We start from the raw sequence: 72,089 nt of genomic DNA, 5'->3' as shown, positions 1-72,089 counted from the left end.
AATGAACTATACTCCTGTCCCGAAGTTATGACCGAAGTTGTCCCATTTAGAATAGAAACGTGAGTTTTAGTATGTTTGATCGATTCGTTCACTGAGTTAAGCGATTCGAAGTAACATATGGGATACGAGAGAGTCCGCAATAGGAAGGTAAGGGTAGCTTGCACCACCTGCGCATTGCCAACGTGTTCCTAAATCTAAGAGCACATGTGTCCTTGCATTCCGCACACATCAGCCGGTAACAAAACCCACGACCTGCACAAGGCATCATTTGTGCTTTGATTGTCATACAGCTAGCGAAAAACTCCCGACTTTATGGTATTTCAGCTATTGTATAATAATCCATTGGCGATGTCAGTACGCGAAAGCGTTAGTATGCCCGATTCAGTAAAAAATAAACAACTCCGACTGCGTACGTGAACCTTGAAACACTCGTCGACTTCCTCTCTCAGCTTCTCCTGCACGTCAGGGTGAATCGCAAGCAGGTACAGCGTGAACGAGATCACTGTTGAGGTTGTGTCCTGGCCAGCGAGGAAGAACAGTACGCACTGCGCCATGGACTCGTCCTCAGTCAGGGCTGCAGGCAAACATTTACATCGACAGTGTCAGAAAAATAGTATCGCGATTAACCAGAATTAAATAAATAATGAGCCATTGCACTCTGCGCAGGTGGATAACTAGTGAAGCTGTTCAGCACACAGCATAGAGGTGGCACAGAATTCTGAACAAAGGTACGAAAGCATTCGATGTCTTGATCGGTGGTCATTGTAATAAAAGGCAAGCGCACACATTCTCATATCACCACAATCTGGTGCACCGGCGGTAGCGAAGGGCAAGTGGAAAGCACCATGCAAGAGGTGGTAGACGTCACGGAGCAGTACCTGCTAACTCCCGGATTCAGATGCTCCCCGACCAAATCTGATCTTCTGCTTTATATAATAGAAGGCGGCAGACCCAAGAGCTGGAAACTGGTCTCGGAAAGTGACATTCACCTGTTCACTCGGAGCGGTGACCCGATACCCAGGGTCGACAACATCAGAGTCCTGGGTATGTTCATCGAATCAGGTGGCGGCAACGGCACTGCGTTGCGCAAGATCTTTGCGAAGACCGGCAATGCTTTTCGCCTCGTGTGAAGGGTCACGAACAGACATCGTGGCCTCGAGGAAGACGACCTGCTTCGGCTCATCAACGCCTTTGTGTTGTGTCACTTCACCTACATGGTGGCCATGCACAACTGGCTCCGAGCCTAGCGGGAAGAGCTGAATGCCCTCATTCGAAAATTCGTCAAGAGAGCCCTCGGGCTGCCCGTCACAACGCACACTGAGGACCTCCTTCGGCTCGGCATTCACAACACCATGGAGGAGATAGCCGAGGCTCAGGAACGGGCCCAGCTAACTCGGCTGTTGACCACGCCGGTCGGCAGGCGTATCCTCGAGGAGATCAGACTCGCACCCACCAAGAACTTGGCTGAAAACACCCAAATCCCCAGCGAAATAGGGGAGAAGATCGTGGTCGCCCCTTTGCCCCGCAACGTTCATTCTGTTCACAATGCAGGTCGTCGGAAGGCAAAAGCATTGAATATACTGAAGCAAATAAACTAGGACAAGATCGAAGCAAGCTTCGTTGACACAGTTGCATACCGAGACGGCAAAGCTTTTCCGCTTTTCGTCGTAGACATGCTGGGCAAAGTCATCAACTGTGCTTCCGTCCGGACGACGAACCCCGAGGTGACCGAGCAAGTGGCCATTGCACTCGCCATGCAAGACGGTCGGAGAGAAAGGGTGTATAGCGATTCGAAAGTGGCCGTCAGGGCATTCCAAAAAGACCACGTATATCCCGGCAGGTAATTCAAATTCTGAAAGGCGCCTAACATGGCGGCACCTCCATACACTCCATCCTTTGGTTCCCTGTCCACGTCGGGGCGAGTGAGGGGTTCCTCTGAACCTCAGCGAGTCTGCCCACGAGGCTGCGCGTGGCTTTACCGACCGCGCTGCCCTCGGATAGGGCGACTCTCTCCCCCCACACAGAGACGCGCCTGTCACGCACAATGAACTTACTAAATTATTTTACTGAGAGAGAAGGGTTTTCCCGCCACCTCACTCCAAGCTAAGCAGGCCGCAGGCGGTCACACTCAGACTCTTTCAAACGAACTCCTACCCAAATCCGGCGTCCTTTAACAGCATATATCCCGAGATTTATCCGAATTGTTCTTGCGTAGCCTGATGTGAGGTTGCTACTTTGCCTCATATGCTCTGTGAGTGTGGGCCACTGGGTCCGAAGTTCACCAAGGAAGGGTGAGACGCGCTCCTGCGAGATGCCGTCTTTGAGGACCAAATCCTGGCCATCCAGCGCGCCCGGGATCGGGCCGGCAGGCTATACCTGTCAGTCCCGTCGGGTGATCAGCCGGGTGCGCGTTTTATCGCGTTTTGCTGGACCCAATAAAAGTTTATTCACTCACTCACTCGTGTCACCTCTGTTATTATTATATGAATTCCATCATATTCGCGTATAGTCCGGATTGTCGAGGAGCAACGCTCCTATGAAGAGCGACGGCAGGAACAAAAACGATAATGCGATCGTCGCCAGTGGGCGGCAAGCACCACCGATGAAGATAGTCCAGAAAACGACAAGCTCATGCGGGACGTCGCTCTTCGTAGGCACGCTGCTTCTCGGGAGCCCAGACAACACGCGGCTTCCCCATTACGACGACGGAAGATAAGTGAAATTCAAAATGGAAAACGGCAGCTTGTCTTTCTGGTTTTTCATATGCATTTGCGCCGACGACGGGACCACCGCCCGAAGGATCCAGAGGAAACTAGACATGCGTGACGTTTCGACGGCACCGCCTCTACGAACGTAGACATGGCCGTCGCGGTGGGCCTTTTGGGCTAAGATACAATCGTCGCATGTGGCATCCAGGTGAAGGGAAAACGTTCCCCTGTCGTTCTCGCCTGACATCGAGTAAGAAGACTTCAATAAACAAACAAAAATATACACAGAAACACGTACACACAGGCTTGCCTGGAATGAAGGAAAGTTACAAATAAGACGCAAAGTTATTTTGATTGCGTGGAAAATGTAAACAATATTTTCCAAAACCTCTGTTCTTATCCTTGTGCCATTTTTTGGGTCCCAGGTGTGACAAGGGTAGTTGAAGAGCACGTTACAGGTTCTGGGGCCTACTACCCGGAGTCCACAGGTCTATGTGACATTGCGCTTGGAAACTTTCTGCACTATCACCAGAATCAGCCCAGATTCTTGTTGACGCAGAGCAAAATTACATGGAACCCTAGTCATAACCAGCTTCGCTGTAAAACTAATTACACGTACGGTTTATCGCGCAGGAGTTGTCGACGGATCTTCACCGTGCTCCTTGACTCTATATAACTCTAAGGTGGACCACTTTGTTTTTGCCTGAATGAAACTGCTGCTTGCGAGGTTACCGCTTTCTGTTCTGTTCATAGTGCAGAGCAAGTGCTGTTTCCAAATTCTTAAATACCAGAATTCTAAAAGCATGCAAATATTAAAATATAGCTGTCATTTAATTCTTTAAAGTAAATGCATTTAATGGTCCCCGAGAATCGTGAAGCATAATGCAATATTCCCACGCACACACCAGACTCCGTTATAGATAAAATTTATTTTTTGCCAGGTTAAAATAAATGGTCCAAGTTTTGTGCTTCGCTTCTTTACAATACAGTGTATTCCGTCTCTGCTGATAAAAATAAGTTAGGCCCCAGTGGACGCCGTCAAAATCTCTGACGTCGTGGCGAATTTGCGCGGGAGCTTCAAGTCCGTGTCACGATCCATCTTCAAATTTTGCGTAATTTCTGGGTCATCAAGCTCCGCCTCGCGGTAAATGTGGCGTATTTATAATTGTATAAATGTTAATTTGCTAGTACAGATCAACTTATTTGGTTCTTTAGCCCCCTTTAATGTCAGGTACTCAATGCGTGGTAGTACTGGGTTGAACAATACAGACGCGAAAACCTTGAAGCTAGGCGTGTCAATCACGCGCTCCAAACGAATCATGCAAACCTATATCTTTACTGGTGGTCGCTTTTGCTTCTCATGCAATCCTGCACTGACCTTTTCTCTTGCAATGGCCACAGTCTTTTTATTTGCGCAAGACCCCATATTAAGAAGGCGCGTTGTTTTCATCAGTTCAAACAAATTAAAATCGTCTTACTCTTATTCGACGAAAACGAAGTATCTGGCTTGACATCTGAGCCAAGGTTGAAGAGCTGGTTGTCCCTCTCAGTGGTATTTTCTGCTGTAGACCCAAGTTTTCCTTCTTGAGCATCCATCATAAGTTGCAAAAAGTCTTCGTGGCGCTAGTGGGCAGAAAGGATGTAGCTGACAAGCATGAAACAACTGCTTTGTAAACACCGAGGAAATGTCACTTACGGATTGATTGTCCTGTCGGGCCTTAATGATGTTCTGACATATCTGCTTGAAGTACAGAAAGATGTCTGCGTTGAATGGTCGAAGTTTTAGGATCTTTGCAATGGCTGGAAATACGACTGAAATGGAGGTATAAGCATTCTGGGTTACTATATACATTAGGGATATCTATATCTGATCCGAGAAAGGAACAAAAGAAGAAACGTATACGGACAGCACTACAGAGTCAAAGGCGCTCGCACAAGCCGTCTGCTAAAGAACTCTATCAGCTGGAAAACTTTCACATTCTTCTTTTCTTTCTTTTTTCAATGCAACAACCTGTGCATTCCCACCACAAAGGACTACGCGATAGCCACTCATCCTGCCTCGGAAGTGAGCCCCTTCAAACTGTAGCACATAAAGCGTACGCTTTGATAATGACCTTGCTAAACCGAACTCGTGTGCACTACTTAAGCCATCTTGCTCATTACCTCATTGTGCTACATCCGCGAAACAGTGGCGACTTTGACAATGTGAGGAAGTGGGCGCCATTGTGAAATTCAGCAAGAAGAATAAGGAGAACTAACACACTCCTTTTTTTTTACCACAACATAAAACCAACAGACTTGTTGAAGCCCAGGAAATATTGGGGAAAATTAATCGTTCCTTTAATCTTAAGGCTAGAAAAATTAAGGAAAATGGAAATGAAGGTGGAATGAAGTTTTTTGTTGTTGTTGTTGTTCCTCATTGATCGCTCATTCTGTATCAGGGAATGTACGCGTATCCCAGTGTGTTACGTATATGTGATATTTTAAGCATTACCCTTCCTGTAATGACTCCGAGAATGGCGGCGTCATTATAAAAGAAAGAATTAGATAAAATATTACCAGGGAAAGCCAAATACGCATATTCCGAAATGCCAGTGTAGTGTCCTATCGGCTACGACTGTTCCGCCGTCCACTTTCTTCTGTATTTGTGCATGTGTGCTTTAGATCAAGCCCCGGAAGTGTCAGTCAGTGCCACTCAAGGACATGGAAGCGGATGTGGCACTTCCTTTCGCTTAGAGGCCCCCGCTATGAAATGAGATAGAAAAGTCAGGAGACCCTGATTTGTTTCGTGTTTTGTTTGTGTGAGCTTGCCTTTGGTTTATTTACCAGCTGCCCACTACTAAAGTTTAAGTTCTACATGACACTTACGACGGAAATAATATTCCCCATCCGCCACTACGGTCACCAGTAGCGCTGCGGCCAACACTCCCAGGACTGGATTTAGCATACAGACACAAATACTTAAGAAAGTGGACGGAGAGGCAGTCGTCACCGTAGCTCACTTTGTAGAGCCCTGCACGCCTATGGGCACGATGTAGGCTAGCCTTCCACTGGTGGCAATTAAGTCGTCATTTTGACTACTGTCATCTCTCGCTTCCGTTCTATTTCTACATTTCAATTAAAAGAGCAGTTCATTTCACCAATTCTTGCCTGCGACTCATTGTCTGGTGCCTTCGCGTCGTGGTTGAGTTCAATAACTTTACAGAGTCTTGAGCACAGCAGCTGTACCCTATCTTGAAACTTGCTCAACAAGATACGCAATGACGCGGCTATTTCGAGGCATTAAAGCTGTTTATTGCATTTTGAAAATTTTATGACATATTCGTAAGTCAAATTCTCGCCAGTCAAAAGTATGCGCGACACAAGCACGGCGTCTTTGTAGCACAAAACTCACAGAACAAGAAAAGGCGAGGTGTGATGCGTCCAGAGAAGGCCTGCCTTGATCTGGTCACGAATTCGTTGGTCTGGTCAGAGTGAGAGTCCAGCCTTGTTGCGAAAGCGCACCTCGCAATGACATCCAAGGTGTAGTGACCAAAGAACCTACGCAGCAGAAATAATAAACGGATTCTTAACGCCCGACTTAAAATTGCAGAAAGAGATGCGCGTGCTGGACACGGGCTCCAGTAATTTTTTTCTCTTCACTGAGAGCCTGAGGGCACTTACTGTTTGACATCGATGTCTTCTCTATTAGACGCCGCCTTTTTCAGGTGTTCTGCGGTCATAACCGCGCAGTCCTCGATTAACGAGTTCATCTGCGTTCGTGATAGATACGAAATATAAGGTCTCCATCCAGAAGAAAGTCGCCCTGAGGCGAATAAAGCGCTTGTACGAATTACATTCGAAGCAGTTAAGAGTGTACGTATGTGCAAAAAAATTTTGTTCGCGAATGTGTTTAGTTCTTGCGAGTCTTCTTCAGTTACTTCTTAAGTTTACAGCCAAGAAAGACCTTAGATTCCAAGTAGTAAACGTGCACAAGAAGGTCCTTTACAAGAGCTGTCGTACTCTCTGTGCAGTTCCTTGTCAAGTTCTTGTATGATTAGTTTGTTAGGCTTCTGCAATTTAAACATTTTGCTATTATCACTAAAATGCCGTTATAAGTTAACTTGTAAAACAAGTTAGCCTCTCCGACTATATGCAGCATATACGTGGCGCTGGCCTCACGGTATAATTCAAGCGGGTCAAAAGCTTTAGCGCTGATTGCAGCAGTTGTAACGAATGTATATGTGTCCCGCATTTTGCTTGCCTTTCTGTGGTGACTGAACAGACGGAATCATGACGAACACATGTCAAAAAAGACATTATGGGGTTTTACATGCCAAAACCACGTTCTCATTATGAGGCATACTCTACATTACCATATTTAAAAAAAGCAAGTGAATGAAACTATAAAAAAGCACTTTTGTCAACTGTATACCACCACCATATTTTTTTTAAATTTCATAGGCTGCCATCTTTGCCTCAGTTTGGTTGACACATCCAGCAAATTAAGGTTTCTGAAGAATACCACATGATGCACTCAAGTGCGTCACGTACAATGGTTTCTGTGTATTTCTCCCTTCAAAGTAGGATTTTGTACCATGTTTTGATAGCGTTAACGAAGGCCTGCTTCTCTGTTAGGGGCCGTCTTAATTTTCGTTCAAGTTATGACGGAGCGAGCGAAGGAGACAGCTTCGCGAACACCATAGCGAACACAACTCAGGATCGACGTCATAAACGATGCAACCTATTTTGTGGTTCAGACAAGATGACGACTGAGCTGATTGCTTCGAAACTCGCTGAGAAGGCCGCCTGCGCACAAAAGACATAGCCGTGCTATCTCATGCGCTGCATGTAACATGCACTGTATTTTCCACAGGTTAGAGGTCACGCGAGAGGGCTTTAAGTCGCAGAGACGTCTTGCAAGTGCATTCCATTACGTTCTATAGAAACTGTCATCTTATATAGCATTCACAGGAAGCTGTCGTCAATGCTGGCCAGAATAGGAGTACACGCTTGCGGTGTCAGTTCAGACGACGTCGTCATAGAACCACGGCGTGCGCAATGTCACGACACGAGAGAGACAACACCAATCACCTTTCGCAGCTTTCCAGTCGAGAATGCTGGACTCGCAGCTGGTCGAATCTTCCTCCACTGTTCAACAGGAGCGATGCTCATCATGTTGTCCAGCAGAGGGTCGTAAAACTTGAACAGCTGGAATAGAAAAAAAAACTGACCTTCTTGCCATCTACAGTTAAAATCGATGGTGCGACACCTTCTCTACAAAAGTGAGTACGTTCACACTGAAGTGAATTCGATGCCTTTTGATAAATTCCTGTATTCCCGCTGAATTTTATCTCATGAAAATGGAAATGTACAGTGAGCGCAATTCTTACCTGTTTCCCGTTCCTCCCCAACCCCCTATGTTTCCCTCAGCTCGGGCAGCACCAATAGCAATGTCCTGCCTATTTCGCCATTCTTGCGTTGTCTTCTTTCTGCTTTGCAATTGTCAGGGCTCTCACGATGCAACTTCGAAGAATTGCCCACATGTGAAAAATGAGGCGAAAGTCTTGAGGCAAATGGTCAGGGATGGTTCCTCGCACAGGGAGGCTGCGCTAAGGTGCGACGTCGACGTTCACGTCGCCGGAGATCTAGGCAAACCACTGCTATTGCTAAGGATGCACCGCGTCCACTGACAGTCCAGAAACTTCCGCATACAACTAGCAATAGCAGCAATGACATTCCTCAGCAGAAAGTCTCCAATATCATTGCCTCAAGCGACGAGTGGCCGCCATTGCCACGGCTAGATCCACCAGCGGAGCGACAAGATGTAGTACGCTCGCCGAATCACGCTTCACCTTCTGGCAACCAAGACAACGACAAACAAGTTGTCACCATGATAAGGGCCCTTATGAACACGCTACGAGCACTACTGACTGCCATACACACTCCGGCAGCTCGAGGCGCACTTCAAATACTGGATGCCCTGTATCCGGTACTTTCCGGTCTTGAGAAGTACCATGGCTGCTCCTCTACATTCGTTCCTTAAAGAGGTCAAAGAAGCGTCTATCTTCCAATGGAATGTCAGAGGCATTAAATCGCGCATTTCGGACTTTCGTCCGTTTGTTTTTAAGAACAAATTTCCAATAATTGTCATTTGTGAGCCAAACGTTGAGAGCGCCATCCGCCTATCAGGATATGAAGCTTTCATGTCTGCCACCTGTACCGACCGCAGCAAAGTCATCGTTTATATCAGATGCGATTTCACATATGTTTTACACCCAGTGGCACCTGATGACAACAATCAATATGTGTGCTTGACTATAAAATGCAAGAACGTCGCACTCACGCTCATAGGTGCCTACATTTCACCTTCGAGTCGATTTGACAGCTCAAGACTAGATGGAATTTTAACAGCGACACCTGGACCATGGGTTATTACCGGCGACTTCAATGCGCATCATCCGCTATGGGGAAGCTTAAAGATGGACTGTCGAGGAAGACGTGTACTATCCTTCGCGTCGGACCATGAGCTCTGCTGCCTAAATGATGGCAGTCCCACCTTTCTGCGGGGATTGACATACAGCAGCTGCCTGGACTTGACTTTTGTTTCAAGATGCCTCAGTGCCAGTGTGAAATGGTTCACGGACAACGAAACGCATGGTAGTGACCACGTTCCAACGTATGTTAAAATCGACGGCATACGCAAGTCACACTCTACTACAGTTCTTCATCACATCGACTGGCCTAAATACACGTCGCTCATGGAGAAGAATTGCCAAGAGGTCCGGGACTGTCTGCCTGGCAACATCGAGAGGCTAATTAACGCCGCTGCTCAAGAAGTCACAAGATCTTTTAGGCCTATTCCTAAATTTTCTGAATTCGAAGCAGAATTGGAGCGGCTTCGAGCAATCCGCCGTCGCGCGGAAAGAAGGTACAGGCGCACCAAGTCCATCTACGACCTAAGGGAGGCGAGACGCATACAGAAGAAGATCCAGCGTCGGATCAACTCCCTGCAGTCTCTAAGATGGAAAACCTTCTGTGATACCCTTGATCCGCATAAACCCCTGTCACATATATGGAGAACAGTGCGTGGTCTTCGAACATCACCGCAACAACGCCACCCTTTCAAATGCCTGGCTCTCTACCAAGGTCGCAGGGAGATCGACGTAGCGGACGACTTCTGTTTCAAGGTCGCTGGTCTACCGCCATCGTTCGCTACACGTGATCTCCGTGATGTTCCAATCTCGCGGGATTCTCGTATGGACAATCTGTTTTCCATCGAGGAGTTGCAGGCGGCGTTGGCAGTGTGCAGACGTTCCTCATCGCCTGGGCCTGACGGGGTGACATACGCAGCTCTTGGAAACCTTGGTCACACAGCCCGGCATGCACTTCTAGACGTGTACAATAATTCATGGCGTGAAGGCGAAGTTCCAGCTGCATGGAAGTCCAGCCGCCTTGTGCCTTTGCTCAAGCCAGGTAAATCACCCCTAGACGTGGCGTCTTATCGTCCCATTGCTCTGGCCAGTTGTCTAGGAAAGGTGATGGAGAGGATGGTGCTGACGCGTCTAGAGTGGTATCTAGAACATTACAAGTTATATCCTGACGCTATGGCAGGCTTTCGACGCGGACGCTCTTCTATAGACAACGTCATAGATCTTGTCTCGTCTGTTGAGCACGAAAAAAGCCTCAGGAGACTGTCAGCGGCGATGTTCCTAGATGTTAAAGGCGCATATGACAACGTAACCCATCAAGCCATCCTGGACGCCTTGGGTGATGTCGGCCTAGGCGGCCTTGTTTTTCGGTGGATATCCAGCTTCTTGAAGGACAGGTCATTCTTTGTGCAAACAGAGGACGGTGCGTCATCACAACGCAACACCTACCGAGGCGTACCACAAGGCGGAGTCTTGAGCCCCACTCTATTTAACCTGGTGCTCATCGACCTGGTTCATACCCTTCCGGAATCCGTCCATGTGTCGATCTATGCAGACGATATATGCATTTGGTCATCAGGAGCGACGCGTCCTCAGGTGCGCGCCAGACTTCAAAAAGCGGCCACACTAACATCAGGTTATCTTCGAGCACGAGGTCTGGAGCTGTCCTGCGAGAAGTGCTCTATAGTCGCTTTCACGCGTAAAGCAATGAAACCATACGTTATCAGAATTAATGGACAGCCAATTGCCTACGAGAAGACGCACCGCTTTCAAGGAGTGATAATGGACCGAGACCTTTCCTGGAGTCCTCATATCTCCTACCTAAAAAGGAAATTAGTCATGATAACCCACGTGCTCAGATTTCTTGCGGGAAAGTCATGGGGTGCGTCTGTGAGTGCGATGCTCCAACTCTATAACGCACTCTTCCTAGGTCTCCTGCGCTATAGCTTACCTGTACTGGGTGGGACCGGCAAGACCAACCTCATTGCCCTCCAATCTCTACAAGCTCAAGCTCTGCGAATTTGCCTTGGTCTTCCAAGATGTGCGTCCACGGCAGCAACAATAGCCATCGCGCATGACCACCCCATCAACACGTATCTTCAAGTCGACACTTTAAGGATGCATATCAGGCACTTCGCCCGACTTCCATCGCATCATCTCGCCTCCCTTCCTGCCGCTCGACCTCGTTCAGCGTTTAGCAAGATTATTGCTGCCAACCATGGAATTTTACCATCAAACTTCACGCCTGCAGCACGACCATCTCAACCGCTGTGGTGCCTCCATCCACTCCAGGCTCTTCTTGTTATTGCCGGTATCAAAAGGAAAACAGAGATGTCAACTTTTGCCCTCAGACAAACCGTGCTTTCAGTGCTACATGAACAGCACAGAGGACGCATCCATGTTTACACAGACGGTTCTGTATCCTCTAATAGTTCAGCTGGAGCAGTGGTGATTCCCACAGAGTGCGTCACCCTCAAGTTCAAGACATCTCACATTACATCATCGACGGCTGCAGAACTCGCAGCTATCCGTGCTGCTCTGGAGTTCATTGCTCAGAAATCATCACATTCATGGTCCATCTTATGTGACTCAAAGGCAGCTCTTCAGTGTCTGATGTCCCCTTTCAACCATGGACCAAATGAGCAACTAGTCGCAGACATCAGACTACTCCACCATCACGCAATCAACAAGGGACACAACATCATCTACCAGTGGATACCGGGTCACTGTGGAATTTCAGGAAATGACAGTGCGGATGACGCTGCCCGGTCGGCTCATGATGGCGCCCAGATTATACCCATACCGCTGTCAAGAACAGATGCAGCAACAAGTCTTCGCTCCCTCGCCCGTGAGCTTACACAGAATCTGTGGAACACCAGTGAATTCACGAACGCACGTCTCCACAAATTGGATCCACGTCTGCAACTCCGCCTACCACCAGGGTTGCCACGAGCGGAAGCAACACTTCTGTGCCGCCTGTGGCTCGGCGTGGCATTCACGAACTCATATTCATTCCGCATTGGAATGGCCGACAGCCCTACTTGTGACACCTGCGGCTGCGAGGAGACGATTGAACACCTCCTTTGTGACTGTCCCCGTTACGCAGTGCGAAGAACAGTGCTAGTGACCGCTCTCGCAAAACTGGACAATCGCCCCTTTACAGAGGAAAAAGCTCTAGGACATTGGTCCAGACGGGCTTCGGCATTCAAGGCCTTAAGGGCTTTGTTGAAGTTTTTAAGGACTTGTGAATTGTGCGACCGCCTTTGAACGTTGTAGAGCGTAGTTTCGCGTTACTGTGTGAATTCTTTTTCTTTTTATTTTTTTCCCTTTTCTTCTTCTTTCTCCTTTTATTCCCTTTACCCCTTTCCCCAGCACAGGGTAGCCAGCCGGTACTTACACTGGCTAACCTCCCTGTCTTTCCTCTCCTTTGCCTCCTCCTCCTTCTGCTTTGCACTCATGGTGACCCTTCAATCTCGGCATCTGACAAAAGTGTCGCAATGCTACACAGGAGCGGCGACAGGGCGGATGGGACGCAACAACGACGACAATTTCCTGTTTGCTAATGGATTGAAGGATTGCGCGCGCCAGCTTTCGCTCCGCAATAACCCACGATCATGAACAATTGATCATTGGCTTGCGTCTATGAGCTGTTGCGCCCGGGTCTGTGGCGTCTCAGGCAAGGCATATTAGGGGGCCTTGAAAACCTCAGGTGAGATTGAGTGATTCACTATGCGAGGTTGTGCGCTACCCGCTGCATGCGGCGGAATAGTACTTGGCTCGCATGCTCATAGCAGCATTGTACACAGATCGCTAACGTTTTCTTACCGCGTTCGAAATGTGTTGCAATGCCCAAGCGCTAGGCCCATAATCAGAAAGCACTGCTTAGCTGAACATCGCACCAGGATGCCGTGCAAGTGCTACTGCGCTTCTTGAGATTACCCGACCTCTCTGAGCGCCCATGATTGGAACGCCTTTGTTGTTACCGGTTTTCCTTTTTCTTTCTTCTTCTTTTTTCTCTTTTTCTTTAGCTTGTTGCTTTTTTCTCCTCTCGCTCTTTTTCGTCTTTATAATCCCTATATTCCCCATCACAGTGCAAGGTAGCAAACCGGAAACTCGCCTTTGGTTGACCTCCCAGCCTTTCTCGCTCTCTCTCTCTTTGTTAGCTTGTATCGTTCTTACGACGGCGTAGTGAGAGCTTCATATCTTTCTTTATTGTAATTAATTTTGCCTTGCTTATGCGTTAATTTTCTTGTCAGTTATTTCTTTTACCTGTAACTCTACCTTTATGCTTCTTTTCTCGTCGTTCTGCTTCGCTGCGCGCGCGAGAGAGAGAGAGTTAACTTTAATGAGCATCAGCAGTTCAGTCGGCTGGGCCTAGGCCTCCCACGATGGAGCGTCGAGGTCTTGCCTATTCGCCGCTTCGTAGGCCTGCTGGGTCACCCAGAGTTCGTCGTCGAGATGGGAGCTGCGCCGGGCGGCGTGCCATCTCGACGAGAGGGTCACGGGATTTAGGTCTGGGTATTGATGTTCATGGTTTTCGCTGCGCGAAAACCATGAACTTTAGAGGAAGCTTTTAGCTCCGGACCTCCTATCTAAATACATGGAAAGGATAAATCGCTTTTAATGGCAATCACTGCACCGAATTAGATGAGGCTTGTTAAATTTAAGAGAGAAAGTAAAACTCTAGTGACCCCTGGAAGCGAAATTTGTTTTCCGCAATCGGTATTTTTATGAAAATTGATGACTCTTAAATTTAGGAAAACGCAACTATCTAGTTTAAAACTCTTGAACTCAAAATCGGAAAGGATATCACTATTCTGAAGCCTGCATTTATTAATATATCAAATGCGGACAAAACTGAAATCTTATACACCCCTTTCGCAATACATTCATTATTTGTGAATATGGCTTTTGCAAAGCCCTTGCATACATGGTGAAAATTTTACGTAAGCTTTATGTTGATAAACCAAGCTTTTCCGCTTTAGAACGACCATATCTGTTTTAGTTGCGAAGCGACAGATTTTTAAACTTCGTGTTTCTATTTGTTTTTCAGAGTTATCAATTTTCGGAAATTATTGTAAACAATTCAGGCCATAAATCAACATTTCACGTTCTTCGATCACTATAAGTTAACATTGCTTCTCAAGTGCAATAAATTTTATTAAAATCAGTTGAGGGGTTGTCTAAGAATATCTTTCTGCGTTTTACGTGTATTTGAATGGACGGCATCGGAGCTGGGGCCGAGCTAAAGCTGCATCGTAAACATATTTTTTTTTTTTGTCAGGCAGTGTTATTCAAACTGCTCAGCGAGAAATGTTTTTACCATCTTTCCGAAAAAATACTTACCCTTCTGTTTGGGAGTGATGGGAAATCCTTTACTAAAACCTGCTTCACCAATTCGGGCTCGGCGACAAACAGAATGAGCTTGTTCGACTCGAAGGCCCTGCACGTAAAGTTGTTAATCCAAAATGAAGAACGGCACGAATATTCCTGAGTGCCAGGGAATTCTCTTCCAAGCGCTCACTTTTTTAGCACCGACGAGACGTGTCCTGTACTAATTGAAATCTCAGCGCGTTTCCATCGGTAACTGTGTGCCCCCGTTACAAACCAATTTTATAGGGCATTTTAATCCTTGAAGTGCACCATGCTCCTGCAAAATACTTACATCTTTGAAATTTTTCTGGCATGTTGATAAGATTATTTTTTTGAAGGATTTTCTTACAAAACTTAGAAGAAGATGCGTTAGCTCAAGTGTCTATAGGAGCTTCAACTATGGCAGTTCAGTCAGCATGCGAACGATAGGTAATACATGGATTTGCCTAAACTTCGCTCTTCTGGCGTAAAACGGCTTTCCGACATGGCAAGGAAATCACTTATAAAAAAGTATTGCGTGATCAATAGAATCATTCAGAATCATTACATATGTCATGGATACATAATTCCTTCCAGGGTTTAGCAAACTCGGATTGATTGATTGATTGATTGATTGATTGATTGATTGATTGATTGATTGATTGATTGATTGATTGATTGATTGATTGATTGATTGATTGATTGATTGATTGATTGATTGAGAAAGAACAACACGTAAAAGATAACGCCTCGCGAACGTATGAAGCCACTAGCGCGAAGCTTAGGCAAATTCATATATTTACTACTCATCTAACAATTGCAGGGCTGAAGATCCCTCCAGTAATTTCTGCCGGATACTCTAAAATTCCTAAAAATTTTCAATATTGCACACCGATTTCTCACGGCGGCTGAGGCCGGCACAATTTCGTGTGGTTTCGTGTGACCCGAGCGCCACATTATAGACTGTTTCAACATAGCATAAAATTCCTGTGTTAGCAGGTAACGTAACGCTATCGTACGCGGCAGAGCACGATGTGAATAAGTTTTTTTTAGAAGAGCGGCCCCGAGTGGAAGGCTAATGCGAATGCAAACTACTGCGACGCCACCTAGATTTAAAGGTTCGCTACGAGCAAGCAAATCAAATACGCACAAGATATCAGCTTCATCACACTCTGTATCCGTATTATCTCCACAGTACTGACGTCGGTAGCGTGGACCAGCTTATAAAAATTTAGGTTATGGTGTCATATATGCAAAAACTGGTAATACGTTGCCTCTGGGCTTTGCCAGTGCGCGTGGCCAAAGCCCTTTGATCGATGTGCTTGCGGGTTGGCGGAAAACGTCATGGAGGGAGCCTTACGCGCGGTTTATAACGTGTGGCGCAAAATATGGTACACCGCACACAGCTCCTCTTAAGCTTAAATTACCTAAAAATTGAAAACTAATTTTTGAAACATCCCCAATTGTCCCTAATATCTTGCTCGAAGCAACATGACACAAATCTAGAGCAAATACATGCATCGTTTGAGATAGAATCGGTTGAAAAGTGCAGGACGGTGACGTGACAGATCCGAAGCAGATGGTAGGGAATTTTATGGAAGCCTCCATATTCCTCCGAACCGTACCCCCGTCCGTAAACAGTGTATACTAGGAAGAGCCCCTGCGTCGCTTACGTACTGGGCATGCGCAGTTGTGTGTTGAGCAACGCTGACGCTACGTCACTACATTGGCTGCAATACGCTATAATAAACCTTCCTGGTAATGTCGCCTCTGCTGTCAAATGCGTAATTTTCCGAACGCCAACCAAAGCGCTGGCACGGATCCACCGGAACTAGCGGAGCATGTGATTCTCCCTCAGAACAGCGGTTTCCAGGGTCATCGACCACGAAAGCGCGCATTCTTGCAAATGACCCTCCGAGATTAATGTTTTCCAACCCGAAATTAAAACAACGTTTAACGCACGCATCAGAGCGTATTTATTTATTTATTTATTTATTTATTTATTTATTTATTTATTTATTTATTTATTTATTTATTTATTTATTTATTTATTGAACATACCTTACAGGCCCCTTGACAGGGCATTCAGTAAGGGGGGCAATAAAAAGTACAAAGTATCTTGTCAGTGTACAACGTACGGCTCAAATTTACAGTTTAACATAAAGGAGAGGAATCGATGATAATGTGGTATGACGGCAAATACAAGGTTGGGCGGGAAAAAGGATAACACGAAGAGAGGAAAAAAAAATATTTGCTGGCGTTATACATATCGCAATACTGGATACAAGAACTATAATGTATACCGATTACAATGACAACAGTAACAAGAAAAGAAACTACAACCAAAGATAGACTGACAAATATGCGGAAACCAGGCGCATGAACAGTTGGCAGGGTGTAAAATACGCACAATGGTAGGGCATGATAAAAACGCAGGAACTAATGGCGAGCACAGTAAAAACATTTATCAATATAAGGAATGCAGTCGGGCACAAAGAGGGATGCTGAAAAAAAAAAACACGTGCAGTGGTACAAAAAATGACGGATGTCTTTGGTCTTAAAGCTATCAAAATAACAAATAAATAAATACATGGGTGGTATACAGAACATGGCACCGGAAGTAAAAGAAAATTGGATATACTAGTGGCAAGTTTTTATTGCGAAAAGAAAGAGTGCAGGAGTTGACGAAAGTTTTCGTGGTCTGGTTCGGATGCGATGTTGTCTGGAAGACCATTCCACAAACGTATGGCGCGAGGAAGAGCAGATGAGTTGAAGGTGTGAGTTGACCCATATAATCGCGTGAAACTTAAGTCATTATGCAACCGACGTGATGTGATGGAAGGAGCATCAAGGTGAAGTGGGAATGGTCTCTTGCTGTATGCGTATTTGTGAAAAAGGCATAAAATTTAAGGGCAATGTCGCGACGAGCACTAAGGGGTTCAAGTGAAAGATTGAGCTTAATTTGCGTTATGCTGTTATGGTTGTCATAATTGCGTGAAATGAAACGGGCAGCCCTATTCTGAACTGCTTCAAGCATGTTAATTAAATAATTTTGGTAGGGGGACCAGATAGATGCGGCGTATTCAAGCTGTGGGCGAACGAAGGTCTGATAAGCTAGATGACGAACGTGAATGGGACAGTTATGTAAATTTCGACGTAAATATCCTAAAGATTTTGAAGCTTTTGCGCTTATGGTGGTAATATGGTGAGACCAGGAGAGGTTGGGTGTGAAATGAATACCAAGGTACTTATAATATGATGCCTGCGACAGTTGGTAATTGTTAATGGTCTAGCAGTAGCTGGAAATGTTTTGCTTGCGTGTGAAGGAGATTACTTTGCATTTTTCTGTATTCAGTGACATAAGCGATTTTTTACACCAGTTGTTAATGCGGTAGAGGCCCTGAAGTAGAGGTGTAAAAAATTTCCGCTAAATATATCTGAATATGGCATCATAGAGACAATTTTAATATTATCTGACTACTCATGTGCGTTCTTCTGGCTCTCTCTAATCTTTAATAAACACTTTGTTTTCAAACCCTTCATTACCTGACCAATCTTGAAGAATAAAGCACGTTATTTCAAGCGCTAACGCAAATCCAAGAAAACAATTTTAAATCTCGCATAGCGATTACTTCTCTTATGATGAGAGTAGGAATACAATGAGGGTAATTACTTCGTAATCAGGGTAATCTTGGTAATGTTAATTACTTGAAGGCAATTATGTTATAATAAGAGTAACTAGAGGCGCCGAGGTACCTCTAAGTAGTGCAAGGTTGATTATTCAATCTGGCATCTTCATAGATATTACGATTTTTAAATGTCGTCAGCATTTTGTTTTAGATGTGATCGTATTTATGCAACCCTTCAAAGCCGTACACGCAGTAATTCTTTCGCACCGTTTGTTTCATTTCTCTAAATGGATCTGTCAAACAATTAGCCAAACTGATATTTTACCGCAACGCACCTAGATAATTTCCACACGTGTATAGCGTGCACACGCATGACTACATACGCATCACTTCATCACTGCACTGTCCTGGTGCATGCCCTGGAATTCTCATAACCGCACAATTTTCGCCTTTTTTTTTTTCGTGGATGTGGACAGTTCGAAATTCTATTGAAGTGTTCGTTTATGTGTCCGTGGACAGGTACGCAATAAGCTTTCTACTTTGGTGCACAATAAAGATAAACGACACCTAAATAGATCATAAGCAAATTATAAATAACAAGATACACATGACTTAAAAGAATAACTTTACAGTAATTTTTTTTAAGAACAGAGTTATCAGGTGTTTCACTTTGAATGCTAACCTTCTCGTTTTCAAGTATTCTTAATCACAGTTACTGCTTGGCAAAAAAAGAAAAGTAACAAATCACTTTTCTACGCTCTACTATTCTACACTCTACGTTTTACGCTCTACTCTCTAGGTTATTATGAAATAAAAGTTTTGCATCAAATATATGTGCAAAAGGATTCCTGCTGGATTTTGTTCTTTCAAAGCTACCTTTTGTTTAGTCACAACTCTGAAGTGCGAAAGGATGAAGTTGTCTTACCCGAAGAACTTTCCATACTTACGATACCGCTCACTGTCAATTGTGTGGATGGCCTGCATGTTAAGCATAATTCGAGGATATTAAAACCTGAAATTGGCACCCTCTCTTTGTTCATTACATATTACGGCAAGACTTCATGCCAACATCATCTGAACCGGCTGCGTTTTCTGCGCGAAGCCCAAATTTGTGCGCTTGTCCATAAACGTGAGGTGTATTGCAAAACAAGGGGGATAAGATTGTCATTTCTCCCTGCAATTTCCTGCAACATAAAGCACTCAGTAATTGTATATCGAGAAAAACTGAGTACTAAACTATGACTAAACTTTGTCGGTGCCTGTCCCTCAACGAGGACAAGAGCACGAGGCACATATTAGAATTTAAAAGCTGCCAATATCATAGATTGCAACGCCATGGCTAAGGACCACATGAATATTGCAAGTATTTGTGCATTTAGTATAGCGGATTTTCTTTTAATCTTAAAATGTATAGCACATTTTAGGTTCGGACCATGCACTACAGGACGATCGACGCAGGTCCTATTAACAGCACGTTTATTCATTACTTTTAGGTACGAGGTAAAATCAGCGCTCATCCTTTATCCATTTATTGAACATTCTCTTGCGCCGCATTCTTTGCAGTTAGACCCAAATACCCTTGTGGCCGCTTTCTCATCACATGCACTTAATAATCTATCGTGCGGACTAAGCGAATTTCAAAGCCAGCTTCAATAGAGTGGCTACATGAGTGACAAACTAGATGGTAAAAAGCCTTGCTTGCGTTTTTTAATAAAATATCACGTGTTGAAACGAAATTCTCACAGCCATTGTGACTTACTTTGTAGAAAAGCTGCAACGTAGGACCGAATATGAGGGAAAACGGCTCCGACGCAATGTTTTGGTTTTTCCAATAGTTGCGATTCCGAGAAGCATATCTGTAAAAGAATTCAATAAATATATCCACATGAAATTATTCCATAAATGCGCCTCCTCGTACAGTCCACCTTTCCGAAACCAACTTTGTGTAGAATTGATTTTTTTACGACTTACGATTTTTTTACGAATTGATTTTATTCTACGACAAAACGTTTTCTTGCACATCGTAATAGGGAAGTTATAGGAACACAACCAAGAACTTCGAAAAAATTTTTTGCCTACTGTATCACGCGTGAAATATTGCTCGCATTGTACTAACTTTAAGAGCTATTCCGGTGCCCTGCTATACCTAATGTGTCTCTAATGGAAAAGGCTTGAAAAAAAAAGCGCTCCTACAAAAGAATAATAATTTAACAAGGTTGAAGAATAAGTTCGAGGTTAAGAGATTTAGTTCATATCAAATGTTCCAGTTTGTACTACGAACTTCTTGCTCTGATGGTGCTCTGAGTGCCGAACTTCTTGCTCTGAGTGCCGAGGTTTATTCGTGGATAATTGCACGGATAATGGCTATAGCGTAAGAACGCAGAAAAAGAATGCTGAGAGATCACAGCAAGCTTGGCATCTAGCTCAATGGCCTCCTGCTTGCGTAGGAACGACCTGACGCCAAAATCTATCCGGGGCCCTCGTAACCCATTGCACGGTTTCACGATTTCAAGTGAACAATTTGATGTTAATATTTTAAAGACTTGATCCTGCATAATATTTTTGTAAAGCAGAAAGTCGACATTAAAGTTTGCGTCGATTTACTGTGCTAGGTTCATCTTCACTAGCAAAAGAAAGAGTAGCTGGGGTTCAACGTGGCTTGAACCTAGTTACACGAGCGAAAGCTTTGTTAAGCATCGTTAGACACGGGTTTGCTTCTTTGAAAGTTTTACTGCAGATGAAAGCCTTCATCACTGTCTTGTTGTGGCTTGACTAAGGTAAAGACTGATTTATGGCCTGTAAAGTAGTTGCTTGCAGTAATATACAGACTCAGCCTTAAACCTGCGGCGATGAGTCGGCGCCATGGAGGGCGGAAAAAACTGAGGAGAGGCCCTACCCCCTCCGCGCGCTAGGAGAAGAGTGTGGAGGAAATGAAGTAATAGGTTATTCTGTTCTTGTTTTTCTTTCCTTTTATGTAGCGCCCATGCTTTCGGGACACAATGGCGGCTTTGCTACGGTTCTGTGCGCTCACACGTGTTGCTCCGTAGGTTTCGTATACCGTGGTAAAGGCGTCTTGTGGACAGGTTTATTTAGTCTCCGTGTTTTGTTACGCTGTGTTATCTATACCGTGCTCTCCCGGATGTTGCTGTGGCCAGGTGGGACAGGAGCAACTAAAGCTCGCGAAATGAACACACATGCAACGCTGTACGCAATGTGCCGTGCCACGGCAATGGCAACAGATGAAGAAGTATCCGCGGGAAATTTTGCTCTCTTCGGCGGAATCATGCTAACGTGCCATCGCAGGCCGAAACCAATGCGTTTCAGAATCTGTACAATGAACGCCTTGCATGTTAGTGACCCCTGCTTGTAACAGCGTATGGTGCATTTGCGGCACGTAGAACGTACGTTCTTCAAGAATGCATAATCCTTGTTTTAGAACTTCGTGTTCAGTAACAACTTGGTTTTGTGCATATTAAAACAAATGTTGCTCAGCAGTTGCTCGTTTCTCACAGTACTCGCTACAGAACTAACTCTTTTAAGCAGAGCGCGTTCGAGATTCATACACACCTACAAAGGTGTACGAGAATACATGTGCTGATAAAGGTTCACGCAGAATATGTGCATTTTGCTGCTCTCGGCACCGTGCGCGGGCCAGTCGACGCTTCATCCGACAAGATGGGAAAGAAGCGGCTGTTTTGACTTATTAAGGAACGAATCCTCCCTACCGCAGGCGTATTTTATCTGTGCGCGCAAGAAGCGCAGAGGAGTGAAGGGTAGCGGATGCGCTTGAAGAGTGAGCAAGGCTCCACACAACGTAGGCCTGCGAACACGTCAAACGGCTGTTTCATGGTAGCACGTAGGCTAGGCCTACGCGCGTACTGTTCTGCACCGTGCGCCGGCTATCACAAAAATTTGATTCAGTCCAGCTTCACTTACAGTGGGAAGAAGGCACCTCAGGCAGTCGGTGTATCTAAACATAATTGACAAGTCTTTGAAGTGAAAAGTCAGAATGGACGTTCTGCCTTCTCGCCGGCGCGCTCTGGTAGTGATGCGCGTTCACCTGAAATTTGTTCAGTGAAGCGCGATGACTCCTCGAGCCACAGGGTGAATACATGTTTGTGCGCATAAACTCCAGATGGATCGCAAATGGGTTGCTCTGTCGTACGTGTCTCCAGTACATTCTTGCAGTGCAGTGAGAATGCGTACATTTTTTTCTTTTTATATCGCCGTACGTCTAGCTCACGAGTCCATCTGAGAGCCCCAGGAAGTCCAAGCAGAGAAAAGCAAATAGAAGGGAACGACAAAGGTGATATTTTTTTAAAACACGCACGAACTGAGCAGCAGCCGGTACCTGCCGTTAGTGAGAACAGTTGGCTGGGCTCATAAAGCAGGTTTATTTTCGTAAAAACCGGTAAAAGCACCTGATTCCACCTCATGCCCCAATTTGCGAAGTTCATTATGAACTTCTTTCAACATGACTTCGACAACGGCGATTCGGTGAGACATCGCTATTACATCCTTTTGTTTAGTATTGCTGCGGGGCGCGCGCGTCCGAGCAGTCCGGTTGCGGGCAACGCGGCGGGGTTTCGCGAAAAAAGTAAAGAAGAGAGGAGAACCACCCGAATTGATGGCGCAGAAACGCCAACTTCCAGCGGCACTTAGCTTCACAAAGAGTTACGTTAGGGCCCCTCCTCAATTTTTTTCCTTCCTCCATGGTCGACGCGCTCACACCAGCGTGTGCTTCATCCATGGCGAGAGTGAGCGGCCAAGCACCAGCAAACTCGCTGTTAAGCCCTAGCCCCGTCACGTGGCACACAGCGGCGATGCTCGAGCGAACGCAGCTGCGATGTCTCTCCCCAGCGGATCACGTGACGTGACGTGACGTCACACCAGGCGCGTACCCAGGGAGGGAGGGGGCAAGGGGGGCCAGGGCCCACCCCGCCCATGCCACCAATACTGTCACACATTCCTAAAGCGCCACCAAATCAATGTTGAGACTTGACAGCTATTCGGCGGTCAACATTTTGCCGCTTTCTTCAGGCCTTTTGGATGACGGTATTTATCGGCACCTCCTGGGGTGTGAAGGCCAATTTTCTCATCGATTCGGTGCACGCGCGATTAACTCGAGATGCGTTAAGTAGTCACCATCTAGTCAACGGTCACGCGCATGCCTGTAGCTTCCTTAGTTCAACCTACTTTGTTTAGACTGATCCAGAGACCAGGAAAGGGATTCGGTTCGTAGTCAGCTGGTCTGTATGCTCGAGAAACGAATTGCAGCCGGAGAAAACGCCACTTGAGTTTAACTTTTCCTTTTGCTTCATTATTCCATAGAGTGGCGGCTCGCCATGGCGCTGGCAGATTGTCTAAACCATATGCCCGCGATATGGGTTAAATAAAGTGCAAAATAAAATAATGCGAAAGAGCGTCCATCATCGAACCCTGCAATAACCTTTAAACCCATAAGCAATATGACTGTTATTCGTTATCTTGTCTGGTTTTTCCCTAATTGTACAGCACTTCATGTGCAAAATTGGCAGCTGGAAACAAGAGTCGCAAGGAATTGTGAAATTAATTGATCTACTACGAGATAGAGTAGAGGAAACAGCCAAACAGGAAGGAAAAGCGAAAATTAACAAATTTCCACCATTAATTATGAAAATATTTATGGGTCAGCATCTTTTTATTTAAAAAGAAAGTAGAGGAAACGCTGCCGGAGGCGGAGAACAATTGTGTGTTTTGAATAATGCTTCTGCAGTTATCAGTCGAGCCGCCTGACGGAGCCACTTCTCTGCTGTGCTTATGCAGGTGTTTTTCTAACATTCCGCTGTGGGCGCAGTACGTTTAGAACCGCAGCATAGTGTGCTCTACGCAGTTGTACGGTACTGGCGGCCACGCATCATTACGCAACTTCCCAAATAACAATACGAGTCGATTTTGGCATTTCACTTAGTAACGCAGTAAACGAGGGATACAAGATAGCCCTGTGATCATTCCGCAAATATATATTTCTCTATAATTCTTCCAGAGCTAATAAAAAAAACGCCACTCTAGTCGGATACAACTTAAGCCTGCAGTTAAGCCCCGCGCACGCCCTCATAACCGCCAGCCACCAATCCCCCGCGAGGCTGCAAATAATTCGTACTTCAAACTTTTCCTGTAACCCAAGCAAGGTGGTAACCACAAAAATAATATTATTAGCGCGTAATTTTATACGTTTTCCCTGGCCTATTATAGTGGAAATGACGAGAGACTAATTATTTATTGAAGTGAAATAAAATGCTTGCTTCTCTGCAACTATTTATTGTCAAGTTTCACGTCAGTTGGCAGTGAAATTTCATGAGTAAAATGGGCTCAGCAGAGAAATGAAGTGTACCACAGACTTTTGAAGATTTAATTAATTATGGAGTTCTATGTGCCAAAACCACGACCTTATAATGAGGCACGCCGTAGTGGTGCATTGCGGAAATTTGGACCACCTGCGGTTCTATAACGTGCACCCAAATCTACGTGGACGGGTGTTTTCGCATTTCGTCCCCGTCGAAATGCGGCCGCCGTGGCAGGGATTCGATCCCGCGACCTCGTGCTTAGCAGCCCAACACTATAGCTACTAAGCAACCACGGCGGGTAGACTTTTGAAGAGTGATATGCTCAGACTCCATACGCTTTGTCCATGTCTGTTGCACACCTCATTGCTTCCGTCGATGAAAAGATTCCTCAAGAACAGCAGACGCTCTGGAGCTATCAAGTACGACGCCATATTGAAAAGGCCGCATGATGACGATTTTGTTTGCTTCTGTGATTGGCTAGCGGAGTAACACAACTCGGTGCAGTACGTGTGCCTTGGTTACCAACTGCTCTTTTTTAAGTTGTATGCTACTATAGAAACCTTCTATAGGAAGAGGCCTTCGTCCAGCAGTGGACATAAAATAGGCTGATGACGATGATGATAGAAAACCTTATTTTACACTTTCGCTTGTTTGCTTGTTATTGGTAGTGTTCTTTCTGCGCTTCTTTCTTGCGCGAGTCCATTCGATGTGGTCCCTTGATTGCCAAGTAAAGAAGAGGTGTATCTCACAGGAGTACTACCTGTAAAATATACCTTATTTTATTTCTCTTTTGCGGGTTTACGCGTCTTTATGGCGAATGGCGGGCGTTATTTACATTTCTACTAGTAAAGGTACCCCCCCTCCTCCCTCATTTGCAGAGAAGTTACCTTGAAATGCCCCCCCCCCCCCCCGAAAAAAAATGACTGCGTCTAACCTTCACATTTCCACGCCGGAGGCTTAAGGTATAAGGCGCGCCGAGATTGACCATGGGAATTGTACTTTGAGAAGCAGAGCTTTCGCTCTAAAAAAAGGCCACTCTGATTTTTAACACAGTTTTACGTAATCATGTTACTTCTGTTACAATGAACATCGGCCAAAAGCTCCGGACGTCCAGGGCACGCTGTTATGTGAGCACTAAAATGGGAGATATTACGCAGTTCGTGACTGCCAGCTCTTGAGCAACGACTGTAGTTGCCTGGTATGAGACATAACAGACAGGTGACTGGCAGCCGGCATTATCATGGACGTTCCGGGTCATGGAAGAATTCAGCTACTTGATGCGAACTGGCACGTCTCAATTGTTGTTTCTTGGCGATATCGTACTATACAAGATTTGGCGAAGATGAAATTCTTCCCAACCCCTTAACTGCTTCCTCTTCGTGAAAGCTGATTTTTTGGCATTCTAATGTTTATCAGGCGAGATGAGCGCCGGCAACAATTCCGCAAGGCGGACACTCAAAGCGTTGTCATCAAACCTAAGCAACAAAAATCAAACGTTGCCGAATCTTAGAACCGTAAATGGCAGCAAATCATTCACGTGTACATTTAATCATTTCCTCTTTATTCTAAACTGTGACACGACTACTTTGGTAAAATGTTGTGAATGGCAACATTTTAGGCTGTCGAAACGCTTACTGCTGACCTCCAAAACAACCGCACCCCCAAAAAGAATCTTTATTTCGTGACAAGCCTCGAAAAGCCTTAATGATCGAGACATTTGTCCGGACTCGCGCGCTTATAGAACTAATCCAATTCACTCCGTTGTTGCGTCGGTCAGATTAGTTTAAGTATCCCGCTACTTAGCGTGTAGCATTTTCTTCACTATTAAACACGAAACAAACGTAAGTACTTACAGGTAGAAAAGTACGCAGACGGTTGCTGCGAGTATAAGCCATTCCGGCAATCCCAGGAACAACGCCATGCTGTACTATTGGTACTCCAGTATCGAAGACCCAGAGAGCAATGAAGGGGGGCGTTCCCAGCTTCCTGCACTGACCGCGGCGCTTTGCTTTGATAAAGGCACCCGGTTTTAACAAACGCGCAAAGATAATGTCACCTTTTGCTCCAAGCCCGCTCCGTCGCGCTTATGCGTGCGCGCTGGGTGCCGTGGCAGTCTCCGGGAGCTATAGCGATGTCAACATCACTGCTGGAGAATGCTCGCGGCCCGCTGTGCGCACATAACGCCCGATACGGCCGCTAAGAGAGAGAGAGAGAGGGAGGGTGTCGCGAAGCAACGAGAGTAGCACGTAGTGGGCCAACGGCTAGCTGTCAAGGTCGCTTCCAGCCCGTAACACAGGCATCGGCACGTGCGCTACGCTACGGGAGAGGACGTACACCAGACATCGACTTTCAGGGCCCGGTAGTGCTTCCGGCCCTCCAATAAATGGAAAGTATATGGACCAAGAGTTCTGCGAAAGAGGCAAATTGCTTAGCAACTCAGACTGTCCACCTGAAATTGACGATCGCACTGGTTTTTTTTTATATATTTATTCAGGATACCCCCTAAAGGCCCTCTCGAAGAAGGCATTACATATGACGATGGGGGGGTACAGTAACGCACACAGATGTAACGAATGAGTAATAAGTCCAGAAAAAAAAAACGGGAAGTGATAAACTATAATGACAAAAATGAATAATAAGACAAGGCCGATAAGATTGTCGTAGAGTAATACTAATCAGAAGTGTACAAAAAGAGAATACGAATCACAAGCACACAAAAATGGAGGGTAATCTGGTTCATAGTAAGCACACGCGCCATTGTTGTATAAGGAATCAGAAATCAACACAATACGTGAACTTAAAAGGAAAAGGCAAATCACCGCAATAAAAATAGCAACAATAGCCATAAAAATATGGATGTTACACAGAAGCCAAGAATATTTTTTTAACATCATTTGTAGTGTAAAAAAAGGCGGAGGAGGGGAAATGACACAAGAAAAGTTTACGCACTATCATTCATGATTAGGAGTTTCTGAAGTTCATTGATGTCGGTGACGGTTCCAATGTCTGATAACAAGTTGTTCCACTCGGTTATTGTCCGCGGTATGAACGACCTGACATAAGTCAGTGCGCGACACGTGAAGCGTTCGATTTTAAAAGGATGATCACGGCGGAGAAAGATGGCAGGTGGTGGCCTAAATAAGCCCTCGCGAAGTGATGCGTGATGATAGAGCTTATAAAGAAGTGATAAGTGAGCGTTTTTACGGCGACATGATGTCAGTCTTTTCAATGTCAAGTCTGAACTGGAGTCATCAGCTTCAGGTATGTTCAGTAACTTCAGCGCATCGAAGAAATTATTCTTTCTTCCTTTTTTTGCGGAAACCATGGTCCGCATAATCTTGATCCCGGATTCATGACCTGCCTTGCTTTAATAGGAGACATACAGGCCGCGTGTTTCGATAATCATCCATGTCAAAGCATTCCGTTCAATTCAACCGCTGAATTCGGTAGCGAAAACCTCAAACCAGCATTTCGATAGAAAATTTTTTATAGAGAACGAAAGAGCCCCATGGCCCGGGAAACTTTCCAAACTGTATGTTGCTGTGACTTCAGGCGAGTGATTCGCTTCACTCGTAACCTTCGTGAACCGCTTGTGGAAATGGTGAGCATTACATACTTTCACTGTTTCTCGCCGAACCACTCTCAAGCGCTCGTCAAAGCTGTTCTAAACTGCACGGTTATTTCACTCTGGTACAGGTTCGGCTGCAAGATTCGTGACTTACTCTACCGCGCCAAAAAATGCTGCTCTGGAAAGCTTGGACAGTCAGCTCTAACGCACTGTCATGCACGATCGTATTTTTGTCGCAGAATCCGGGGTGGCCAAGGCAGTTTTTGCCACAAACGCGGTCTTGCTACGCACATCAATCAAATGGTATGAAAGCGCTTAATGTTGCCCTTAGCAAATGCTTGAATGGCGATAGGAGTATCTTCAGCCTCTCTCTCTAGCCAACAAATTGAGTGCTGCAAAGGACGAAAGTAGACCTGTTTGAATAGCAAGATTTTCGAATTGAAGTACGAATACTAAACAGAAACAAATTTTGAATAGTGAATATGTCCAATTCATAAACAAAGTGAAATACAAATGTTCTGTGCAGTCTGTTTGGCAGTAAATTACTTATTTACGTTTTTTCATACGCCGTAACAACAGGATGTCAGGTCAACCGAGAAGCTTGTAAATGAAAAACAGAGAAATGTTGATAGTATCTGGCACAGCATTACAAGGAGCACAATGTAAAATAAAACATCATGTCAACAGGTGCACTTCGTCGAGTACAACGCTCGTTCAAGGAGCGAGGTGCAATATATACTACGGCACTGCACATCGTTTTGAGGAACTCGAGCATTATTAGATTGAACAAGTAATAAAATGTTTTCGTATATCGGTATAGCAAATTGGTAAGCTGTGAAAGGCGAAGAATGCTTACTGAGGACTGGAAACTATTGCGCAGAAGTGATCACCCTCATGCGTTCCCTTAGAAAAAGCGTCGTTGGCGCAGCAATCCCGCATCTACCACCGCAGAATAATTCGGAAGAGTATACAATTGCATCAGCCTTTCTTCCGGTAGACTACAGCGAGAGTAGGCTCAACATGCCTTCTTAGGGTATTCGAACGGAACAAATATTGCACAAACGAATAAGCGAAAACATTGAATGGGCAATTCTCGAATATTCGAATTTTCGAACGTTCTCATATACCCCCTAGAGGAAAGCTTTTCTGCCATGCAATTTCCGCATGAAGGCCCTCTCTTTCCTAATATGATTTGTTTACTTTTGGGGTGATTTTGGGTGACTTTTAGAGCTGAAAACAACTGCAAGTTTGTGAGACCCAGGAGAACGAAATAAAGGTTGGAGCGTCAAAGAAAGGCGTCGCATTATAGTCGGCGTCGCAGCCGCGGCGCAGGGCATGGCAACGGTCGTTGCAATCTCCACCCACGCCGAGCGCAAAACGACGCTTCAACTGCCGGACGAGCACGCCTCGTAGGTCGCGTATGTATGCGGATCAACCACCAGCGCTCGCTTGGCTGCGGCGAAGGTCACGAACGAGAACGCGCTGAAAGCGCAGCAGAGAAAGAAAAGAGAAAGCAGGAGAGAAAGAACGCCAACGCGGAAGGAAAACAGAGGGCACGTGCAATGAACGGAACTCTCCAGCCCGGTGGTGACGCTGGCGGTCTTTCGCAAATGGTGCAACTCACGGGCAACCACCACGTACGCGGCTTGCGTAAAATGTTTGTTTTTCTCTAATCGCGAGCGCGCCCGCACCTGGTGCGCTTTGTTACTGCGCTTCTATTCCGTTACGCTAGCTCGCTGTTTGCGCAGCACTCATAATGTGCTAGCGTTAAAAAGTGAACGCGGATGTCGCCGGCCTGTTTTACATAGTTAATTTGAACTTGAACTTGACAGGGAAAAGAGAAGAGGGGGGGAGGGGGTGCTCGTAGCGTTGTTCATAAGGTCCATGTCAGGAGCAATAAGAAATAGATGCTCCATGCAGTTGGCCATGTGATTTATTCCTACTGTGCTCTTTCTTCTGGAGGGAGGAGGAGGGGCTATTGCTTTCCTTGTGGTCCTCCCTTCCGCTAAGATGAGCCTGTAGTTCAGTGCCTGTACTTTCATGTCCTTCTTCTTTGTGTTGGTGCTTATTGGCACCAACACAAATTGCTCATTGGCATCAACTTGCCCAGCAAACAAGGTTACTAAAGTTCTCGCGTTGACATCAAACCTACATTTTTTTATACTGTAATATGTGCGCCGAGTGCGCCAGATTTGTGCACTGTAACCAAAGCTTTTGCCATTATCATAAATAATCATAATCAGCCTGGTTACGCCCACTGCAGGGCAAAGGCCTCTCTCATACTTCTCAACAACCCCGGTCATGTTCTAATTGTGGCCATGTCGTCCCTGCAAACTTCTTAATCTCATCCACCCACCTAACTTTCTGCCGCCCCCTGCTACGCTTGCCTTCCCTTGGAATCCAGTCCGTAACCCTTAATGACCATCGGTTATCTTCCCTCCTCATTACATGTCCTGCCCATGCCCATTTCTTTTTCTTGATTTCAACTAAGATGTCATTAACTCGCGTTTGTTCCCTCACCCAATCTGCTCTTTTCTTATCCCTTAACGTTACACCCATCATTCTTCTTTTGCCAACGGGATGTCTTTGAATGGCGAAACCGGTTAAGCATTCTGTAGATCTTTTCGTGTTGATGTTACTTACGACACAAGAGAAACCGGTCATGAATAAGGCCGTGACCCGAATCAAGGAAGAGTGTTGTCGTCACAGAGATATCTGGGGAGGCGCTGTCGTTGCTAAACTTTGGGTGACAGTTGAGTCCTACACAAGTGTCCTTGAGGTGCCTGGTAACAAGACACAGTGGACGCGGGACCGCCTCTCGCAAGAGTCAGCGCCGGGAAATCGTCGAGACATAAGGCAATTGAACGCTCGAAACATGGGCGCGGTGGCGTCCCGCAAAGCACACACTTCTGCAGCCGCACGGGTAACTGAGAGGGGTTGCATGTTAGTCCAACGATTCAGTCATCGAAGCCGATTACGTCCTTATATAGGCAAGAGTCTGTGGTGTCGCGGGAGGATTTTCATCAGAAATAACTGACGTGTGTCGTGTCTTTTGGATCTGGTGCACTACTTTTTCTTTCTTTCATTTTTTCTTTCACTTTTTCGCGGTCGAAATACTTATGCGGATAGCACGGTAAAAAGACGCAGATTGTCTGAATGTTGTAGATGCTACTGGATCTCGCCGCATTGCGAATGCGTGATTTAGATTAAAGCGGTAGAGAGGCGTTTTCGGTTCCCCAGATGTGTCCCGCTCTATTTAAGAAAAAGAAGGCAGAGGGAGAAAATGAAGAGGAGGAGCTGACTCTTTGTGGAGGCTCGGGCGCAAACTGAGTGAAGTTTGCCGAGCCGTCGGTCAGATGGTATACCTGCATCCGGATCCCCGTAGAGAAATTGGGCCAGATTTCTTTGAAGTAACTCCAAAGGAGCTAAAATACGTTAGAATTTCACAATCACTTGACACACAGCAGCGCTTGTACCTTGTACCAGCAAGCCCCTATAATGCGTGGGGTCTGCTTCATTTTAACGCAGTCGGTCGGAGGAGTATCTAGCCTCCGTGTAACCAACGAGCCGTCGTCATCACGCTGTCTTCGTTTCGTTGTCGTCATTGCCGTTGTCGTGACGCCGTCTTGGACATGCTGATGCCGTCGTATCTGTGACGTCATCATCTCCATTTTTGTCGCGCCGTCGTGGTTACGCCGCTATCGTTGGCACGCTGTGATGCCGTCCACCAGAACATGTCGACAATATAATTTGTGCCGCCATCATCAATACCATTATCGACTTCGGCAGTATATTTGGCAAGTATATATTTCTAATGTGTCAGTTTAATTTCTGTGGTCCAAATAAGTTATTCGATTGCTCTTAGAATCACGTTTGGTGGTTTGTGCAACATTTTTAATTCGAACATATCATTACGCCTTCCTTTCTTTTTTTCACTGTTACGTCAAGTGGCAGATAGGCCAGAATGCGACGCGTAACGCAAGCATGTATTGCTATCCTTTGCCGAGCTTTCGGCATCGAGTGAAACCAAGGGGGCCGACGGAAACTTGTCTCGTTCTTTCTAGTTATCTATCTTAAACCTCCGAGGCCATCGTGCCGTCCGTTATAAGCTATCTCCAGAACTACTGTGAGACGAGCAGGTGCGCTTGTGCTAGCAGCCTAACTACGACTACACATGAACGCAGGAGATATGTGATGAGCGCTCACCGTGGACAGAGTTCTAATAATTTTTATTCGCTATTTTGGTGTCAGCGAACATACCCGCCGTGGTTGCTCAGATATATGGTGTTGAGCTGCTGAGCACGAGGTCGCAGGAACGAATCCCGGCCACGGCGGCCGCATTTCGATGGGGGCGAAATGCGAAAACAGCCGTGTACTTAGATTTAGGTGCACGTTAAAAGAACCCCAGGTGGTAGAAATTTCCGGAGCCCTCTACTACGGCGTGCCTCATAATCAGAAAGTGGTTTTGGCACGTAAAACCCCATAACTTAATTTAATTTTTGTCAGCGAACATGTAAACGTACAGTAGCAACTACTGAGTTCACGATGGAATTTCCCTGTTCTACAAGTAATAATAATAATAATAATAATAATAATAATAATAATAATAATAATAATAATAATAATAATAATAATAATAATAATAATAATAACTTTATCCCGAGAAGACTGGTGTGCGGCAACCTCTGGATCCTTAGCCAGAGGCTAGCTATAGGTCAATGCAGTTGTACAAAGAGAAATAAAGGATTCAGACACGGGCACAATCATACTTTCTTTTATCATACAAACGAACAAAAAAAGAGAGAAGGAACTGCAACCAAGCAAAAACCAATTAACTACGGTGCAGGCCGCCGCAGGAGCGAAAAAGCTATGGCACCTCCCGGCTGGGGCGCGCGCCAACGACACAGCCATCAGCAGCCAAACGCGGGACGGCTTAGTTGCTGTCCAAAGTGCTAAGTGTCGCCCACGACGGTAGACCCCGACCGCCGGTGAGGCGCAGCCCGTATCTGATACAAGACCCATGGCCTCCCTCCCACGGCAGCCCGCACACACGTGCGTGCTAGCGATAAGATTACATGAAACTGTTACACATAAAAGAATTGGCTAAGCATTATACCGCTTTTAGCTGTTTGCAGTACGGTAACAGGTAATTTTTAATCAATCAACGCAGCAAGAATGCACACTGATATGCTATAGAGGCATTTGATTCACGCTATGTCGAGTAACAACAAGGGTATGCCGGCATTTACACTCCCAGTACTATACATCCATGCACACTTACATAAAAACAACGAGAAAGCATGACAGCAACGCTGTATTCAGTTGTTAACATCGTTATCAGCTTCATTAATTAGATCAGAAAGAAAGAATTCTTTTATCATAGTATTAAAATTAATTGACTGCTCAATGTTTACAGGAAGCGAGTTACTTTGTTTGACACCTATACAATGTATGCTTCGCTGGCCGTACTTGTGACATATCGCGACCCGAAATTTCTCGAGTAACGCTGCGACTGTTAAATGTCGATTCATCGAAGATAGTGGCAGAAAATGGCGTGTTGCATCTCGTTATCGAGCAGACTAATAAGGCAACACGGTAATGTCGTAGGTGCGATAATGACATCACTTTGTTCGCAAAAAAAAGAAAGACTTTGTGACGGTGAAGTAAAGCTAGTGTAGTTAATTATCTGCAAAGCACTCTTCTGACGCCGTACTACAGGCTCCAAGTATATCTTGTAGGTAAAACTCCAGGCTTCAATACAATACGCTAAGTGAGAATGAAGGAGACAAAAATACAAGGTTCTCAACGTTTCGAAACTGAAATTACTCCGCACCTTTGTCAGTGCGAAGCATGCGGAAGAGAGCTTACCACACAGCCTGTCGATATGAGGCTTCCAGTTCACAGCGGAATCGAGGGTTACCCTTAAATGTAGAGCACTGATTCGACCTTTTTTTTATTTCGTCACGGTCAATCTTAATAGGGAATGGTTGCTTAAAAGGCTTTTCCTTAAACGGGGACTTAAAAATAATAAATTTAGTTTTATTTGTATTTGAGGAAAGCAGACTACTTTCCAATAGGTGCATTCTTGCCGATGTAGCCACTCGGATAGCTGCTCCTTTATATTCTTGCGGCTTAACAGACATTTTTTGACAACTAAGGCTCGATGGCCTCTTGTTACGTCCTTTTCCGGATTCCCAGGGTGATGTCCTTTGCGGTGAGCAGCCTAAACCCATTCTGGAATTCCAGGGGAACCTATCAAGCGAGAAGAAAAAATCAGACTTTCATAACATATAGGGCGACATTGAGTAAGCCGCCAATTGAAGCAGCGATTTACATGGAGGATCGAGTTTACAGGACGTCATACATAAATCCTGTAGGATTACGCTGCCTAGCACAATACAGTATTTTTTCGAAAGCGTCGCCAAACCTGTTCGACCTGCCGTGGATTTATATCACGCGATGACTAGTGATTATGACAATACACATATTCAAAAAAAAAAGCTTGTATGTGCTACGAAAGCTAAATTGTCATGATTTACTGTGACGACTCCCCACAGCAGCCAGCCATAAAGAGCCCTGTTGCTTTGCATACGGCCGACTGTGGTTGTCACTTAGTGCACTATAGCACGTTACTCCTTGTTGTTTTTTTTGTTGTTGTTGTTGAGAGTACCTTGCATGAAGTCTTTGCACTGTTTGTTTGTTAACGTTTTTTTTCGTTTCTTTTTTAGCACTGTACGACCCATTACTTTGCTTATCATATGCTGTAAGGAGTGATATTATATTTCCCTCTGGTCGTGTGTCCAAACGTTATAAAGCACACTAAAGCAATCCCCTTCTAGCATTTTTTTGAAAACAACAAATCTAGACTCCCGATTATAGCCTACCATTTTGCTCTAATTTTTGCTGATTTGTGGAGCACTTGGCGGGCGTTAAGTGCCGTCTGATGAGTATGCGACGTACATGCACGTTTTATTCTTGTACTGTTCTTCAGCCCCCACGTTTTCTTCTTTTCTTTATGCAATAGCAATTGTATGAACACTCGAGGCGGATTTCGGCCGTCGACGTCGACGTGAGGTTCGTGTAAAGTCCAAAGGCGATAAAACCATCGCCGCACTCCGTATGCTGTTATGTGCGACCTGTGCTTGTTAGGGTGAGCCGGCGAAGGCGGTTCAATCTCGCGTGCACGAGCGAGGGACGCGAACCGGATGTGTGCCCTCTCCTGTCGCACGCGAGGCAGGGAGTTCAGGCGAGAGAGGAGGGCGCACTTCGGTGGCTGCTAGGCTGCCTCGATGTCCTCCTCGCCCGCCGGTGCGTACAGAGCAGAGACAACCGCGGCGTCTACCGTGGCGTTGGCCACGCAAATCGCGGAGGCCGTAGTAGACACCTTTGGAAGACGCCGTAGGGACGCGCTGCCGGCGCTTGTGTCACTTGAAAGCGATTTGCGACGCGTCCAAAGTGGGCGCCCACGCGGGCCTCATCTTCGATGCGATCTGCGATGTTTGCAGAGTGCGCATATAGTGCCGGTAGCTTCGTATGCGCTGTGCTTTCGCCATTTCGTTTGCGTTGAAGCGAGAGACGCATGAAGGTCAATTCGCTTCCTGCTGCCAGGATTCCTCACTCCAGAATTCTGACAGCGAGTTACCGTGCTCATCGACCGAGATGTGTTAATGTTTACCTAGCTGTGAGCGCGTGACACCATGCTTGTTAATTTAGTTAAAAGACGTTGGCCGGCTGGTTCATTTGAATCCATGATAGAAAGTGTAAGCGTGACTGAACAAGAACGTAGAAGGAAGCAGACACACAAAGACAGCGCTTTCTCCGCGTGTCTGTTTCTTTCTACGTCCTCGTTGAGTCACGCTTCCACATTCTATCACTGTTAATATAGTTAGTAAGCGAATGTTACAAGTTTATACGGCCGATAAAACTACTATTCTTGCTTGGTATACCTATCTAGTAATTTGCTATCGCAATCGGTGCTTCGCCTTTCGGGTGGAGCTGCGATTTTTTTCTCACTGTTAATGTCTAACCTCTTCACTCACATTTTATCTTTTATATCGCGCAGGCGTAGCACCTCTCCTGGTAACAGTTGCCAGCTATCTGTCTTCCTCTTCTCTAGCGTTGGATATATATGTGCAAACCAAGTATTAATAACAATTTTTTGTTGCCATCTTGAGTTTGCACATTAAAATATGTGGTCAGTCAAAGCCACAGAAAAGCTTACGCGAAAAGAGCCCCCAAAAACATCGGCAACAGAAAAATTGTAAAAGTCAATGAACAAGATTGAAATCACTCGTCACTACCTAGTCAACGAGATGGAAACAGAAAACTACTCGATAGTAGAACAGAGAAATGAGGTAAAAGCTGAAAATAGAAAGACAGACTTACCCGAGTTAAAGGTGATTTAACATATCCTGTAGGGTGCGCTTTGAGGTCGCAGTGAGTATATCGTCTGGGGGTTCATTAAAAATTTGGTGAACGTAAACAAACCTTCTAGCTTTGCCATATATCGTGGCGTATTATTATGATTACTATTATAATTAGCAGTAGTAGTAACAGTAGTAGTAGTAGTAGTAGTAGTAGTAGTAGTAGTAGTAGTAGTAGTAGTAGTAGTAGTAGTAGTAGTAGTAGTAGTAGTATTTCCCTGTACGCGAGATAAGCAATCGTACCTTGTCAGACAAGATTCTTGACTAACATGAGCGCCAGCGAGTTTATAGGCACTGCTACGTCACACAAAAGACACCAGATTTCCCCACAAACCATGCTGGAATGGTGTTTCTGGTTCTGAAGGTCTACGTCTATGTACTTGACATGAGGCAACATATTCGCATTAAGATGGAGGCTTGAAGTAACACGAACACAAGTCAGCTTGTCGATATCTTGGGGCCAATCCGACACTTTCCTTCTTCGCCCACTGAAATGTAAAATGCAAGAACGCCCCTGTACCGTGCATTGGGTCCACGTTAAAGAACTCCAGGTGATCAAAGTTATTCCGGAGTTCCTCACAACGACGTGCCCGTAATTAAATCATGGTTTTGACACGTAGAAGGCAAGAATTTATTGATGCTTTAGTTCTCGACCTCCATGGCTGAAAACATTGTCACCGTTTGAACGTCCACACTTGCTCCGGGTTGTCAGCATGATTGGCGACGCATTGCAACTCAACAATGACGCAGCAGGCAAGCAGACAATGAACCAACCCAGCCTTGGCGCTCGAAGTGACTTGAAATGGCCGCTTGCCATCACGTGCTTGAGCTATTCTCCCATGATAGCTCATTTTTATTATTATTATTATATTTTTTTGAAGCCGGATTCTTGCTTGGCGAGTTGCCCCCACCCCGCCCTTCTTCGTATTCGGTCTGTTTCGAGCCTCTTTCATGGGCCACTCCTGGAGATAGTGCAGTTAAATATGTGGGCCGGTCCCGATGGTAGTGAAGTCGGAAAATTGAAGGCGATCTCGAAGATAACGCAGCCAAAAAAAAAAAATCTGGATCCTCCGGCACTCCTCCTACTCCTCTAACACGAGGCGTGGCACGATAGAGTGCCGTGTGCAGTGACTCCACCCCATTCTCTCACCCAGCCCCCTCCTCCCCCCCCCCCTGCCCGCTAACTTCCTCAGGAAGACACTTTTTCAGCGACTTCAACTAGAGGTTGAATCGCGTTCCAATTTTCTTTTCTTTTTTTTGCTATGGGCTTGAAGATTGTCACATGGCGCTTCCTCCTGAGGTTCCTTTCCATCTTTAATGTCGCCTTCTTTCCTCCTTTTACTTCCCCAATATTTTTCAAATTTCTTATACCCGTTTGTTTTTTTCATCCTATCGGTGATAGCCAACTGAAGAGAGGGCTGCGCAGGTTTTAATGAAAGCGAAGGAGAGGCCGGCTCGTAGCAGCCAATGCGAGCCACGCCAACCTCCCGGTCTTTCATTTTCCCCTGTCCTTTCTTGTTCTCATTGTCGAACGGGAAACTATTCGTTAAGGCGAACGAGGAAGAACAAAAAGCACAGAAAAGTCAAAAGCGATCCCATTTACCTTGGTCTTTTCAGTTTGAACCAGCCTGACGCTGTGTACGGTGTGCATCACGCACAGTTTGACGGTCTGCAGAGAGAACCGCATGGCGATGCAGTTGCGTGGTCCAGCACCGAAAGGAAGGTACGTGTACGGCTGGATGGAGCCGACGTTCTCCTCGTTGAACCTGGGGCGCACACGCAAGAAACACGAAAAGCATAATCGAATGCGTCTTAAGTATCAAACTGGGCACGCATACATGGTGTGTATAACTTTATAGAATACAAACACGATATTTTCAACTTTTAATATTCTTGCGTCAACTGAAGGCACGAACTATTCTAAACCTAAGAAAAAAGAAATACTTGCAAGCGCCAGAAGGCCATAAATAATTGATACTACCACTTGTTTCTACAAACAAGGGACCGAGTTCACAGAGCTTTTCATTCCTTAGTTCCCTTTGCTATTGGCTGGCCCCCTTCACCAATGATATGTCCAGCACTAGGACTGGCTTGAATTTGCCCTACGAAGCATCACAGTGCAAGAGATGTTTTTTTTTAATACGGACCTATAGTTTCGGTACCCTGTAGATGGGTGCGCTATGACGTCACGATACGTCGCTCTCTTCCCGAGATCACTGTGGTATTTGCACGAGAGCACCAGGCCGAATAAACGTGCACAGAACTCTTGTCTATTTGTTGTGATCAATATCGTTGTTACTAGCCTTACTTCTACGCCAAGTTAGCAAATATTGCTATGTGCCTTGACGTCATGCTTTCAATGGCGCCAGGCCTGGCACTATCAAATAAAACACGCTGTATGTATATCCCAAGCTTCATACTTCCTAAGTGTCACCCTCTTTCGTACCAAAAGCTTCCGGTGGAGTCTCTGCAACTTAGAAAAGGCTAGTCAGTACTCTTTTAAACGCAGCCACCTGACGGAATTTTGTCTCACCTTTCCGGCTTGAAAGTGAATGGGTCAGGGAAGTACTCCGGGTCGTAGTGCATGGAGTAGACGGGAACTCGAATCAAATCGCCTTTCCTCACCGTCACACCAGTATCACCCAGAACGTAGTCCTCGGGAGGTGTTCGCTCGAGTCTGGAGAAGTTGGAAATAAAGAGGCATTGTGCTTGCAGTGTGAGAGTCATTTTCTCGCCGAGGCAACAAGCACACACTTCATAGCATTTCCGAGCGTCATTTCTGTCCCGTTTCCAAATAGCGAAGCCAGGAAGATTTATTAAAGGATGCCAGTGAGGTGCCTGCACACGAAGATGAACGAATGAAGTGGCACTGTGGCACTGTCGTGGTTTGATTCGCTCATTGTTGTTTGTTTGTACTTTCCTTGCAAATTTGCAGCTGGGCCGTGGGAGGGGCAGAAGTGTAGCTCGCAGACTAGCTTTCATAAAATTTAATTGTGCATAACTTGCTTTCAAACCTAAACATCGCACGTAAGGTATCGTTAGACAAGAGGCACAAAGGCACATCCGCGTATCGTTCAGTATTTTTTGCCCACACGACCCTTTCTTGCGCTGACTACGTCCGTATAGACATTTCGCAACAGGCCACCTAGTTCAAAGCCCGCGCCATTGAAATGTGTGCCGAAACTATCAACGTATGCCAGCTGCTGCATAACAACCCAGTAGGAATGCTGCAGGTATGATCGAACCTGTGGCATGTTGTTCCGCAGAATGGGGCCATATCAACAGAACGACGCGACTCAAATTTGGTGATGGCGGACGTGAAGGGAAGTGCTTCGGGCCTGTAACTTTTGACCGGAATTGTTGTAAAACCATTCTCTTTTAGCGAGTGCTAAAATCTACACAACTTAAGTAGCATAAACGCACAAAAAAGCTAGAGAAACACTGAGAAATGTCCACGAATGTTTGAGCATTCTTTGACTCGGCTGTGACTTAGTTGCTTAGTTTTGCTTACTTGCTATTCCTAGCTTACGTGCGTGTGCCCATGGCCTTTCCGGCGGCAAAGAATGCTTAGGCTTTAGTTTAGAATTGTCATATTTTCTCGCCGCATCCGGGCCCTTCAATGCAATCGTACCAATTGAGCCGGAACGCCGGACACGAGTGCGCCTCGGTGGAGCGGAGCGGTCGGAAGGAAACGCCAGCTGCCGCAGCAGCGCGTGAGGCGTTGCGTGAGGGGGGGAGAGAGTGTGTGATGGTGAAGAGGAAGGGGTGCATCGCCGCGATGCTATGTCGCCCTCGCTGTCGCTCTCGCAAGTCTGTGCTGTGCGCGCGTTCCTTGTCCACGCAAGCTCTCGCCTGCGTTCTCACTGCGCCTTGGCAAGACGCAATGAAAACGCTCCAAGCCTCTCAACGCGCTCACTTGTCCGCGAGGTGTTCATAACTCGAAGGACGTTCAGCGTGTTCAATTGTACATTGGGCCACCCCGAAATCTCAAGTCGGCCCTAACTGAAAATTCAAGTTGGCCCACGCCCAGATTTCAACTTGGCGTATCCTCAAATTTAAGTTGGCCTGGCCCCAGATTTCACGTTGGGCCACCCTGAAATTTAACTTAGCTTGCCCCCACATTTCAAGTTGGCCCACCCCAATATTTCCGTTGTCTCACCAACAAATTTCAAGTTGGCCCAACCCCAAATTTCAAGTTGACCCACCCCAAAATTTTGGGTCGTCCACCCCTACTAAAAGCTGCCCCATGCATTTTCTAATAAGCCCCATGTATCTCTATAGGCGTTCTCATTCTATATTTTTTTCTTGCTTTAAATTGTTCCTTATCTATTAAAATATATCAATCATATACATTTACACTATATTAACAATAAAATGTCTGAAATTTGCAAATTACGCACATTTGTGCAGATACAAAGCATTACACTTTACACGTGACAGGGCTAGGGAACTCGCCAAAGAGTGCTTACACATTAGAAAAAAATACATATTACCGTGTCGCGGGAGGGTACATGCGAAGGGCCTCTGAGACAACACAATGCAGATACTGCAACTTCATGACAACGTCCAAGCTGGGGTGATCTCCCTGTGTATAAAAAGAAAAAAATGAATGTCGCGTCATCGTAGACCCAAAACGGGATAAGCGATTTTCGTAACGTTTCTTGCGGCTTGAGTAATTTTGAAGTAAATTCTCGGCTCCTGACCACAACCGCTACGAGCACAAAGAGGCAGTATGGGGAACCAGCGCTGGATAGGCGGCGCGTCGAAAAGAGTGCGTTGCACGCCGCCCTGGCGACGAAACGCGGCATATTCCAGCCACACAACCAGACGACACATACACATGCGCAGCCGTATTATATAGTTCGTATGTTCCGTTTTCGCGCCGCTTCAAGTGGAGTTTTTGTTAAAGAAGCTAGCGCCATCAAGTGAAGAAATGACGAAAGAAGCTTTTTAAGCTTTATATATTTTTCACAGTGCGTTGCGGCGAGCACGTGTGTTTCTTTAACGGTTGCGTCGTGTATCGATGCCATGCTTGCGTGGCTGCCTGCCTCGCAAATCTAGCAGTTATGGCTCCGGCCGTGCTGCGCTATGGTTTCGTAAGTATTAGTCGGCCTGAAGATATTCCATATTTCTCTGGCTAGACATAAAATTTTCTTATGTTACTTCGCCACAGCAGTCAATGGAGAAGAAAGATTTATCACATCAGCTGACTCGCGCAAGCAAAGGTTTGAGTGCTTCGCTGCTTGATCCGTAACAATCCTGGCTACATTTAGCACTAATTACATAAATTTGCCGGATGCATCTCAGCGCCGAGTCCTCATCCACATGCGCATTTTTATAAACACATAGGTGGCTTAGTCGCGCGTGCGCCGGCACTATGCGCACACAACTCGTATTACAAGGCAGCTTCCCTCCCACATAATTCTTGGCAATGAATGGATAATTTTTACTTTTCGTATCGTTCACTTGGTGCGGTGGCGTTGGAAAGGGCTTGGCGGTGGCACTGCGAAGGAAAAATGGTACATAAGCCGGATGGTGTATGCTATTGCTCATTTTGTTTCCGACGAAATACCGATTGCAAATTCTGCTGTTTGGTACTGTCTGCAATGGCTGACCGTCTTCACTATCGAATAAACCAAGGATACACGCGAAATTTGATTTGGAAACCAGCCCGACACCGCTTGACAAGGCGACAACACGGGAGCTTACTCCGCTCGCCTGACCGCTTGGATACAACGCCGCCTCCGTTCTTGTTCGTAGGGTTTAGATGGAAAGACGCAGAAGGATACATCCTCCCTCATCCCCACTTAGTTGTGGCACTTGTATACGCAACAGTATCGCCGGCGCCCTTTTGTTTTCCTTCGACTTTAAGGGCACGCAACGCAATTTTCGTGCGCGGGGGAGGCTGCATTGTGCACGTTCTGACCGCCAGGGCGGCGCTGCAGGCGCCGTGAAAACTCCAGCGCTGGTTCCCCATACTACTGAAGCATTGTGTGACGTTCTCGCCCTCCGAAACTCCTCGTTTAACCTCGAAGCGTTAATGAGTTCCCGTTTACGCCAAACGTTTACGTAACGCAAGATCTCAAGAAAAGCTGATAATTTCTGCTGCCTGGATTCGGAGTCCGATATTCGAATACCCAGCATTTACTATTATACGCGAACAACATACTGTTTTGCGATTTTACGGGCTACGTTCACAAACTGTTCGTAAAATCAACTTTTTCTCAGGTGCCACTGCCCGTAAACTTTTCGAGCTCTATAGCCTTCACCGACGTGTGTCTAATTAACTTTTATTGAGACTTAGTGTTTTTTTCTCTACTCCTCTACATTTCTTCATCATCGTCATTTTGAAGAGGAAATGCAAAGAAAGAAACAAAGAAAAACATGATTGTAATAAAAGCATGATACGCCAACTTTATTCTATATACGTACATGAATCCTGAAGCACTCGTCCACTTCATCCCTGAGCTTTTCCTGCTTTTCGGGGTGAATAGCCAACAGATAGAGCGTGTACGCTATCGTAGTTGAATTCGTGTCTTGACCGACCACGAAGAAAAGTACGCACTGCGCCATGACTTCGTCTTCAGTGAGCGCTGGAGGGAAAATATGGGTGTACATTGATCAAATGACCCGACACAGTCGCAGCCGCTCAGCATGACACTCTATCGGAGCATTACGCTTGTTTAACAGCCGCGATGGACGCGTACAAACGGAGCGACAACGCAAGAAGCGCGTGTCCATAGAGTTTGTGTGCAAGTCAAATGGTTTAAGGTTGTCAAAATAAAGTCGTGGCCTTGCACTACGTTCTTTGTAGCCAAGATGCAGCATCTGTGTGTCAAAAAAATCTTCACAAAAATGGGTTACTTGAAACAAAAAAAAAACTATCTCTGCAGTAGTGCATTAAGGCAGACTTGCCTCAATTTGTTCGCACAAGTTACACCAACTAATTCGCAAAAACTAACAATCGCAGTTTAAGCGCCAAGCGAGTTAAACGAAGCCTCACCGTTCAATGAACCAGCTGTAAAAACATAAAGCAGTCTGGAGGGCAATAAAGACCGTACCCTTTTCTGATGAGAACGAGGCATCTACTTTCAACTCCGACCCGAGGTTGAAAAGTTTGTTGTCGCGTTCGGAGCCATTTTCGATTGCCGCTGAGAGCTTTCCTTCCTGGGCGTCCACCATCAACTGCAGAAAGTCTTCGCAACGCTGCAAGATAAAGCACAAGGCTACAACGTTGTGGTGGTTGGTTTGAAGCCGATATCTTCGAAACGGCATTAAATAACAGTATAAGACAAAATACAACAAAAGAAAGGCACGCAAGAGACAATAGCAGAGCAACCAAAATTCACGTTGTTTCATATTCGATTCAACAATGACCGACCAAATAAACGCCGGCATGGAGCCTGTATTCAGGCGAGGGCTTTCTCTTTATAAGAGCAGGCTTGTTCTCACGAAACGGACATGGCCATCGGACAAGACACTTCCCCTCAGTTTGTTGTTGTTGTTGTTGTTGTTGTTGTTGTTGTTGTTGTTGTTGTTGTTGTTGTTGTTGTTGTTGTTGTTGTTGTTGTTGTTGTTGTTGTTGTTGTTGTTGTTGTTGTTGTTGTTCAACATATGGCACGTGCTCACGAGAAGGGATTGTCCATGGTTTGCAATGGAAACAAGATATTAAGTCCATACGTCCCATTAACTTAGTTGTTCCGAGCAAGTAGTTCTTGTTCTCGTTTCCCCCCAAAACATTGCTCATACCCACTACAGGGATAACCAAAATAATATACTAGCTCGTCCTCAGAGCTTCACTTACGGCCAACTTCTATCTAATCTACGCTGAGTGTTTCTGCAGAGCCAACATTCCGACGAGAGGTCATGTTTTCGTGAAAATGCAACTTGTCTTCGTCAGGCCTGACGACAACAATGACCTCCCATTGTTCAAACGTTTGCTCGAGGCTGATGCTTTTGTTGTTTGGCAACTGTTTATCGGTTCATCTATTTATTTTCCCCTGTACCTTTTGTCTTGTTTTCTTTCATACTTTCCCTTTAAGTTCTGGTTGTTATTAGCTGCGACATGGGGAATTGCATTAGAAACTACAGTCTTTAATAACAAGCCAAGAGCTAACACAACTAAGCTTCCAAAGTGAAGAAAACATGAAATAATAAAGAAATGAAAACAGTACTTCATAATTAGCATATAAAACCATATTTATACTCTGAACCGAAAAGAAAGGTAAGGTTCATAAGGCCTCAGACAGATAGACACGCAAAACGCAAGATATATTAATTCGCGCATGACATTAAAGTCAAACAACCTAAATTCTCCTACGCTAATGCAGTGAACACGTTACACGGTAATAGACCAAGCGAGGATGAGCCCACGAAAACGCAATTAAAAACCCGGAAATACGATATGTATTATGCGTATATAAGCAGTTCGGTTCCTGCTTAGCTACACTAACCAATTGCGAATAGTTGGGACAGACGTATGGAAGATAATGTAAGTAACGGGGCCAGCTGAGAGATTGTCCCCATTACCAGCGCTGGATCGAGCGTATGGGAGTGAATATTATTTAGATCAACACATACTAGCCACGAAGTCCTCACAAACATTAACTTACAGTTTCTTGCTCTCGTCGCTTTCTGATAATGTTCTGTCCGAGTTCTTTGAAGTAGAGAAACGTGTCCCGCTTGAAAGGTCGTATTTTGAAGATTCTCGCAATCGCTGGCAACACAACTGAAACACACACAAAAAAGGAAATGAGCAATGTGAAATGAGAAGCTGTGCATAAAAAAATAATTACAGACTTCAGTCGATAAAAAGAGGAGGTAGATTACAACTCCGATTAACAACGCTTGTTTTCATCAAGTTCGATTTCACGCACTTAGCGCCACGGTTGCGCACTTCAGTGGACCGACAATTTCCGATAATATCGCACTTCATTATCCATTGTCTCGCGCGGGCTATCACTGACTGGTCCCCGGCACGTGCTCAGGTGCTTTACGGTCGCACTGGTGGCGTAGCTAATCGCTACAAAACGGTAGCGCAGTGCGAACGAGGGCGAACAAAATACCCGCGATGGGTGCAAAGTTTCATCTGTGTTCTGTAACACAATATGTATTCTGTACGTGCAGTTTAACGCCTATTATCAAAAAGAAAAAGATGAAAGTGCTTCAGTAAACTTAATTCTCGAACTGATCAAGCCTCAACCTGAAGCCAACTCTCGTTTGCTTTTTTAAGTTATTTATTTTATTTTATTATTTTTGTCGGGGGAAGCAGGGGCGCGAGTCAACGTTCTGAAACGGCCGAGACTTGGACTTGAGACTTGAGACTTGGAGCACGTCCCAATTTCTCGTTTTCTTCCTCTTTGTTCCCGTACGTGCGGCGCTGTTGCTCACCCAATGAATCAATGCCAATAATCTCCGCTGTCAGTTAATTTTGTTTGTAGATGATAACACGCATTCGTACTATTCCTTTTATCTCTAAAACGTTCTCCCTTTCACTATGTGTAGCTGCTCGCGAAGAATTTCCTAACAATGTTGTTATGCTGTGTTTTAGAATTGAGAAGAGGAGGATCAGTCAAATTAATCAGTCGATAAAATAGTATTTATTCATATAACTCAACAAACACGTACAAGACACTTGAACCAGTAGTCTAGGCACTTAGTATCTGCACTAATACAGAAAATTACATGTAGGTCATCAACCACGCACATATTTGTTCAACGAGTAGGAGCACTGTTTGAGGGAAGAGCTATGCCGGATCTAGCCTTGCAATGGCATGCCAGCCACTGCTGCCCCCCAGTGCCTCACTTTAACTTGCGCAGGGCAAGCATTGCCACGAGGTTACGTGGGGTGTAAGCATGTCGCTTATCACTAGCCCTGTCAAGAGAGATAAACAAGTTGGCCAGACGGGGAAAGGGTAGGATGCCTCCACTCTACCAAGTTTGCCCGTCTTCCACTGAGCGATCCAATTTTACTACACCGCAAGCCACTTGCGGTGATTAGCCATTACCGCAATCCGTGACCACTCGTTGAACAAATCTTTGTTTATTAAACTTCCGTATGAACTAGCGCTGAAAGCGGGCTTGTTGGTATGCGCTGCAATAGTATTTAAGTAATAAGTTGTTCCACTACAATGTCAGCTACGACTAGTATTAGCCGATATTGAGGGCGGTCGTGTGAATGACGCCCATGACCCTACACCACGTACAGTTCGCGCCATTAGACATCACAGTGTCGTCTGATACGTCTAAGCACAGCGTCGGATGCTACAACACGCTTCGTGGTGTCGAGGGCATTTAGCGTCGCATATAACGGACAGCGTTACTTTGTAAATCGCTTAACCCATACAAAAATGCTTCCTTACTTTCTTTAGAACCTTTATCAACATCCTATCAACTTTAGTAACATCCTATTGACTTTTACTTTTTAGTAACGTTTGTCAAAAGAAAGTTGGTTACTTCTTTTCTAACTTCAGTATGTAAAAAGAAAGTTACTAGAAAGTTAAGACACACTATTTTAACTTTTTAAAAACACGATTCAATAGGAAGGTAATAAAAATAATTATGTTCTTAAAGTACATAACCCAAGTTACAAAACATGCATGAATATTATTCAATAAGGTTATAATTATTCAGTGAACATAGCTGGTGCAAGACAGTGTTGTTTCATGGACAGGTGTAACTTTCCACAATTTGCAATCAACTTTCTAGTAACACTGGTTACTACAAAGTTGTTAAAAATGATTTAGTGAAAAATGAACATATAACAGCATCTGAACTATAAATGAATATGCAAAGACTGGCTGCATTAAAAAAAATGTTTTTTTTTGCACAGTAACTGTTTTCCTAATTTTTAATCAACTTCCTAGTAACAGATGATAGCAGAATGTTCATAGAAAAAAAATGCTTCTAATACCGGACGCTAAGAGAAAATATGGTCTCACCAATACAAGATGTGGGCACGTATTCTCGAAAACACGAGAGCTAGTGCCATGGGAAGCGTGTATATGAGCGGTGATCATGAATTTGTGCTCAGTAGGTGTCAAAGAAGCCCGTAGGCCATGCACCACCGCACTAGACGGCGCGCTGATCGGCTCGTGTTCGCCAACTAAAGCGGGAGACACACGGTCCGATTTGGTGTCCGATCCGGCGTCTGACGCGCCGAAACTGCAGCCCGAATCGAGGTGTTTTGCCGTGCCGAAGCGCCGGATCGGACGTCCGGCGTGCGACAAACCGGGCAGATTTTCATCGTTCGACGTGTCCGACAACTGCACCGTCGTCTGGCCGCAGCCATTGGCAGCGCGGCTGGCATGTGACGTTCTCTGACGTTCCCTCCACGGAGGCGGTGCTGGCTTTCCGGTTTCTCGCAGTTATTCTTTTTCCTTGCCTGCTGCAGTTTGTTTCTGACATGAAATAGTTACCAGTTCAGTAAAATTATCTCGAACGTGTGCCTGTTACGCAAACCAGCGCCTTGTACACTAGCGCTAAGCTACTGGTGAGATCGGGAGCCGCGACGCGAGGGCATTTCGCGAGCAGACATCACACACCGACCGTCTGAGCGAGGCCGCTTGCACGTTTGCCCTTCGCAACGACTGCGTTGAGTAAACCAATTGTATTTAATTACGGCCGACCTAAGTGTACAGTGTTCATTGTTTTGGCAAAAATAAGCACTCTTCGACGAGCTCGGACTGGATCGCAAGCGCCGTCGGCTGCAGCGTCCGCCTAGCTATGCCTACCAGCCCTATCGCTGGCTTTAGCGGAGCCGTCAGTGGACAACGCGCCGTCGTGAAGTGTTCTGTCACTCACAGGGGCATAAGTTTATCGACAGCCTTCGCGTAAAGCGAAGCAGTGTGGTGCAGAGTTGTTTATATTGCGTTTCTCGACGTGGATATCAACTCAAGCTGGGGAGTTGGATGTGGGCGGAGCTTACGCGCCGCTCATGCCGTAGCATGCAGCGCCGCACGTCGGATCGGACACCGAATCGTACCGCGTGCGTCTGTATAGCTCGCTCATGGTTCGGCTGAAGTCCCCGTATACACTCTATAAATAAGGAAGCCTACCTAGGCACTGTAAACCCAATTATTGGGGCCTAAATGCCTCTCCGCCTCCTACTACGGCTTCCTTTGAGTGACAGTCTGATCTCGAAGGCCATGCTTTTGCAACCTGCATGCACCTGAAGCAATTGCGAATCTTGAAGGCAACATCCGCTTAGTTTTTATTATATATACATTTCCTTAAACTTCGTATCACAAAGTACAAAGTACACACTTCTGGACCAAATAAATTTATTAAAAGACTCTATCAAATGTTATTAGGAAAAAACACGCAATTTTTTCATTTAAGATACATTTTTCTAAAAAACCGCAGAGTGGCGCTACTGTAGTATTTGTTTGGTCGACACACCACGTTGGTTGTCGTAAGTGCTCCCTGCAGTGAGGTGGTATTTGAGGTAAATTTTAGAAGTGCCTAGACAAAACGTGCTGCTTGTTGTGTGCAGTGACCATCCCAAACCCTCCGGACTCGTGTAACGCCATTAGTTCGCCGTGTGTTTCGAGCGATCCACCAGTGTCGTCAGTGAGTGCCCTAGTACAGCTCCCGTCCGAACTGCCTTTGTTCTGCCGAGCTGCTGCCGGCGCTGTTCTGCCGAGCTGTTCTGCCGGCGCTCTCGTCAAAAGTCTGGTACTGGGGCTTCGAATTGTAGTGTTTGGAAGACTGTTGAAGGTTGTGCTTTTGTGGAGCTGGAGTTCATCGGCAGTTCTACAGTGCTTGCGCCAGAGAAACGTCGGTGCTTCTGTACCTGTTAGACGAAGGAGCGTTTGCCAAGCCTTGAAAGGTAAGCAAGTTTGGCGCTTGCGCGCATTCTTGAAGCTTATGATTTGCGTAATGAGCGTTGTGTAACTAGCTAGAGCAAAGCGCTTTCCTATCGTATGTTAGCCATGTTGCTGTGCACATTTAGCAAGCAATTTCGCGAAAGCTTCCTCTGATGTTACAGCGTACTTGCATTCTGCTACCCGCCTTGATTGCTATGCCTGAATGGGCACACAATTATGAAAACACATTGAAAGTTTGTGTTCGTTCGGCAGTGCGTAATAATTTGAAGACTGCGATTTTGTAGCAATACTTACCCCTCGATTCTATATCACTCTTCTCGCCCACCGCTAACGGCCGGCAGCTGCAGTACGTAGCACGGGCCGGGGCGTCGGTCAGCCTACTAACGAATAGCGCAAAGGAATACCATCGCTACAAAATCGCGGTCTTTAAATTATTACGCAAATTTTGTGCACAATGAGATGTTATAAACACACCTTGCATGTACATGAAAAAAAGGTTTACAACAGAGATGACATATATGCATGGGCACATATATGTGTCAATAAAATACTCGAGCCTCTTTCTGCCTACAGAAAAAGAAGTTATGTCTTACTCGAGGGCATGGCTGCTTGTAATAATGAACCTCTAAGGGAAGGTTTTCTCTAATCCCTATTTTTGATATCTAAATGCTTATGTGGCATGTACAAACTGCTTGCATCCATTTCTCATTGGGATGAGCTGTCTGAAATTTATTTTCAGTAATAATTGCAATAATTAACTACTTTCACCTGTCTTCTAATGACTAAAGTTCTATGCTTCTACCTTGACAAACCTTTTGTGAAATTAGTTTGATGAGGCCCAATATACAGCGCTTTCTAAATTGAAGGTATCAGTACCTATTAAAGACTACGCTAACTATGAAAATGCTGCTTGCGTATATTGTTTATTCACTCTGTCAGACAAAATCTTTACACCCAAGTGCAGTCAGTAAATTTAAAAGTGCATGCCTGCAAGGGGAAGTCAGAATTGTATTTGAAGACAATTGCATCTTGTTTGATAGTTCTTGAGCACTTGTGCGCCACTAATCGAGCACAGCTTGGCCCTATACTCGATGAGGCTTGAAGCTTTCAATGTCTGCTAATCACTAAAACAGCACCAGATCTCACTCTGTGTCAAGGGGTGGCACACATTTGCTTAGTTCTAGGCAGACGCATGTCTTTCTTTCGCATTGAAGTTCCCAATACTTTCTAGTCTTACGTAAAAGTACACAGCTCAGTACAATGCATGTATGGTATACCTAAGGCTGCTTTGTTCTTTAAACCGAATCAACAAGAAGCAGCGACTTCCGTTTTTGCAAACCTTACCCTACTTCCTAACCATTCCTTGATCAAATGCGTATAAAATGAATCTTTGGTTGTTGTATTCTTTCACAGGTAGACATCGGTGACGGTGTATACGTTGAAAAGGGCCTGCTGAAGAGGCTGTGCCTGGATGCTAACAACTCAGGCTTTCACTTCGCGGAGGGCCTCCTTAAAGCTCCTTTTTCAATAGAAGACGTTGAAGGGAGGTCCTTCTTTGGGCGGCTGTCAAATGCCTTCCACAGAAGGATCTGTTGGATTCCGAGAAGGTCAACACCATAGTAGGTATGTGTCACAAAGAAGCATCTTAATATTCTTTGTGCAGTTTTCAACAAAACTCCTTTCATGCTAATTTCAATGCTATCTTAGGGTATACTCCTTTCTTTCCTGCTAAAATAGCTATTAACCTGATTATAATAGCATATTATAATGCAAGCTTTGCCACCATAACTAGAAAATTGTCATTACTGTTGGCATGTGTATTTTTGTGATAGAGGCCCTGGTCATGTGAATGCACTGATAATATAATATCCTGTCTTGTGGAAAGCTAACATGTTTAGTAACAAGCTCACTTTGACAATGTCTGCCTGCACAACAAAGGCATTTTGTAATCTTGCTGTAGAACGTCCGTAATGCCTGTTCAACTGCTTACATGTTGCTTGTATCATTTCGTGTTTCTTAAGTGCAACATAAAAATCAACTCTTCTATGTACCTGTGCCCAAGCAAAGCTGCAGCATAGTTATGACTGACACCTTGCCTTTCCTAAGATAATTCACACATGAAACTTCCATGTACTAGTCACAATACGAATATCGAAGTTCATTAAACTGAAGTTGATTTACAGGTTTTGTTTGTAGATGACAATTGGTACGATAGAATTTATGTGTCGTGCATCTGTTGGTGTTATGCACATCCATCACGCTCCCAGCTTTAATGCACGAATTCAGTCATTTCATGCATTTTTAGGACTTTGCACAAAACAGCTGGAGATGTTTATAGCTCACAGGATTGAAAGCTTGTCTCTTGTGCACTTCTCATGGCATTTCTTGTCTCATGTCACTGTAGCAAAACTAATATATTGCCTTTTTTCTTCTCGTTTCTAGACTACACAACGCAACATTTCAGCCTACTTCCAGGGCAGCTGGAGAACTTGTCCCCCTTACTAGCCCGGGGATATTAAATGGATGTGTTCAAGCACAAATGGAAACCCGTCTTCTTCTGTTGCATGCCACACCTAGCCACTTGGCAATCACTATTCGCCAAAGACAGATAGTTGACAGGATGTTACTAGCAAGTCGTTAGGATATATAAAGGTGGTTAATAAATAGTCATTGCACAGTTTTTAGGAAGCAAATAAAAATTTTATTCAGAGATAATCAAAGCTTACTTTTGCAATATATAATTGCAAAAGTAATTACCTCTGGATAAAATTTTTATGTACTTTCTAAAAACTGTGAAGCGACTATTTATTAACCACCTTTATACATCCTAACGACTATCTAGTAATATCCTGTCAACTATCTGTGGCGAATAGTCGACAGGATGTTACTAGCAAGTAGTTAGGATGTATAAAGGTGGTCAATAAATAGTCGCTTCACAGTTGACACTTTCTAACGACATAAGATAATAAGCAGTCGGTAAGAATTCTATCGACATTTTATATCTATACTTTCAATTCAATATCGGTGGCCAATAGTCGGCAGGAGGTTACTAGGAAGTTGTTACGGTGTCTAAAGACGTTTTATAGAATGTCGATAGGTTTTAGTAACATTTGTCTAAAGACGGTTTATAAAATGTTACTAAAATTTTTTGTAAGGGAAATGGGCTTGCAACGTTCTTTTTTTCTTCAGGTCACCGCTTTTGCTCTATAGACCTATTTTCAGCATGTCATAAAACACAGAACAAAATACCTTATAAGAACTGGCCGCCACAAGCCCAAGTTATCACTGAGAGAAAATTCAATATGCAAGCAAAATGTGAGTTTCCCTCTTTTTGAATTTTCGAGGCTGTTTATGTCGCATTTAACTCTCCTTTGACGTCATGTGGTAACACCAATAGCAGCATGGCATTAGTGGAATTCATAGCGTCACCGTTGACAAGCTTGTTTTGTTGATGGCATACTCTGGTTCCATAAATGTGGGCATTTTACGGCCTCCGCGATGGAGTGGCCTGCGTCCCGATCTCGGAGGCTATGGGATTACAATTATGGTTGCAACAGCTTCCGCGAGGCGGCCGTTGTCACGCCAAAGTGCTCATCATATGATACGTCCTTCCAATGGTTACAAAAACCTCGCTCGTGGCTGCGCGATAGCTAAAGTGGTCCTAAAACGCAACGCCGTAGCTTTTTTTCGCAGAACTGGCAATATCGTGCGAATGTAAATTGCACATTACATTTTAACCAATTAGCTTAGCATCACTCCTTAACATCAAGACCCGTCTACGAAGTAGACGATATCTTCGCATAGAGGTGATGCCATCTGTGGCGTTCAACAAGGTTTACCTGGCGCTCTGCGGGACCCCATAAATATCATTTTTAAAAGCGGGTAGTACATCGCGCGCTTAGTGACGTCTTCTACAGCTCCATAGTTCTCTAGTTAGCTTGCAATGTTCGTTTACAGTATAGGCGTATGATAAATGCGCCGAGATAGTTCAATTTGTCACATAACATTCATTGTGTTCGTCAACTGCGGATCGGTTGGTCATAATTTGTTGGCTCAGTGCAGGTTCCAATAGGCACTTATATTAGCCATGACGAAATTAAGTCCAGTATTCTTTTTTTAATATTCTGTGCAAAACGCTAAAACAGTTGTTTAGTAGCTTTAATTTAGTCTATTAGGCTATCAGTTACCATCACCAAGAGTTATTGTTATTATCGGATTCATTTGCTCTGTTTTCATCAGGACGACTCGAAAGAACACGCATATGTAATTTTCACCCTTTAGCGCGTTTGGCTCCAATTTTAAGGTCGTACGAATTGTGAACTGGGATCCGCCCGAACACGGAATTGGAAATCTGTAATCATTGTCGTCATCAGCCGCGGGCACATCGTGTGAAACACTTTTGCGGTTAAATTAAATTAAAACAAATTGTGGAGTTTTACGTGCCATAAGGACGATTTGATAGCGTGGCACGCCATGGAGAGAGACACCGGACTAACTTTGACCACGTGGGTTTCCTTAAAGTGCTCCCAATGCACGGCAAACGGGCGATGTTTTCTTTTTTGTTTTTTTTAGCATTTCACCTCATTATAGATACGGCCGCCACGGCCTCGATCCTGCGTTCTCGGGCTTAGTAACGCAATGCCATAGCCGCTATATACGCAACCCCGGCGGTTACATTTGCGGTGGCTGAGATTTGACGCTCTGCGGTTGAACACGAGCTCGCAAAACCGATTCCCTGCTACAGAGGCCACATTCCGACAGAGTATGGCAAAACCACTTCCGGCTCGTGCCCTTGGTGCATGGTATGGATTTCAAAATGAGGAGATTATTGCGTGGACTCTCCCCCTCTTCCGCTCATGTTCTTCAAAATCATGTCACTCATCTCGCGACTTCCTTTGGCAAGTTCATTCCCAAAATTAGTCACTCATCAAAGCTTTTGAGCCATCCCGTACCAAAGCAGCAAAATATTTTCGCCTTAGAATATTATCCAAAAACTTTGGGCTGAAAAAAAAGAAGACGGCGAGAAGATCCAGATGACTCGCAGGGGTTACCTTGCTTGCCATGTTGAAAAGGACTCAGCATCAACATCGAGAACACTTACCCGAGGGGGCGATTGGCCATACAAGTGATAAATTAAAACTGTTACAGCGCAACATAGAAAGGACGAAACAAGCCGAGCCGGCCAGATCAAGGAACAGCACTCTGTTCCTTTATCTGGCCGGCTCGGCTTGTTTCTTCCTTTCTATGTTGCGCTGTACCAGTTTTAGAATGCTATACCAGCTCGCCCAATCCTCAACTCTTGAGATATTAGATTACGTAAGTAAATGAAAAATTAAAATAAATAAAATGGAATAAGAACACTTCAAATAGCCACATAATAAACGTAGTAAATGAGAAGGTACGCAAAACTTCTCAAAAGTAGTGTTGAAAAAATATGTAACAAAATCTCAGTGGAATGACTGAACCCCTTGCAACGCATTCGGAATGATGCTTCTCTAAACCTATGGAACGCATTGCGAATTGCCCTGTGGCAGCGGCCAAACTACCAAGCCATAAATCATAATAAAATTGGAATAGTCATCGATAATGTTAAACGACGGACAGGGCGTTCAAGGAAAATTTTGCCATGTCAGGGCTTTCTCTTATCTTTGTCCTCCTCTCTTGTTTCTTTCATCCCTAAAGTTTGCAGCTATTCACAGATGACCAAGTCGCCCACAAAGGCAGCCTATAAATATAGGCAGCTCACGCAATTACTAACAACCTTTTTTCTCTTTTCACTCTACTCTTTTCACCAGTAATTTTTCTATGAATCGCCTCAGCTTGTCACTTGTCAATTCGCAACCATGACGTAATTTCTGCAGCCCTGCCGCGTTCTAAACAATCCTGGCAGTGGCTTATTGCGCCACCTTTCTCGGGCTCTATAGCCGCTCGCGCGTTTGACACTGCGGTTGGTTCGTAGGAGCTTGCACAAAAACAGGTTGGCCTACAACCCTAAAACAGGCCGCCGTGTCGATGTTCGCCGTTAACAACGCCCTACTCAGACAACTTGTGCAATGGGTGATGCAGGTAATTCACCGGCTCACATAGAGAATGGGTGAAGCAGCCACAACTCACAGAACACGAACAGGCGTGGTGTCACTACTCCGGAGAAGGACTCCCTGACCTTGGTGACGAACTCGTTTGTCTGATCGGAGTGAGAGTCGAGGCGTGTGCCAAAGGCACAGCGTGCAATCACGTCCAGCGCATAGTTCCCAAAGAACCTGAGCAGTATGAAAGAAGAAAAGGGCGGGGGGGGGGTGGAGGGGGAGGTAGCACGTGCAGTTAGCTAATAACTTAATTTGATTACTTTGGAGAATATGGCAAAGCTTTAAACACAGCTCCGTCCCCAACAGCTCCTTTTCGAACGCCAAGGGGACGACGGTGATCAATTGAGAGTACACATGCAGACACACACAAATGCGGCACTGGTGCGAAATCAAGCGCCGAAACTGTATCCTTCAGAGCATTACAGCATAAAGTAAAATCAATTATAGCAACAAAAGTAAACACGGTAAATGCCAGATGCATTATCAGACAACACTGGCACGATTGCTCCGCTAAACATAGGACTGTGTACACAATTAGGCAAGTCAGGATGATAATGCGATCATAAACAAAGAATGAATACAATACAAACACATTAGTTTCGATTTTCTGACACAATCTGACTATATGTGTGCGACTGTATGTAAGCACAAGGCGTCATCTACCGCTAAATTGATCTTTCGGTAATGGACCCAGTTCCCTCGAGGTAAATCATTGTCAACATTGCTGCACTTTCCAGAGTGCTTTTGTACTGTTGTATGTTTTACATTAATAAAAGCTCACAAGGAACCGGAGAATGACTTGAAAGTTTAAATGCGGTACACAATACCTAGTGTCCATTACAAATTATATACAATATCTGAAAAAGAAAAGGAAAAAGTTGCGTCGATCAAAATATGTGCCCTGAGTAATTCCTAGGCAAACCTTCGTCTAACGCTCAGATGAAAAATAAAATACTGGAAGAACACAGAAGCTTAGTATTTGACGCGTATTAATAGGTATAGACCGCAAAAAAACATATCAAGAAATAAGAAAAAGTCACGTGCATGCAGACATTCGCAAAAAGCAAGATTAAACAATTATATTTGAAAGAATAAGGCACTGGGAATAACTCTAAGTAGCATGTATACAAGAAACACCACTTCATAATAACGGAAACATTTGCCTGCAACAAGTTTGCACTTGGCATTGCGCGATACTTCTGTATATGTATAATGGAGGCTTTTATTTCAGTGCATGTTAAAGGACGTTTTAGGAATCGCTGTGGCAAATAACACAATTACACATTTTGAGCTGAATTGTTGAAAGAGGTGGACAGTACTCGCATAAGAAATCAGAATGCATAATCGACTACTTAACAAAGCATTACTAATGTACTTTTCTTTGGGGTGCGCATAGAAATTGCAGAATTTGAGCCGGAGAGCTTGCAATCAATAGCAACGTAGTACAAATTCTGAGGATGGCACCACCTTTGACATATGAATTCCCAAATGGTGCGTTAAAATGCATTGCTGTTCAGTTAAAATTTGCCCTGCAATGTGTAATAGGACGCTTTATTCAAAAACATAAGTTTGAACAAGGCGTCCTGACGCAATTCTGCCGGCGCGTATATCAAAAGTGGTGCTCGTTTCAAAAATTGTTTCAAGTGACCGTGTCTTGAGACCTCACTGGCTTCAATAAGCGATTAACAATGCATGCTATAACTTAGTTAGACAAAAGAAAATCAGTTATGGGTTGTTAATGAATCAAATGTGGATTTTGATTTCTAGTACAAGTAATATCCTCTTTCTGTTAGCTATAAAAAAAACACGTGGCGCATTGACGTTTATTAAGGAATGATGAATCTTCCTCGCACAGCTCGAATCTACTTACTGCTTGATGTCAATATCCTCTTCGTTCATTGCCGCCTTCTTCAGGTGTTCCGCTGTCACAATGGCACAATCCTCGATCAAGGAATTCATCTGCGATTGTTATCAAAGAGAACTTTTAGACTAAAGTTGTTTGTACTCACAATTTTATCACAGCTCATAAGTTAAAGTGCTTAGTTTACAACCAAGAGCCGGGGACAGTGCGCGATGGAGGCAACAGCGTTGTCGGGAAGCAGCTGCTGATATACTCTTCAGGAACAAATACTTCAATAAAGTACACAACAAGAAATACTTAACATACTGAGACAATATAGCACAAAGTAAAAAAGAAGAGGTTATGAGTGGCGAAAAGGCCACGCATTAATGTTTCGACATTTCGCGCTTTATACTTTGTTTTGATTTTAATGCTATCGTATGCCATGTCCCGGCCCACTCGAATGAAAAAAAAAGAAAGACACAAACAGCAAGGAAACTTTTTCCACCGCACCTTACGCGTGAAGTCGTGCCACTTGTTTCACGCCACGCAATGGCAGTGTCGTATACTCAGGGCTACAGTGGACACTACCTCAACTACTACACTGTAGATGCCACCTCAACTAGCTACACCTTAAACTTAGTTTTGCGCTGTAATTTGCAGGTGAGAAACATGGTACGGAAAACGAGGCAGCCACACCACGTCGAAGATGCGCGGAAATACGGGCCACGAAATCGGCGCTTTTCGCTCTAAGCTCTAATTGCGTGCGCTTTTAAGCTATGCTTTAAGCTGCCCTATATCTAAGCGAAGTGAGAATGATCTCCGCTATCATGTTATGCAGGTTATACATTAAAATGGTGCGTGCAGAGAAGTCATTGTACCACAGTTCTTACATGTGTGCAACCGCGTGTGCTGCGCTTCTTCTTCGGTCCTCTTAAGTTCCTAACTCATTTGCCTAACAAAACGCAAATAAACAGCGTCACTAAGACGACCCCAAAATCGACAATACAAGCACTGTTACTTCCGCATCTTCTTTGTATGGTTATTTCTTGGAACAGTTCTAGGAAAATGGATCTGTACCAGTGATATCTCAATTCGATATATCAGAATTATGCCTATGTGGCGAGAAATTTCTATTTAATGTGGCATGCTGGCACGATCGAAGTGTTTCCTCGAAAGTAGTGACAATAAATCTTGTTGGCAGTGCCGTAACTCTGGCGCTTTGTGCGGCCACAGTAACATGCCTTCCGCAGCTTTCCGGTGGAAAATGCCGGACTCGCAGCTGGTCGAATCCTGCGCCACTGGTCCACAGCCGCAACGCTCATCATGTTGTCCAGCAGAGGGTCGAAAAATACGAACGTCTGCGAAAAGTGAATGAACCCTAGGTAAGCTGGTTACTATACCACTGACATCCTGTGTTGATCGAACTAGCACAATCAAAGGGGCGTTAAAGGCACTAAATATGCTGAGCCAGATAAAGTATTATTTAAAAATACGTTTTCCTTATATCTGCGGTAATTGCTTAAATCCTAGAAGAGAAAATGAAAGTCAAACGTTTCTTTCTTTCTCTGTCAATATTGTGCCGAAACCCCCGCATAAATACATCAGTGTGACCTTGCGGATTTCAGAGTATCGTTTCGTGTTTCGGCCATCATGGCTCAGTAAAAGTTCTTGAAATTTGCCAAGTCCACTCTTTGGCTGTTTTGCGAATTAAACGTAGTTCCTGTTTACCGATAAAAGATTAGCTACACCCGAGCTGATATCAAAATCCATGACATCACAGAGAATTGGTGCCGCAACTTGAATGCGGCGGCTCCACCCGTGTTTTTTCTTTTATCTTTTCTGACTTATAAAGCCCTGTCTCATGGTAATGGCGGCTTTTGTAATGTTGTAGAAGGCTTAATTAATAATGCAGCTTAAAATATTTTTCTCTTTTGTGGCCCTTTAAGGGATGTGGTAGGTTGTTAACTGCGACAATGAGCAGGCAGGCTCTGCACATTCATCCGTATGTGTAACTCTAAGAATGGGGGTAAATGGGCTGACTGGCATTATAAAACAGCAGAGCAATATCGTCTTTCCTTAGGGCAGATGGGACTTGTGCTTCAGTTTGCACACCATGTTAATGCGGTCGTTCTTAGATGACTTTCCAAGAGCATTCACAGCGCCGGCACTTTAACTGAGAAACTTCGGGGGCGTCAATCTCTCCGCTAGTCGGGGTCAAAACGCGAAGCCATCGATCCGCAAGAACATCCCGCCATACTGCACTGTGTGAAATACGAACCACCGCTTGAGTACAGTATTATCATGTGTCGCCTTTTCGCCCACTGTGTTTCTATAATATACTGTCATCAACTCGTTCGTACCTTGATATGCTTATGTTCATAACTAAGTCGTCAAGCTACGTCTGCTCTTACGACACCATATATGTAGGCTACTCCGTACCCGGTATAATATATCGTGCGTCGAGGCCGAACATTCCACTGTCTCTTTTGCGAAATGGCCCGTTCAGTTGATACGTAGTTCTTCCAGGGAGCGAAAAATGTTTCCGTTCCGAGTTAGAAAGCTCGTACGCTGCGCAGTTGGTCACAAAAGTTTAGGAGTCGGGAGTTCTGTGCAGTAAGTCTGAATTTCTGCTGTCGAGGCATGGCGCATCAAATGTTGCGTATCACTGTGAAGGTCCAGAGCGCTGCTGCGTACTAAAAGTCTGAATTATAAACTATGTGCACATACTGCGCGAAAATTCTGCGTTTTCGAAAATCCCATGTTTCATTATTTTTTCCCGCCGACTGCGCATTGCGAGATTATCACGTTTTCTGTACGTACGCGTGTTGACGCGTGTATTTATTTTTTCTTTTTGCGGAGACTGAGCCTCATCTGCTAAGAACTTAACGTTATCGCTAAGCGCAAAAAACGCACGCATGATTTGGAACTTACTCGAACGTTATCGTTGCTTCTATCTGGTGTGTATATTCTCGCCGAGCCGGTTTGTATGTGCCACACGAATTGTGTGGAATGTTTTTTTTTTTTAAGGTATGCGGACAGCAGCGATTAGCCTGGAACTTTCGTCTAGTCATGCATAAAGGCCGAAGCGCCTTGCCCCGCAGATCAGATTTCGATGATCGCCGACTGTGGTCGCCGCTGTCATTGTAATTCGAGTGCCACTTGCTTTTGTGGGTACGGGTTCGCCCAATAGAAAGTTTGTTTCGGGATTCACAGCTGTGTTACTGTTTTCATCACCATCACCACAGCGTGATAATACGTACTCTTCGGTTTGAGAGGTGCGGGAAATCCTTCACCAAAACTTGCTTCACCAGCTCAGGTTCCGCGACGAACAGAACGGCTCTTCCAGTCTCAAAGCCACTGTGGATGCAAAGGAAATTTGCAGAGTGCGATAAAACCAGAGAATTAACTTTATTTCTAAGTGCAAGGACAGCTTTAACCCCGGAAAGGCCGAACAGCATATCACATCGAATAAAAAGAAAACAACTCATTCAGATTTATTTTTGGCCACGGAAAGTATGCTGGTACGAATAAAACAATGAAATATTGTTTGACCCGACTTTGGTTACTTCAATGCCTGGATCTCACGTACCTTCATTTGAATGTAATCTGTGCATTCTTATGTGCCCTGATTTTAGTGTAGCACTCTGTGTTTACTTTAATGCACCTACGTGACAGAACGTTGTGTCTTCATGATTTGGAGCTTTCTTTCAGTTTTAAAGCATAAAAGTTAATTCCTTTTTTTTAATCTCTGTGAAAAAAAGTAGCAGCCAGCGCACATTAAAGGCGGCAACATCTCATGAGCACCACATATAAAAATTATATAAAAATTAATCAGTACAGTCATTAATTAGTTCCTAATTAATTTGTTGAACTATGCACAACTGAAAGCTCCCTCCGACGACAGCTTTTATTTTTTTTTTATTATTGATGTCCTGCTGCAAATCATCCCGACTAAAAAAAGAAAAAGAAAACTCCTTCCAGGATATCAAAAGCGCCGGTATGGGCTACATTGGATTTGCGGTGCCTCAATCAGAGATTCTGGGCATCAGATTTAGCGTATCAAAAAAATTATGCTTTGTGGGTTTAACCCCACAACTTGTGAACCTGCCGCGGTAGCTCCCTGGCTGTGGCATTGCGCCACTGATCCCGAGATATATTTTTTTTTCATTCATTCATTTTCATTTATTTCTCATTGTTACATGAATTGTACAAACAACAGTTACGGCTTCGATCCGGCAGCGGAGGCTGCATTAAGAATGAGCGCAAAGTGTAAAAACGCTCGTATACTTAGACTTCGGTGCACGGTAAAGAACGCGAGGTATTTAAAATTAGTCCGTCACACTGAGAGCGCAGCCTCCATAGACAGGCTCCGCGCGCGATGGCAGCCCGCGCTGCTCAGCTCAAACCTGGAAGACCAACTCTGGGTGGACCAGCGGGCCAAGGAAGACGACGAGAGGCAAGAACTCTTGGCCGCAACGTCGGCGGGTGCCCCAGCCTACTAACTCGCCGGACGCGAATCGGTCTGATTCGAAATGAAGTTTGCCCACTCACTCACTTCCCAACTATGGCGTCCAGCATAATCATATCTTGGTTTGGGCAGGTAAATTGCGCCACAATTTAATGGCATCTTTATTTTTAACGTCACTTTGTGTATTTTCAAAACCAATTATTTCTTTTGGATTTTCTTAAAAACATATAAACAATGTCCGCAGTTTTCACTGATTTGATTCGTATTTAATAATGAACAACTAAAATGCTTTCGACATAAACAAAGCACTTACCCGAAAAACCTTCCATATTTCTTGTACCTTTCAGCATCGATCTCATGAAAAGGCTGAAATCGCAAACATGGAGGACATAAAGTTATTTTGCCGTCGAGAATAGCCGCATAAATCAGTGGACTGTGAAAAGAAGCATATGACAAAGCCAGCGGCAACCTCCCTAACTTCTTTCTGAGATTTATTTTTGCCGCAGATGCCAAATTCAGCTTATTGGACGAGGTTTTAAGCAGACTAGTGAAAGCAATGCTTTATGATGTAGCATACCGTGGACATTGTTCGTAGAATGGGCTGGCATTCTATCAAGCGTATTACAGTACAGTACAAAAAAAAAAGGTCAGAGCCATATGAGCTACAGCGAGGCGATAACGAATAAAATGTTTTCCGTGCAAAACTACTTCCAAAATGCTTGGACAATTGTGCATCTTCGACACTTCGGTCCACGCATCTTACTGCTCATAATGTTGTAGCATACTTCCTGATGTTGTTCGGTGAGCTTTTATTACAAAAATATTGATTTCAACGAGCTCATCTAATACGGAATTACCAGTTGCTAACGACTAATTAAGTACACTCCAAATTATTGCAAGTGGATGTGTCTAAAGCTACCTAACTAAAGTTTGAAGGGATTTCGAATGGTCAGGCCACATTTTAACCAAGTGGTTGGAAATTTACATTTTCTGATCGGTTTCACAATTTCTTATAATTGTGTGTGCAGAATACATTCAATACGCCTGCACCCAGCAAAAGAAAGCTATTGGGTATCGTAAAACGTACAGGTATCATAGCCAGTCGATGAGATATGAAAAGTTGAAATACGGGCAGACACAGTGAATGCACTTTACCCGTTGAATTTAACATTTGGCTAGTGTATCGGTAAATATAATATTACCAAGTTATTTCCCGTTTGAAGGTAAATAAAAAATCTCACTTGCAGGCTTTATCACTGAACGTGCCTATCCTCAATAAGTTTTCTTTCTGCGCAGTCTATAAACAATTACACTGTAAACGAAAATAAACCCACCTGGGAGTTTTTAAGAGGTGATGTGCCCTAAAACCACCCCTCCTCAAATATTTACTCCGATGTATGGGAGCAAAACAGCGCCATTCCCTCGTTTCACTCCGCTGGCTAGCTGCGGGAGTATTAAGGCGACATGACGCGAATTTACTCCGCTTAAAAATCTTGTTCTCCCGTGAAACTCCGACAGGGAGTTTTAAAAAACTCCCCTCCGCCAATACAGGTTGGTCACGTGGCGCTTCCCATGAGGCTGTGCGCCTCGCCAGCGACCGGGCGCGTTCGGCGGAGCGGGCAGTGCTCATGGCTGACGGTTTGTTTACGTCTGTGAAGTGTCGTTCCGTGACAGCGTTTCGTCAATTTGTTTCCCGCATTTCCTTCCAGAAAGTGTTATAGGCATGCCTGAAGCTCACTGTATCTCAGCCTCAAGTACATTAGCTGTGATCGCTTTGCTGACAACGATGATTGCAAGAACCACGTTTTCAAGTGCGGAAAAAGGCTTAGGTATACCTCGAAGCTGCTCACTGGCTCATGATGTCGGCTCAGGTTCTGGCTGTGTTTTCGTGCTGCGTCACGTTGTCTTGTGTTCTTCAGTACGTGAAATGCGACTTCTATGTACTTTTGAGTACATGCTGACAACGTCCAGTGTAGTGTTTGAAAGGACCGCGTAGCAATGGCAACAGTAGCCACTGTTCGAGCGACGACATCCGTGCTAGTCGCGCATGAATGGCGTAACCCAAGTTCGTTGCGGTGTTGTGTTGCCAGTGAGAAAGACCGGAGTGCAAGCAACTGTTTTTATGTATATGTGAACGGATATCCTCGCCCGAAGAAAAACGGTAGGACATAAGTATGCGTACTGAAAATAAAGCTTCTTATTGAGCGATGTGAATCGAATTGTTATCGCGCATATATGTTTTGGTCACGTCGTTGCTTCCGATATTGCATTAACATTACGCTCTATCCGAGACAGTGATTTAGACGCATGCCTGCTGGCTCCGAGTTTAGGGATTCACTCGACAGATCAGCGATGTAGCTCCTTTTCGCAACCGAGACAGATTGCTCGGACGCAGAGCAAGTAGTGCGGTGTATAAAACGTATGACTGCGCATTTCTCGGTGTTATGTCGGCTGCTGCGGGTCATGCTCACACGTAATAATTTCTTGCTACGCTATCACTATATCACAAAAATTTCATTTTCCTATGCAACACATGCACTTACATTTTTCTTGCTTACTGTAACTAACGCACTACTTTTTGGCCGCGAACGCCGGCAGTGTGCGAAGTCGCTTCCGCACTCACAGAATGGCATGATAATTTTGAAAAATTACGCCATTAACTTTTTTTTCTCTCACTATTTTGGATTAACAGTTTTGTGTTGATTAAGGTATTCTGTTCATTTCAGAGAGGCAGATCTCGTATGAACGAGCATGTGAGTCGCAATTCTGAAAACAGCACAGCTGCTCCCTAGGCGGTTTCGAGGCACACAATATCGTGGCTATATATACTGGCACCGTTGCTTCTTGAGTATCGCGTGTACGTGGGATGTCTTTCAAGTTTCTGCATTGGGCGTTTCGGAAATGTTTATGTATGTCATGATGTATGTGCTTTCATTGACTTGTTCCGTCGAATTCGACGCGGTCTCGTGTGCATATTTCGAAATTTGACCAGCAGCCTCTGCATGTAAACATGTTCGCGCTAACTCACGCGATGGCTCTTTTTATACTCCCGTTGCACCTCGAAAAAACTCCGTCAATAGCAAAGCAAAAAATAAAGAAAAGACAGAAAAAAACTCCCATAATTCCACGCAAAAATTCCGCTCGTACGGAGTAAAAATTCTACTCCGATCATACGGAGCAAAAAAAACTCCGAACCGGGGGGTCGCTAGAGGACAAGCAGTATACTCCCACCTCGGAGTTATTTCCGTTTACAGTGTAGCGTGTGATCCCATGACAGGATCTGTAGTATGTCTGTGGTCTGTTGTAGCCGGCTTTGACTGCAAAGCTCAACACCAAACACATGGCAAACATTATATAATTACTTTTTGCTCTCTATAGCCTTACGTAGTATTCGGAGTACTGAAATAGCTTAATGACAAAATTTAAAGCACCACCATGCAAGTTTAGAAACGATGTAGCTGATGAGCCGCTGCCGAATGCATAACTCGCTAGCAATGCTAGTGATAGAGCTTCGACGCTTGCAGCGCATTCTAGTGGTAACAGTCAGTGTGGCAAATGTGTTCTGCTAACGCCCGCGAGGTCAAGCAAGGTCTATGCAAGGAAAAATTGTAGTCCACAAAACTGTAGCATACTGCTACACACGAGACCCTTACGGACCTCTCAGCAAGAAACCTTTGCAGTTGAAGAAAACTTCGTGCTGGTACGGGGGATAAAACCCGACACCAAAGCCCAAGGGTTCCCTTTGCTTAATTATGCTACAGTTAAGTGGATGATAACTGTCCTTTTCATAACAGCCAGTGTTATCAAAGTTGTTGTGCAAAAGTGAGCACGAGGTCTTGCTAGGATCTGTGCTGTAACCTTCACTGATAGTGTCAGGAATCAGCGCTATAGATACCGCAAGTATCGTAGGTCGGCCAGCCACGCTTTGTCTCCAACAGTTGCGGCAACTCGGCAACCACATGACGCGCCTTATTCGCAATCTCGCATGCAAGGTCGAAACGAAGATTCTATAGAATCGCACAAAACACGTAGACATACGCTATCACGTCAAACTGTAGCTAGACAAGCATGCCCGTAACGTTCACTGTGCTGTGAAATGACGATGACGTAGAAAGGTACTAGAAATATTTCCATTTAAAGCGCTGAAGTCGCTACAAAGTTTTGTCTTGCAACATACTTTGAAAAGAACCTTCAAACTCGGACCAAATAGCAAGGCGAATGGCTCGGAAAGAATTCTTTGATTTTTCCACCAGTTGCGACTCCGGGAAGCATACCTGGAATGACACAAAAGGCAAGAAGTTTGGCCGCGGGTTATGAACACGAATGTAAACTCGAACAAATCAAACGATCAAGAACCTGTATTCGCGGTTCCGCGCTCCCAAGCAAGCGGAGACAAATGGCGCTAACGCTGGAACATCCATCCTGGGAGCTGCAGCACGCCCAGCGACCAGCTACGCAGCAATCTTAAATCCCATGCTCACACGTAAGGTAATGCTCTTAGCGTTGTTTCTTTTTCGCAGTTATTTTGCGTCCTTAATTGAGCCCGAGCTCGTACTATGCATAACGTGCCAAACTGTCAGTTACAAGCGCCATAATTTTATACGTGATCCGCGTATTTTTTTATTGAAATTAAATGAAAAGAAAGAGACGTAGTCACCTTACAGTGCTGACGGCTACTCCTCTTCGTATAATGGCAAGAACAATATTAAGAATAGATGCAAGAAAATGAAAAGAAACCATGTCATAAGGTGAGAAATCAACAGCTTCTTTTTTTGCTCCGTACATTTTTATTTTACTGCGAAGCCATTAGCCTCTCATTGGTCGGCGCTTTTCGTGTCATCGTCCGTGGGCAAAAATATGGACCGATCCCAGAGGTAATGAAATACCGGGCCAATCCACGCGGAGGTGAAGCAGGCTTCAAACACTTAGCAAAGTGAAGCGAAAAGGGCATACATTCTTTGGAATCACGCATACTACAGAACTGCATTCACATCAATAAAGAACAAGTACAAAACAAGCATCCCAACCAGTTTTCTGTTTATTGTCACAATACAACAGTGACTATGTGGGAGGCGCCGCAATGGAGGGCCTCAATAATTGCGACCAAGCGTGATTACTTACGTTGAGCGAAAATCTCAGTAAATGAGCGTTCTTGCATTCTTTATAATGTCGCAGAAATGTGAACGCCCTAGAGCGGAAGCAAACAATTAACCGTAGATAGGCTGGTGTTTTTTCAGTTTTTTTTGTGTGTGCGTGTGAGAGCTTAAGTGGAATTGAATGCCGTCGTTAAAATAACGTGATGACATGTACATTGTTATAAAACCTTGGTAGGAATTCGCCCCGTCAAACCGTTGTACGTAGCAGCTTTTATTTGGCAGCGGCTTCCATTATTGAAAGTAAACATAACTATTCTTGATTTGACTTGATCTCATGTTTAGGAGCGGGAGGCCATAGGCACTGAGTCACCGTGAAGTGTGCGTCGATATGTCATGTCGCAGTTAACCTAGTGAGCATGGTATGCAAACTTGCCTACCAATAGCTTTACGTGGCCAAGTAACATTTCACACACCATAATTAATGAGTCGCCACAAAGTGCACTTCTGGTACTCACAGATACAGAAGAATGCCGACCGTTACAGCGAGGATAATCCATTCGGGAAAGCCGAGAAGCAGCTCTGCCCTAGGTATAACCATTGGGGCACTTTAAGAAGCACTGGCAGGTATGCTCTGATTTCCCCTCTTACCACTAAGGTCTCATCCAGAGTCTGACACAAGGACTTCGTGTGAGCCCCCGTCTATAAAGTTTTCAGGACAATGAGACGTTGCTCTAGTTATCTTCACTGAGTGCCTGGCGCGTTGTCGCCTGTTTACTGTTCATGAGCACAGGTACGCAAGATGTCCTCCAGAGACTGGGAGTGGAGCCTTGGCAGAAATATTGACACGTGTACTCGTTTACCGTTTTCGACCGCTTTTCATGGTCCTATAAGTTCTATCGCTCAGCGCGTGACTCGCATGCATCTATCGGAAATTTCTCGAATGTTATCGATGTGTACACCCGTTGACTGTTCTCACTCAAGCTTGTGTAATCTGATTGCATGTGCGACGCGAATTGTGTATTTTCTTGAAGACACACGGCCAGCAGCAATTACTCTGGGACAGTCCGTGACACTTGCATAAACGCTGGCATGCTTGTCCGGCTCATCAGAGTCAAAGTCGATCCGAACAGGTCGCGAAGCTTCGGGCGAAAAGCGATTCAGAACAAATTTTCACCGATATCAGCAAGGGTGGTTATGGGAGCAGCGATACAAGCGCGACTGTGTTTGGATGGAAGAAACATTGTGAAAGAAAAAAAATGTTTTTAATTAAAGCGAGACACAATTAGATTCATTAGACGAAAATAAAATTCCTTAACAATTTTATATATGCGTGACCAGTAAAGAAGAGTCAAATCTATTTTATTTTATCATTGTCAATAAATACCTTTTTAAGCGCCCATCGTAAGGCGGTTGACGCCGGTATCTCTTCCGAATCAATGTAGCTCTTGAAGTGTTCAGAAAGACGTGGTCGCAAAGTTCACATGTTACAATACGCCCCCCTAAAAAGTTACGCTCTTTTGCCTGTCATCGTTTGCCTGAATTTGGTGAATCGGGTAGCTTTATCCTTGCTCAACCTGTTCAGTCAAAAGTAGTGATTTACAACCGCCGCATAATAGTTTACTTTAGTCTTTTTCATGCGACTTCGAGAGTCAACGGGCTTGGCATCCGACGATAGAACTAGCACCCTGCACCTAAAGCTTTCGTGGGCCTTTAAAGAAAGTATGTTCTGTTCAAAAGTGCGATTTCGACACCCGTACTGCTGACCTTATCGTGCATCGCTTTCCGCGTTGAAAGCTCGAAACGCCCATCAAGTCGAATGGCGGAGTATTTGGATATACAGCTCTAATGGCAGACCACCAAAACAAATTTCGCGCCTTTGAGAACATAATGACGTCACTTCTGTTTTTAACGGATATGGCGCCACATTGTTTTTTTTTTTCGCCAGAAGTGTTCCCTCCTCGTACAGATGGCGCTAAGCCTCATGAACCACTATGAACTGCTGATGAACCACCATGTTTTGAACGTATGGGCTTCTATGGAAGCTTCGCTACCAGGTATACTTACCTCGTAAGAGTTTTGACTATCGCCGACTGTGTTCGTCGCTATCGTTTTCCATTGAGGGCAGCCTGCTTTTGAGGGCAAAGGATCGCCCAATAAAACGCTAGTTTCGTCAATCACAGTTTTGCTACCTCCTTTACCGTCACTATACTACGTGAGGATATGATGCATTGATTTCTTAAGTTCAAAGTAGACGGCATAAACGAAACCACAGTAACAGTTGCTTTGTGAACGACATTCGCTCTACCACATTCACAAAGCGTTATAAAGACGTGTTAAGAATCTCTATGCACCTTTAGCGTGCCTTCGGTGCCGACTTACAGCGTGGACGTCGTTGTGTCACCAACAAACGCTAGCATGCTGGCATCCAAGTTACGCGGTGCAATTTGTACTTCTATATCTGAGAAAAGTCATTGCTCACACAAGTAACGTAGCCCAGTGGAACACGTTCATAAATATAGGCGATGCAGGAAGCTAAGTTTAATTGGTTCTTTAGGAAAATTATGAAGATCCCACGCATATATTGTAGTTCATGTGAACCGAAGATTTCATGAAGTGATTAATTAAACGCCATAAGACTGTTAAATTTCAGCAACGAGTTCTCTAGCGTAGCGATTACGTGCCTGTACTACAGACCAGCGCGACGCCGAAACTCCCACCACACAGCCCATGCACGTGATCAATGTGACCGCGTACCACACTGTCTCCGTCAGCTGTCCGCGATCGCCCACTTTTAAGGAGAAAGCATTTCTAGGCTCATGGTGAAGTTTGTGTCGGCAGACCTGACCACCGGAGTGAAGAGGCACAGAGGAAGAGGCGAGTGATAAAGGAAGGAAGAGTAGGCTTTTGCCATTCACTTCTTAACAGAGATCGTAAGAGACCCTGTAACTTTCTTTTGTTCACGTTATCTTCAGGATCAGACCAATTTGCTATTGCATAACCTTCAGCGCCTACTCGGCCGCCCTTACTCGGTGGATGCGCTTCCTGCCGATTACACGTGTGAGAGATGCCAGAGATGTCGTAGCGGAGGGCCTCAATAATTTTGACCAAGTTTGATCACTTACCCTGAGTGAAAATCTCAGTACAAGAGTGTTCTTGCATTCTTTCTAAGGTCGCAGGAATATGAACGTTCTAGTCTAGAATGAAACAATTAACCGTAGATAGGCTGGTATTTTTTCTGTTTTTTTTGTGTGTGTGAGAGCCTTAGTGGAATTGAATGCCGTCGTTAAAATAACGTGATGACGTGTACATTGTTGTAAAACCTCGGTAGGAAGTCGCCCCGTCAAACTGCTGTACGTAGCAGGTTTTATGTGGCAGCGGCTTCCATTATTGAAAGTAGACGTAACTACACTTGATTTGACTTGATCTCATGTTTAGGAGCGGGAGGCCATACGCACTGAGTCACCGCGACGTGTGCGTCGATATGTCATGCCGCAGTTACCCTAGTAATCATGGTATGAAAACTTGCCTACCAATAGCTTTATGTGACCAAGTACCATTTCACACACCATCATTAATGAGTCGCCACAAGGTGCACTTCTGGTACTCACAGATACAGAAGAGTGCAGACCGTTACAGCGAGGATAATCCATTCCGGAAAGCCGAAAAGCAGCTCTGCCATAGGTATAACCGTTGGGGCACCTTAAGAAGCACTGGCAGGTGTGCTCCGATTTCCCCTCTTGCCACTTAGGTCTGTCTTTGTGTCCTTGTGTCTATCTGGCGGAAGGACTTTGTGTGAGCACTTGTCTATAAACGTTTTCAGGACAATGACACGTTGTTCTAATTATCTTCAGTGAGTGCCTGGCGTATTGTGACATGGTTACTTTTCATGTGCATTTGTACAAATGATGTCCGCCAAAGACTGGAAGTGGAGCCTTGGACTATACGGATGCGTGTACTTCTTTATCTTTTTAGGGTGACCACTTTTCACCGTCTAACAAATGTTATCGCTCAGCGCGGGACGCGCACACATGCATCGGAAGTTTCTCGAACACTACCGATGTTTCTACCCATTGTATGTTGTCACCCACGCTCGTGTAATCTTGCTGCCTGTGCGACGCGAATTGTGTAATTGCTGGAAGACACACGGGCAGCAGCGATTACTCTAGGACCTTTGATGAACCATGTGTTCTGTTGTGTATTCTTGTGCTTTGTTTTAGCCGCTCTAGCGCACACCAGATGCCCTTCCTAGAGAAAGCGAAATGGACCCCTCGTCTGGCCAGATTGTAAAGTGGAGACGGCACCACCTCGACGGAGGCAACCTTTGCCCACGGCGATTGACGAAGAGCAGGACGTCGCTCCTGTGTCGTTTACATCTTGGATGAGGGGTGGAACTTCGACGACAAGAGGATACGGACCGCGCGGGTGTGAGAAAGAAAAGAGGAGACGCTCTTATTTATCATTGTATGTTATTTAGGAGATGTTGTCGCCTTTAATTGGCGCCGGCTTCTCGTTTTCACATAGAGACATAGGAAAGGCTCTTTATAGAGACCAAAGAGGTATGTATAAAAGCCGACGTGCTTGACCAGCAGATCAAAGTTTCGATGATCGCCAACTGTGTTCGTCGCTATCGTTCACCTTTGAGTGTAGCCTGCTTTTGAGGGCACAGGTTCGCCCAATAAAATGCTAGTTTCGTCAATCACAGTTTTGCTGCTTTCTTTACCGTCACTACTACGTGACAATGCCATGCCATGATTGCTCATGTGCAAAGCAGACGGCATGAACGACATCACAGTAACAGTTGCTTTGTGAACGACACTTTTTCTACGTATTCACAAAGCGCTATAAAGACCTGTTAAGAGTCTCTGTCCAGCTTCAGCGTGCCTTCGATGTTGACCTACAGCGTGGACGCCGTTGTGTCACCAACAAACGCTGGCATCCTGGCACCCATGTGGCGCGGTGCAACTTGTATTTCTGCCTCCGAGAAAAGTGATTGCTCGCACAAGTAACGTAGCCCAGTGGAACACGTTCATAAAGATTTGCGGTTCAGGAAGCTAAGTTTAATTGGTTGTTTAGAAAAATTATGAATACCCGACGCACTTATTGTAATCCACGTGAAACGAAGATTTCATGAGGCGAATAATTAAACGCTATACAACGGTCAAATTTCAGCAACGAGTTCTCCTGCGTAGCGATAACGTGCCTGTACTGCAAACCAGCACGACGGGGAAACTACCACCGCGCAACCCACGCACGTGATCCATGTGACCGCAGAATACACTGTCTCCGCCAGCTCTGCGCGATCACCCAATTCACGCCATGTGCGAGATCAGCCCCAATTTGCTATTGAACTACC

General features: G+C 44.9%; 2 protein-coding genes across 2 annotated transcripts in view; both read right to left on the bottom strand.

The window, feature by feature from the left end:
• LOC135895801 (cytochrome P450 3A8-like) overlaps positions 1-7,898 on the bottom strand; it is a 49,028-nt gene extending 41,130 nt beyond the window's left edge. Inside the window, exons 1-6 of the mRNA XM_065423978.2 lie at positions 7,782-7,898; positions 6,372-6,460; positions 6,103-6,248; positions 4,405-4,520; positions 4,187-4,331; positions 414-574 (exon numbers count right to left, since the gene is read on the bottom strand). Of these exons, the coding sequence (XP_065280050.1) occupies positions 414-574; positions 4,187-4,331; positions 4,405-4,520; positions 6,103-6,248; positions 6,372-6,460; positions 7,782-7,865 (741 nt within the window). The 5' untranslated portion in view covers positions 7,866-7,898. The remainder of the gene's footprint in view (positions 1-413; positions 575-4,186; positions 4,332-4,404; positions 4,521-6,102; positions 6,249-6,371; positions 6,461-7,781) is intronic.
• Positions 7,899-32,751: 24,853 nt separating this feature from the next.
• On the bottom strand, positions 32,752-67,406 carry LOC135895790 (cytochrome P450 3A24-like). Its single transcript, XM_065423954.2, has 14 exons — positions 67,252-67,406; positions 65,818-65,914; positions 61,954-62,006; positions 60,433-60,529; positions 58,414-58,530; positions 57,200-57,288; positions 55,358-55,503; positions 45,029-45,144; positions 43,478-43,622; positions 42,849-43,009; positions 40,910-41,001; positions 38,950-39,093; positions 38,020-38,182; positions 32,752-34,245 (listed from the first exon to the last, which is right to left on the bottom strand). The coding sequence occupies exons 1-14, from the start codon at positions 67,332-67,334 to the stop codon at positions 34,168-34,170; spliced, it is 1,581 nt and encodes a 526-aa protein (XP_065280026.1). The 5' UTR covers positions 67,335-67,406; the 3' UTR covers positions 32,752-34,167.
• Between the last annotated feature and the right edge of the window lie 4,683 nt (positions 67,407-72,089).

The sequence above is a fragment of the Dermacentor albipictus genome, chromosome 4, assembly GCF_038994185.2.
Source record: "Dermacentor albipictus isolate Rhodes 1998 colony chromosome 4, USDA_Dalb.pri_finalv2, whole genome shotgun sequence".
NCBI classification, from domain to species: Eukaryota; Metazoa; Arthropoda; class Arachnida; order Ixodida; family Ixodidae; genus Dermacentor; species Dermacentor albipictus.
This window is presented reverse-complemented; position numbering and strand designations above follow the sequence as displayed.

Excerpts from the sequence above, each read along its gene's own strand:
- LOC135895790 (XM_065423954.2), bottom strand. The coding sequence starts at position 67,334 with ATGGTTATACCTAGGGCAGAGCTGCTTCTCGGCTTTCCCGAATGGATT. Across the intron at positions 57,289-58,413 it reads CCACCGGAAAGCTGCGGAAG|ATGAATTCCTTGATCGAGGA; the intron begins GCATGTTACTGT and ends TAACAATCGCAG. Across the intron at positions 43,010-43,477 it reads CTCGTTCTCATCAGAAAAGG|CGCTCACTGAAGACGAAGTC; the intron begins GTACGGTCTTTA and ends TTTTCCCTCCAG.